We start from the raw sequence: 72,089 nt of genomic DNA, 5'->3' as shown, positions 1-72,089 counted from the left end.
AATATGCAAATTAGCCTCCTGAAGCTTGAATCCCTGGTTTGGTGATGCTTTCGAAGCAGCTGGTCCCGGCTGTACCCAACGATCTTCTAGCTTAGGGAGACTTCGCTTCTCCCAGAAGGCACCTGGAATATGCTAATTAGCCTCCTGACGCTTGAATCCCTGGTTTGGTGATGCTTTCGAAGCAGCTGGTCCCGGCTGTACCCAACGATCTTCTAGCTTAGGGAGACTTCGCTTCTCCCAGAAGGCACCTGGAATATGCAAATTAGCCTCCTGAAGCTTGAATCCCTGGTTTGGTGATGCTTTCGAAGCAGCTGGTCCCGGCTGTACCCAACGATCTTCTAGCTTAGGGAGACTTCGCTTCTCCCAGAAGGCACCTGGAATATGCAAATTAGCCTCCTGAAGCTTGAATCCCTGGTTTGGTGATGCTTTCGAAGCAGCTGGTCCCGGCTGTACCCAACGATCTTCTAGCTTAGGGAGACTTCGCTTCTCCCAGAAGGCACCTGGAATATGCAAATTAGCCTCCTGAAGCTTGAATCCCTGGTTTGGTGATGCTTTCGAAGCAGCTGGTCCCGGCTGTACCCAACGATCTTCTAGCTTAGGGAGACTTCGCTTCTCCCAGAAGGCACCTGGAATATGCAAATTAGCCTCCTGAAGCTTGAATCCCTGGTTTGGTGATGCTTTCGAAGCAGCTGGTCCCGGCTGTACCCAACGATCTTCTAGCTTAGGGAGACTTCGCTTCTCCCAGAAGGCACCTGGAATATGCAAATTAGCCTCCTGAAGCTTGAATCCCTGGTTTGGTGATGCTTTCGAAGCAGCTGGTCCCGGCTGTACCCAACGATCTTCTAGCTTAGGGAGACTTCGCTTCTCCCAGAAGGCACCTGGAATATGCAAATTAGCCTCCTGAAGCTTGAATCCCTGGTTTGGTGATGCTTTCGAAGCAGCTGGTCCCGGCTGTACCCAACGATCTTCTAGCTTAGGGAGACTTCGCTTCTCCCAGAAGGCACCTGGAATATGCAAATTAGCCTCCTGAAGCTTGAATCCCTGGTTTGGTGATGCTTTCGAAGCAGCTGGTCCCGGCTGTACCCAACGATCTTCTAGCTTAGGGAGACTTCGCTTCTCCCAGAAGGCACCTGGAATATGCAAATTAGCCTCCTGAAGCTTGAATCCCTGGTTTGGTGATGCTTTCGAAGCAGCTGGTCCCGGCTGTACCCAACGATCTTCTAGCTTAGGGAGACTTCGCTTCTCCCAGAAGGCACCTGGAATATGCAAATTAGCCTCCTGAAGCTTGAATCCCTGGTTTGGTGATGCTTTCGAAGCAGCTGGTCCCGGCTGTACCCAACGATCTTCTAGCTTAGGGAGACTTCGCTTCTCCCAGAAGGCACCTGGAATATGCAAATTAGCCTCCTGAAGCTTGAATCCCTGGTTTGGTGATGCTTTCGAAGCAGCTGGTCCCGGCTGTACCCAACGATCTTCTAGCTTAGGGAGACTTCGCTTCTCCCAGAAGGCACCTGGAATATGCAAATTAGCCTCCTGAAGCTTGAATCCCTGGTTTGGTGATGCTTTCGAAGCAGCTGGTCCCGGCTGTACCCAACGATCTTCTAGCTTAGAGAGACTTCGCTTCTCCCAGAAGGCACCTGGAATATGCAAATTAGCCTCCTGAAGCTTGAATCCCTGGTTGATATGTAGATAGGGGCAAAATTGTTTGGTGAATTGGAACGCGCGGGGTTAAAATTTCACCTCACAATATAGCCTATGACGCTCTCGGGGTCCAGACATTTGACTGTGCAAAATTTTGTGGCTGTAGCTGCGACGCCTCCAACACTTTTCCTTTCACTTTTTCCCCATTATGTAGATAGGGGCAAAATTGTTTGGTGAATTGGAACGCGCGGGGTTAAAATTTCACCCCACAACGTAGCCTATGACGCTCTCAGGGTCCAGACGTGTGACTGAGCAAAATTTTGTTTCTGTAGCTGCGACGCCTCCAACACTTTTCCTTTCACTTTTTTCCCCATTATGTAGATAGGGGCAAAATTGTTTGGTGAATTGGAACGCACGGGGTTAAAATTTCGCCTCACAACCTAGCCTATGACGCTCTCGGGGTCCAGACGTGTGACTGTGCAAAATTTTGTTGCTGTAGCTGCGACGCTTCCAACACTTTTCCTTTCACTTTTTTACCCATTATGTAGATAGGGGCAAAATTGTTTGGTGAATTGGAACGCGCGGGGTTAAAATTTCGCCTCACAACCTAGCCTATGACGCTCTCGGGGTCCAGACGTGTGACTGTGCAAAATTTTGTGGCTGTAGCTGCGACGGTGCAGATGCCAATCCCGGACGTGCACACATACACACACACACACACACACATTCAGCTTTATATAGTAGACTAGCTGAAGAGCCCGGCGTTGCCTGGGCATAGTAAATATCTGTGGTTAGTTATAGCACGTCACTTCTCTTATTTTCCCATCATGCCTCTCATTTTCCCAATCACATCTTTAATTTTCCCCCTCACATCTCTCATTTTCCTCCTCACACCTCTCATTTTCTCCTTCACTCCTCTCATTCCCCCCTAACACGTCATTTCGACCTCACATCTGTCATTTTCCGATCACTACACTATTTTCCCTCACTCCTCTCATTTTGCACTCACACCTTTTCATTTTCACCTCACACCTCTCATTCTCACCTCAGTATATACATGTTTGTCATCTCCCTTATATATAGTATACACCTGTATGTCATCTGTATATAGTATATACCTGTATGTCATCTCCCCTGTATATAGTATATACCTGCTGTGTGTCATCTCCCCTGTATATAGTATATACCTGTATGTCATCTCCTCCTATATATAGTATATACCTGTATGTCATCTCCTCCTATATATAGTATATACCTGTATGTCATCTCCTTCTATATATAGTATATGCCTGTATGTCATCTCCTCCTGTATATAGTATATACCTGTGTGTCATCTCCCCTGCATATAGTATATATCTGTGTGTCATCTCCTCCTGTATATAGTATATACCTGTATGTCATCTTCTATATATAGCATATACCTGTATGTCATCTCCTCCTGTATATAGTATATACCTGTAGGTAATCTGCTCCTGTATATAGTATATACCTGTGTGTCATCTCCTCCTGTATATAGTATATACCTGTATGTCATCTCCTCCTGTATATATATGTACCTGTATGTCATCTTCTTCTCTATATAGTTTATACCTGTGTGTCATCTCTCCTGTATATAGTATATATCTGTGTGTCATCTCCCCTGTATATAGTATATACCTGTGTGATCTCCTGTATTAGACCTCGTTAACACGTTATTTGCTCAGTATTTTTACCTCAGTATTTGTAAGATAAATTGGCAGCCTGATAAATCCCCAGCCAACAGGAAGCCCTCCCCCTGGCAGTATATATTAGCTCACACATACACATAATAGACAGGTCATGTGACTGACAGCTGCCGTATTTCCTATATGGTACATTTGTTGCTCTTGTAGTTTGTCTGCTTATTAATCAGATTTTTATTTTTGAAGGCTAATACCAGACTTGTGTGTGTTTTAGGGCGAGTTTCGTTTGTCAAGTTGTGTGTGTTGAGTTGTGTGTGGCGACATGCATGTAGCGACTTTTGTGAGCTGAGTTTTGTGTGGCAACATGCGTGTGGCAACTTTTTGTGTGTCGAGTTGCATGTGACAGGTTAGTGTAGCAAGATGTGTGCAGCAAGTTTTGCGCATGGCGAGTTTTGCGCGTGGTGAGTTTTATATCTGGTGCCTTTTGAGTATGTGCAAGTTTTGTGTGAGGCAACTTTTGCATGTGTTGCAAATTTTGTGCATGTGGCAATTTTTCCGCGTGTGCAAGTTTTGCGTGTGGTGAGTTTACCATGAGGTGAGTTTTGCACTTGTGGCGAGTTTTGCGTGAGCCTAGTTTTTGCATGAGGCGAGTTTTGCGCGTGGCGAGTTTTGAGCGGCGACTTTTGTGTTTCGACTTTTATGTGGCGAGGTTGGTGTATGTGTGGTGAAATGTGTGCTGAGGGTAATCTATGTGTTCAAGCACGTGGTAGTGTGTGGCGCATTTTGTGTGTTCATATCCCCGTGTGTGGTGAGTATCCCATGTCGGGGCCCCACCTTAGCAACTGATCGGTATATACTCTTTTGCGCCATCGCTCTCATTCTTTAAGTCCCCCTTGTTCACATCTGGCAGCTGTCAATTTGCCTCCAACACTTTTCCTTTCACTTTTCCCCATTATGTAGATAGGGGAAAAATAGTTTGGTGAATTGGAAAGCGCGGGGTTAAAATTTCACCTCACAACATAGCCTATGACGCTCTCAGGGTCCAGACGTGTGACTGTGCAAAATTTTGTTTCTGTAGCTGCGACGCCTCAAACACTTTTCCTTTCACTTTTTTCCCCATTATGTAGATAGGGGCAAAATTGTTTGGTGAATTGGAAAGCGCGGGGTTAAAATTTCACCTCACAACGTAGCCTATGACGCTCTCAGGGTCCAGACGTGTGACTGTGCAAAATTTTGTTTCTGTAGCTGCGACGCCTCCAACACTTTTCCTTTCACTTTTTTCCCCATTATGTAGATAGGGGCAAAATTGTTTGGTGAATTGGAACGCGCCGGGTTAAAATTTCGCATCACAACATAGCCTATGACGCTCTCGGGGTCCAGACGTGTGACTGTGCAAAATTTTGTGGCTGTAGCTGCGACGGTGCAGATGCCAATCCCGGACATACACACATACACACACACACACACACACATTCAGCTTTATATAGTAGACTAGCTGAAGAGCCCGGCGTTGCCTGGGCATAGTAAATATCTGTGGTTAGTTATAGCACCTCACTTCTCTTATTTTCCCATCACTCCTCTCATTTTCCCAATCACATCTTTCATTTTTCCCCTCACATCTCTCATTTTCTCCCTCACACCTCTCATTTTCTCCCTCACTCCTCTCATTCCCCCCTAACACTTGTCATTTCAACCTCACATCTGTCATTTTCTGATCACTCCACTATTTTTCCTCACTTCTCTCATTTTGCACTCACACCTTTTCATTTTCACCTCACACCTCTCATTTTCACCTCATCACCTCAGTATATACATGTTTGTCATCTCCCTTATATATAGTATACATCTGTATGTCATCTCCTGTATATAGTATATACCTGTATGTCATCTCCCCTGTATATAGTATTTACCTGCTGTGTGTCATCTCCCCTATATATAGTATATACCTGAATGTCATCTCCTTCTATATATAGTATATACCTGTATGTCATCTCCTCCTGTATATAGTATATACCTGTGTGTCATCTCCCCTGTATATAGTATATATCTGAATGTCATCTCCTCCTGCATATAGTATATACCTGCATGTCATCTTCTATATATAGCATATACCTGTATGTCATCTCCTCCTGTATATAGTATATACCTGTGTGTCATCTCCCCTGTATATAGTATATATCTGAGTGTCATCTCCTCCTGCATATAGTATATACCTGCATGTCATCTTCTATATATAGCATATACCTGTATGTCATCTCCTCCTGTATATAGTATATACCTGTGTGTCATCTCTCCTGTATATAGTATATATCTGTGTGTCATCTCCCCTGTATATAGTATATACCTGTGTGTCATCTCCTCCTGTAGTAGACCTCGTTCACACGTTATTTGCTCAGTATTTTTACCTCAGTATTTGTAAGCTAAATTGGCAGCCTGATAAATCCCCAGCCAACAGGAAGCCCTCCCCCTGGCAGTATATATTAGCTCACACATACACATAATAGACAGGTCATGTGACTGACAGCTGCCGTATTTCCTATATGGTGCAATTGTTGTAGTTTGTCTGCTTATTAATCAGATTTTTATTTTTGAAGGATAATACCAGACTTGTGTGTGTTTTAGGGCGAGTTTCGTTTGTCAAGTTGTGTGTGTTGAGTTGTGTGTGGCGACATGCATGTAGCGACTTTTGTGAGATGAGTTTTGTGTAGCAACATGCGTGTAGCAACTTTTTGTGTGTCGAGTTACATGTGACAGGTTAGTGTAGCAAGTTGTGTGCAGCAAGTTTTGCGCATGGCGAGTTTTGCACGTTGCGAGTATTATGTGTGGTGCCTTTTGAGTATGTGCAAGTTTTGTGTGGGGCAACTTTTGCATGTGTTGCAACTTTTGTGCATGTGGCAATTTTTCCGCGTGTGCAAGTTTTGCGTGTGGCGAGTTTTTCATGAGGAGAATTTTGCACTTTTGGCGAGTTTTGCAAGAGCCTAGTTTTTGCATGTGGCGAGTTCTGCGCGTGGCGAGTTTTGAGCGGCGACTGTTGTGTTTCGACTTTTATGTGGCGAGGTTGGTGTAGGTGTGGTGAAATGTGTGCTGAGGGTAATATGTGTTCAAGCACGTGGTAGTGTGTGGCGCATTTTGTGTGTGTATTCATATCCCCCGTGTGTGGTGAGTATCCCATGTCGGGGCCCCACCTTAGAAACTGTACGGTATATACTCTTTTGCACCATCGCTCTCATTCTTTAAGTCCCCCTTGTTCACATCTGGCAGCTGTCAATTTGCCTCCAACACTTTTCCTTTCACTTTTCCCCATTATGTAGATAGGGGAAAAATAGTTTGGTGAATTGGAAAGCGCGGGGTTAAAATTTCACCTCACAACATAGCCTATGACGCTCTCAGGGTCCAGACATGTGACTGTGCAAAATTTTGTGGCTGTAGCTGCGACGCTTCCAACACTTTTCCTTTCACTTTTTTCCCCATTATGTAGATAGGGGCAAAATTGTTTGGTGAATTGGAACGCGCGGGGTTAAAATTTCGCCTCACAACATAGCCTATGACGCTCTCGGGGTCCAGACGTGTGACTGTGCAAAATTTTGTGGCTGTAGCTGCGACGGTGCAGATGCCAGTCCCGGACATACACACATACACACACACACACACACACACACATTCAGCTTTATATAGTAGATTACTATTTATTATTATTATGTATTATTATTATTACTATTATTATCATTATTATTACTACTATTATTATTACTATTATTATTACTACTATTTATTATTGTTATTATTATTATTACTATATTTATTTTTTATTATTATTGATATTACTATATTTATTTATTATTATGATTATTATGATGATGATTATTATTATTATTATTATTATTATTATTATTATTATTATTATTATGTCTTTCTATGGCCTTATTCAAAACATCTGTGTTGTATCTGTTTTTACAACACGTACCCATTACAGTCTATGGTACTATTCATGGGTCTAAACACAAGGAGACATGTCCATTTTTCTCTGGTAGCATCGAGTCTATGACCACACGTGTGTCATCCGTGTGTTGTACGTGTTTAACATTGCAAGGATAGATGAAGCTATGTCATTTTTTTATTAATCCATCCATGAAAAACACTAATGACACACTGATGGTAAAAACGGACACATGGTTGACACACTGATGGTAAAAAAGGACACCCCTTACATTGATCACATCGCTTCTATTTTTTCACATACATGTTTAAACGTGGACGTGTGAATGAGACCTAACGAAGCCTTTATAATAGGCCATGTTCACATGCACAGGTTCTGTACTGCTGTTAGGATTGGGGATTGGACTTGTACCCACAGATAAAAAAAGGCCTTTGTTCACATTTATAATTGACGCACAATGCATGTCTGTCACACAATGAAGACCGTCATCATGCAATGAATCCCATTATTTTTGCTGGGAATGTGAGAGTTCACATGTATTTATGACCGTTTCCATTCCAATGCAAATTGTGAGATGAGTTTAATAGACCAAAAAAATGCAGCAGAAGGCTAATACATTCAATGCCAATCACTGCCACTAGGATGTATTTCTTATGGAGTGATTCCCAAATAAACTATTGGATATTATTGGCGATATTATGTGATGTGTGTCAATTTTAAAAATGCCCTGTTCATTATCCAATAAAGAATGGTCTTGTAGTTGTTTTGTGCAGGTTTAGGGCAGACCCTCAGACCCTCTGGTGGATCAATGGAACCTGTCACACACCTATCCTGGGTATCCTGGCTTGGCTTCCTTCACCTCGGTCCACTGCCTTCTGCTGCACTCCATGTCCGGTTTTTTAGGTTGTCTGGCGTGGCTCAGAATGCCCCCACAATGCTACACAGCGAAACGGCGCTTGTCGGGTGAGGGGAACGCTCTGCAGCAGTTTAACTCCCCATATACCAGTCATTGCAGCACCCTCTCGGGCATTCATTAAAAGTAGGTACAAATTCCTCACCTAACTGCATCATATATTAGCATGCGTCAGAGACTCTTTTGGGATGAACCTGTTATGAGTACTGATTCTGGTACTAAATTTGGAAATTTCACGCCATATTCCGAGAGCTGTAATGTTTGGCTGGGTGAGGGCTTATTTTTTACACCCACATCAGTCATGTTTACTGATACCATTTTGGGGTAGATACGATGTTTTTATCGCCTTTTATTGTATTTTATTGAAATTTTGCGGCAGCTAAAAAAAAACTAATTCTGGCACCTCAATTTTTTTTTCTCATCACCCTGTTTACTAATCTGCTGATCATATCAATCTATTTTATATTTTGATAAATCAGACTTTTACAAACACAATAATACCAAATATGTGTATTTTTTATTGTTTTATATTAATAGGTTATAAGGGCAGTGCGTCGGGCCGACGTACCGACGCATCCTGTCTCAACGCTGCACAACGGTGGCAGCGGATGCATTATTACAACGCATCCGCTGCCCCATTGTGAGTTGCAGGGAGGAGGGGGCGGAGTTCCGGCTGCGCATGCGCGGTCAGAAATGGCGGACACGACGCACCAAAAAATGTTACAAGCAACGTTTTTTCGATCCGACACAACACAACGCAACCGTCGCACGACGGTTGCGACATGTGGCAATGCATCGCAATGCGTCGCTAATACAAGCCTATGGAGAAAAAACGCATCCTGCAGACAACTTTGCAGGATGCGTTTTTTCTGCAAAACGACGCATTGCGACGGAGGCCAAACGACGCTAGTGTGAAAGTAGCCTAAGTGAAGCTGTTCAAACAAAGAAATTACCAAAGTCTCTTTACCTGGAAAAGTAGCACTAGCGCATGTTCACCTCCCAGATCACCACCCACAAGTATTGGAGAATGAGATGCTGAATAATGGATCTTTTAATCCCAGGTACTAATTCATTATGTATCCACACACAGTGCCCGAGACAGTACCATCTGTAAATACGGCCCTGGGTGCCTCTTCTTCATAGTTTCACAGCAGTTGCATCTTAATTTAGCCATCTGGTAGAAGCTTTTTTTGTGTCTCATTTAGCACAAAAAAATAATTATTAGGATAAAATATTACAGGAAGGACTATCATGATAGACAAATGTGGCAATACAGTTCTATTCTGTTTCATAGTGAATATGGCTCGCCATTGCTATAGTGCTGTTGAAGGGGGTTACAGTACTGAAACTCCTCTCAGTAGGTGCGGAAGAGCTGCAGGTGACATACAGGACAAAGCTATACCTGCATGCTGTCATATTCGGAACATACTTGTCAACCCACCTGAAATGTATGTAAGACTCCTTAAAATGGATACAAGCATTCCGACCCTTGAAAAGTGGGCAAGTCTTCTGTAAATACAGACGTTTGATGGCAGGTGCTGTCACTGACCTTTTCACTAAATCCACCAAAACTTTCATTGCATTGAGCTCTGCTAAGTGTTGGCTACTGAAAAGACACCTCTTGGCACATTCTTATTGGCACTAGCTGAAATAATGTATGGACTAGTCTAGCTGTTAGGCAAGGTTGGTGTCAGGTTTACCATGACAGAGAAGGGCCAGAAGACCGTGCTGTCTGATTTCACGTACTCCTGCGCTAATTATCACCACTTCACCATCATATTAAACATTGCAGGTTTTTGTTAGCAGTACAGGGGTTAATCTGTCCAGTTGAGAGCTTTCCTGCTTTGATGGTCTCAGCTGTTCAGTATTGGCCACTCCCCTCTGCTATATATACTCACCTCTGGCAATTTGGGATTGCCGGTGTTAGTTTCATACTGCCTGGTTCTGGAGTTGGAGGTGTTTGAGGAGATATTTGAAGAGTTCTTCTAAAGACTGCTGCTTGATGATTTGTCTGTGTGCATACCCGCAACCTCTCCTATTTGTTTTTTTCCTTCCTTTACTTCCTGGTGTTCCACTCTGTTGTTTGTATTAGTATGAGTGGTATTTTCATGTATCCCTGTACATTTCCTCATGTTAATCTGGATTGTGTACTCTTATACATTACAATGGTCCACTTACCTGGGTCGGGGAGAGGACAGATAAGGGCTGATTTAGGAGTACAGCAGGGAACATGGCCCCGGCATCTTCACCATCAGAAGTTATCCGGGGAGCAGGGATAGCTAGGGTGTCCCTAGCTTTAGGAAAAGGGAAGGAGCCCCTTACCCCGGGAAATCCTGCAACAGTGTCACGATAGTTAGTTTATGCAAATTATTAGATGACTTAGAGGATCATAAAATAATTTGCATCATCAAATAATAACCATTCCTCCAAAATTATAATGAATTTTCATCATGACAGATTGTAAAATTTAAGGCAAGTAATGAAAATTTCAGGTTGGACAAATCTATATGCCATTAAGTTATGTTTTCCCATGCTCCAAAAGTAGATGTGTATTTTTAATATCTACATACACTGCATTTAATGAATATATGAATTTCACTATTGCTATGTAGGTGCTAAATTTGGATGTGTATTTTATATAATTATTTCTGATCATATTTTTGCAGCATTTCCTTTGTCCTTAGGTTTTCTTTTTTATTTAGCTTCACTTCAGAAGATAGTGAAACAGGCACACGGTGCGTGAACTGATGTATTAGAGCCTTGTAATGCTGTCGGTACACACAGACAGGTATTATGTCTAATATTTGAATTCAGTCTTGTGTTTGATGCCGTACACGCTTCATTGATAACCATTTTACCTACTTTACAAGTAAACTCCCACAGAGCTTCTTTGATTTCTCTGCTGAAAAAAAATCCAGTAAAATACCCATTTTTTTCTCCTTTCACTAGAGAGGAAAAGATAGATTTGATGCCAGTATAATTCATGAAGAAATTCGTTGGAACCAGTGAATTCAAAGAATTTGTAATTCGCTTCACACAAATGGCAAAAAAATCCACCTTCATTTTATACATTACAGAAGAGAGCATCAACCAGTAAAGGCTCATATTATTATGGCTCGGTTTAGGGATTTGATCCGCTGACCTGTTGATGTGTGGTCAGGTCCCCTGTCTGCTGAGCTATTGATTTTTCTCCCCTATCCAGATGCTGATGGTTCCATTGTTTTTGTTCCCCTTCTTGGTTTTCTCCTGTCCAGATGTTCCCATTTTGGTCTGCCCAATCACATTGTGAGTTCACCCTTTACTGCATTTCTTTGCTGGCTATACCTCTAGGTGGACGTGGGTTTAGCAGTTCCAGCACTTCAGGAAAAGGTTTTTACATTGCATGGTTTTTCTTCCAAACTCCTCTTCTTTTCACCTCATTAGGTTTCTGGGAGTTTATGCTTGAACCATTTACTTGTGAATCTCCTTAACTTTTCCTCTCTTCCCTATTTGTTTTAATTATCTCACCCTGGGTTTTGTATCTTACTGCACACTTTCCTCCCCTCTTGTTGGCAGTGTGTTACCCCCTCCCCTTTTGTTCCTCAGGACATACGAAAAACTCCTTGATGACCTTTTATGAAGCCATGTCTGAGGTGGTATTTTTGAGTTGTGTGACTAGCGTCTTTCTGGTCTATACAGGGACCAGTTGGATGTGGGTGCGGTATCTCCCTGTAGTAGGTTCTATTAACCGTGAGAGTGTGTTACATTCATAACACATATGGCTTCAGGCTCACCTGGGCAGACTTCCCTGTAATGTCTTTGCATTTATATCACATGGTATATCACAACCATTCAGGAGGGACTATCACATCCTGTATAAAAGCAGAGGCAGGGAATGCAGCAGCTATTTTATGATGAATCTGGATAGTGAAGTGATGTCACTGCTCACAGCTTAGCCATAGAGATTGAGAGATAAAGCCATAAAACACTGAATAAACTGCAAAACTGCATCTACTTGTTCCGGCCTCAGTATTGTTGCATCGTTTTCCACAATTTTTGAAAAGACAATAGAAGGTTATGATCACAGCATTCTGGCGGCATAAGGAAGCATCGCGCAGGGATGGGGCTCCCTGCGTGCTTCCTTGAGACCCTCGGAACAGCGCAATGTGATCATGTTGTTCTGAGCATCTCCTCCCTGCAGACCCCGGATCCAAAATGGCTCCTTTCGGGTCCTGCAGGGAGGTGGCTTGCGAGTGTCTACTGAGAGCAAGCGCCGGCAAGCCTGCAGCACTGCCTGTCAGATCGCTGATCTGAAAAAGTGCTTTGCAAAGTGTCAGATCGGCAATCTGACACTATATAGTCATGTCCTCCCATGGGACAAAGTAAAAAGAAAAAAATATTTACATGTGTAAAAAAAAAAAATTCTTAAATAAATTAAAATATATATATATTGTTCCAATAAATACATTTCTTTATCGAAATAAAAAAAAAACAATAAAAGTACACATATTTAGTATCGCCGCATCTGTAACGACCCATCCTATAAAACTGTCCCACTAGTTAACCCCTTCAGTGAACACTATAAAAAAAGGGCAAAAAACAACGCTTTACTATCATACCGCTGAACAAAAAGTGGAATAACACGCAATCAAAAAGATGGATATAAATAAACACGCTACCGCTAAAAACATCATCTTGTCCCGCAAAAAACGAGCTGCCATACAGCGTCATCAGCAAAAAAATAAGGAATAAATCATATATTCAATTGTGGAATACCACAAAAGAAACAGAAGTGAGGAAAGGAAGAAGATAACAGCGATACCTCATTTATATCATTTTTTTTATGTTTTGGCGCTTTTCTTTTATACGATAAAAACTATTCTATATAAAAATAATTATTTTTGCATCGCTTTATTCTGAGGACTATAACTTCTTTATTTTTTTATTACCATAGTCCTTATTGAAACACAAGGCTGTGAGTCACTTCGAAAGTCAAATAAATCATATATTCAATTGTGGAATACCACAAAAGAAACAGAAGTGAGGAAAGGAAGAAGATATCTTTGATAAAATGTAATAAATTTATTAAAGCAATATATTAAAATAACACAGAACATGAAAAGAAAGAAAAAATGGGGGGGGGAGGGGGTTAAGCCACCAGACTAGGAGAAACAAATCTACACTATACCATAACGGGTTACAATATAAAAGATGAACCCAATAAAAAGGTGGTAATACTGGAGTAATGAGAGCGATATAGGCACCAGAGAGCCAGGTAAAGGTAAACAAGAGACCTAGTATATTCCCCAGCAGAGTAAATGATCAGGCATAGACTGAGTACATGTCTAAAACAGGGATACAGAGCAAGAAACAACCTGCTAATGTCCTGTAGAATACTTCCCAGTAAACAAGTGCTAATGTAAATAAAGAACCTGCTGTGCAAAGAGTGTATTGCCAGGGAATGAGTTTACCTGTCAATCGATCGATGGTGTCTAGCGCTGAATGGTGAAGTGTAGATCAGGTTCCCATGCGCCCGACAAGCGCTGTTTCACCGTAGCTTCTTCAATGGGGCGAGGACAGGGATAGGGAGGTGTAGAAGGCTTTTTATATTAAGTGGGAGTAGCGTGGAATCAGCCAGAAAACGCCTACGGCAGCTTGAATTGCGCGCGCTCCAAGGGGCCGCCCCACCAGACCAAAGGGGACTTCCGAGCATGCGCACCGTGACACGCAGTGGAAAGCACTGCGGTCACGTGATGGCGCCTCCCGGAAGTCAGGGGCAAGGTACGGACCCCGCGCGTGCGCAGTGCCACCGAGGAGTATCTGACAGGGAGGGAGGATGGAGAGGGAGATAGTCTAGAGTGTCAGAGGGGTAATTGCTGCGCGCGGAAGCAAGGGCCGTCCCACCATACTAAGGGGACTCCGGAGCATGCGCACCGTGACACGCAGTGGAACGCACTGCGGTCACGTAGCTGGCGCATCTCCGGAGTCAGTGGGGGAAAGCGGACCCCGCGCGTGCGCAGTACCACCTCCAGACACACGAAAGGGGAAGATTGACTCCAAACAGGGCATGTAAAAAGTATATATATTAATGCTGGACAGAACTAAATATAAGTAGGAGGATTAAGGGGAAACCCGTAAATAAGAGTAACGCCAAATTAATGTAAATTGAAGGGCAGAAAAAGGAAATGTATATGAAATATATATGAAAAAATGAAAAATGAAAAATAAAAAATAAAAATGAAAAAAAAATTATATATAGGATAACAAAGGGGGTGGGCAGGCTAGGGTGAAAGTGAAATGGCCCTATATTGTGATAAGTGAAAGGATGCCCATGCACATATATGCGCATGAACACACATACCCGCATTTGAGCATGAAAAATGAGAGGCGGCATTATATAGTGAAGAAGTTTAGTGAAAAAGCTCATGCACATATGGATGTGTACACGCATATAAACATACATACCCACATATGTATATACAGGGTCAAGGTATAAGAGGCCTCATAGTGATTGGAGAAACTAAGATGAGAAGTGTGTATGACAGCGTGTAAGTGAGGGCAAGTGACCCCCAAAAAGGGGGGACATAACGCCACATGGGTGAAATGGAATTACAGACATAGCCGTCTATAAGAAGACAGCAGTTATTAAAGTGCCAAATGTATAGTTTTATAAAAAGCAATGATAATTGCTTGATAGAATATAATAAATATATAATAGAGAAAGAGGCAAAAGACCCTCCCAACCCCACGTGAAAAAAGGGGATTTTTGTCAAAACAGTAACCGTTTAGAAAAAATGTCAATCTATATACTTGAGATCTATGCCTCAAAGCTGTAGAGATATGGATAATGCTAAAAAAGATAGATAAACAGATTACATGCATAGGTAATATATAAATTAGATAATATTTGAGTCCATATTTGAGTCCATATGTTGGAGTGTAAACCACCCCTTTCTTGTTCCGGAGATATAGAGGCACAGGAAAAAACTCAGATGCCCAAAAGTCGTTGCGACACCCGAAGGGAAGCCGAGCCATGAAAACCGGACATCAGCCATGATCCATAACGGGACATCGGGAGGACCAGAACAGAAGAGCACCGCATACAGAAGCTACGCCACACATATATAAAGAAGCCTAGGGTAAGAACAACAAAATTAGTATGACATACCAAAACTTACAAAAATAGGTTAAAAAAAAAAAAATTTCTCTTTTACCTCCTTAGGTGGGGTACTTTTAACCTATTTTTGTAAGTTTTGGTATGTCATACTAATTTTGTTGTTATATATTACCTATGCATGTAATCTGTTTATCTATCTTTTTTAGCATTATCCATATCTCTACAGCTTTGAGGCATAGATCTCAAGTATATAGATTGACATTTTTTCTAAACGGTTACTGTTTTGACAAAAATCCCCATTTTTTCACGTGGGGTTGGGAGGGTCTTTTGCCTCTTTCTCTATTATATATTTATTATATTCTATCAAGCAATTATCATTGCTTTTTATAAAACTATACATTTGGCACTTTAATAACTGCTGTCTTCTTATAGACGGCTATGTCTGTAATTCCATTTCACCCATGTGGCGTTATGTCCCCCCTTTTTGGGGGTCACTTGCCCTCACTTACACGCTGTCATACACACTTCTCATCTTAGTTTCTCCAATCACTATGAGGCCTCTTATACCTTGACCCTGTATATACATATGTGGGTATGTATGTTTATATGCGTGTACACATCCATATGTGCATGAGCTTTTTCACTAAACTTCTTCACTATATAATGCCGCCTCTCATTTTTCATGCTCACATGCGGGTATGTGTGTTCATGCGCATATATGTGCATGGGCATCCTTTCACTTATCACAATATAGGGCCATTTCACTTTCATCCTAGCCTGCCCACCCCCTTTGTTATCCTATATATAATTTTTTTTCATTTTTATTTTTTATTTTTCATTTTTCATTTTTTCATATATATTTCATATACATTTCCTTTTTCTGCCCTTCAATTTACATTAATTTGGCGTTACCCTTATTTACGGGTTTCCCCTTAATCCTCCTACTTATATTTAGTTCTGTCCAGCATTAATATATATACTTTTTACATGCCCTGCTTGGAGTCAATCTTCCCCTTTCGTGTGTCTGGAGGTGGTACTGCGCACGCGCGGGGTCCGCTTTCCCCCACTGACTCCGGAGATGCGCCAGCTACGTGACCGCAGTGCGTTCCACTGCGTGTCACGGTGCGCATGCTCCGGAGTCCCCTTAGTATGGTGGGACGGCCCTTGCTTCCGCGCGCAGCAATTACCCCTCTGATACTCTAGACTATCTCCCTCTCCATCCTCCCTCCCTGTCAGATACTCCTCGGTGGCACTGCGCACGCGCGGGGTCCGTACCTTGCCCCTGACTTCCGGGAGGCGCCATCACGTGACCGCAGTGCGTTCCACTGCGTGTCACGGTGCGCATGCTCGGAAGTCCCCTTTGTTCTGGTGGGGCGGCCCCTTGGAGCGCGCAATTCAAGCTGCCGTAGGCGTTTTCTGGCTGATTCCACGCTACTCCCACTTACTATAAAAAGCCTTCTACACCTCCCTATCCCTGTCCTCGCCCCATTGAAGAAGCTACGGCGAAACAGCGCTTGTCGGGCGCATGGGAACCTGATCTACACTTCACCATTCAGCGCTAGACACCATCGCTCGATTGACAGGTAAACTCATTCCCTGGCAATACACTCTTTGCACAGCAGGTTCTTTATTTACATTAGCACTTGTTTACTGGGAAGTACTCTACAGGACATTAGCAGGTTGTTTCTTGCTCTGTATCCCTGTTTTAGACATGTACTCAGTCTATGCCTGATCATTTACTCTGCTGGGGAATATACTAGGTCTCTTGTTTACCTTTACCTGGCTCTCTGGTGCCTATATCGCTCTCATTACTCCAGTATTACCACCTTTTTATTGGGTTCATCTTTTATATTGTAACCCGTTATGGTATAGTGTAGATTTGTTTCTCCTAGTCTGGAGGTTAAACCCCCTCCCCCCCCATTTTTTCTTTCGTTTCATGTTCTGTGTTATTTTAATATATTGCTTTAATAAATTTATTACATTTTATCAAAGATATCTTCTTCCTTTCCTCACTTCTGTTTCTTTTGTGGTATTCCACAATTGAATATATGATTTATTTGACTTTCGAAGTGACTCACAGCCTTGTGTTTCAATAAGGACTATGGTAATAAAAAAATAAAGAAGTTATAGTCCTCAGAATAAAGCGATGCAAAAATAATTATTTTTATATAGAATAGTTTTTATTGTATAAAAGAAAAGCGCCAAAACATAAAAAAAATGATATAAATGAGGTATCGCTGTAATCGTACTGAACCGAAGAATAAAACTGCTTTATCAATTTTACCAAACGCGGAACGGTATAAACGCTCCCCAAAAGAAAATCATGAATAGCTGGTTTTTGGTCATTCTGCCTCACAAAAATTGGAATAAAAAGCGATCAAAAAATGTCACTTGCTCGAAAATGGTACCAATAAAATCGTCAACTCATCCAGCAAAAAACAAGACTCTGTGAACCAAAATATGGAAAAATTATAACTCTCAAAATGTGGAGACGCAGAAACTATTTTTTGCAATAAAAAGCGTCTTTTAGTGTGTGACAGCTGCCAATCATAAAAATCCGCGTAAAAACCCCCGCTAAAATTAGTAAACCAAACCTCCCTTCATCACTCCCTTAGTTAAGAAAAAATAATAAAATTAAAAAAATGTATTCATTTCCATTTTCCTATTAGGGTTAGGGTTGGGGCTAAAGTTAGGGTTAGGGCTACAGTTAGGGTAGGGGCTAAAGTTAGGATTAGGGTTGGGGCTAAAGTTAGGGATAGGGTTTGGATTACATTTACAGTTGGGATTAGGGTTGGAATTAGTGTTAGGGGTGTGTCAGGGTTAGGGGTGTGGTTATGGTTGGGATTAGGGTTAGAGGTGTTTTGGAGTTAGGGGTGTGGTTAGGGTTGGGATTAGGGTTAGGGGTGTGTTGAGGTTAGGGGTGTGGTTGAGATTAGGGTTAGGGGCGTGTTTGGGTTAGGGGTGTGGTTAGGGTTATGTTTAGGGTTGGGATTAGGGTTGGGGTGTACGTGGGTTAGAGTTTCAGTTACAATTGGGGGGTTTCCACTGTTTAGGCACATCTGGGGCTCTCCAAACGCGACATGGCGTCCGTTCTCAATCCCAGCCAATTCTGCATTGAAAAAGTAAAACAGTGCTCCATCCCTTCCGAGCTCTCCCGTGTGCCCATTCAGGAGTTTACCCCAACATATGGGGTATTAGCATACTCAGGACAAATTGGACAACAACTTTTGTCTTGTTACTCTTGGGAAAATAAAAATTTGGGGGCTAAAAAATCATTTTTGTGGGAAAAAATTATTTTTTTATTTTCACGGCTCTGCGTTATAAACTGTAGTGAAATGCTTGGGGGTTCAAAGTTCTCACAACACATCTATATTAGTTCCTTGGGGGGTCTAGTTTCCAATATGGGATCACTTCTGGGGGGTTTCTACTGTTTAGGTACATCAGGGACTCTGCAAATGCAACATGATGCCTACAGACCAATCCATCTAAGTCTGCATTCCAAACGGCACTACTTCTCTTCCGAGCTCTACCATGCACCCAAAAGGTGGTTCCCCCCACATATGGGGTATCAGCATACTCAGGACAAATTGAACAACAACTTTTGGGGTCCAATTTCTCCTGTTACCCTTGGGAAAAGACAAAACTGAGGGCTAAAAAATAATTTTTGTGGAAAAAAAATATTTTTTTATTTTCACGGCTCTGCGTTATAGGCTGTAGTGAAACACCTGGGAGTTCAATGTTCTCACAACACATCTAGACAAGTTCCTTGGGGTGGTCTAGTTTCCAATATGGGGTCACTTGTGGGGGGTTTCTACTGTTTAGGTACATCAGGGGCTCTGCAAACACAATGTGATGCCTGCAGACCATTCCATCTAAGTCTGCATTCCAAACGGCACTACTTCTCTTCCGAGCTCTGCCATGCGCCCAAACAGTGGTTCCCCCCACATATGGGGTATTATCGTGCTCAGGACAAATTGGTGAACAACTTTTGGGGTCCTATTTCTCCTTTTACCCTTGGGAAAATACAAAACTGGGGGCTAAAAATAATTTTGGTGGAAAAATGTTTTTTTTATTTTCACGGCTCTGCGTTATAAACTGTAGTGAAACACTTGGGAATTGAAAGTTCTCACAACACATCTAGATAAGTTCCTTAGGGGGTCTACTTTTCAAAATGGTGTCACTTGGGGGGGTTGGCGTCCTATCTCAATTCCAGTCAATTTTGCATTGAAAAGTCTTTCCGTCCCGAGCTCTGCCATGCGCCCAAATAGTGGTTTACCTCCACATATAGAGCATCAGCGTACTCAGGACAAATTGCACAACAAATTTTGGGGTCCAATATGTTTTGTTACCCTTGGGAAAATAAAAAATTGGGGCAAAAAGATCATTTTTGTGAAAAAATATGATTTTTTATTTTTATGGCTCTACATTATAAACTTCTGTGAAGCACTTGGTGGGTCAAAGTGATCACCACACATCTAGATAAGTTCCTTAGGTGGTCTACTTTCCAAAATGGTGTGACTTGTTGGGGGTTTCAATGTTTAGGCACATCAGGGGCTCTCCAAACACGACATGGCCTCCTATCTCAATTCCAGTCAACTTTGCATTGAAAAGTCAAACGGCGCTCTTTCCCTTCCGAGCTCTGCCATGCCCCCAAAGAGTGGTTTACCCCCACATATGAGGTAACAGCGTACTCAGGACAACTTTTGGGGTCCAATTTCTCCTGTTACCCTTGGTAAAATAAAAGAAATTGGAGCTGAAGTAAATTTTTTGTGAAAAAAAAGTTAAATGTTCATTTTTTTAAACATTCCAAAAATTCATGTGAAACACCTGAAGCGTTAATAAACTTCTTGAATGTGGTTTTGAGCACCTTGAGGGGTGCAGTTTTTAGAATGGTGTCACACTTGGGTATTTTCTATCATATAGACCCCTCAAAAGTGGGAAAATGAGAAATTGCTGGTCAACTTTTAACCCTTATAACTCCCTAACCAAAAAAAATTTTGGTTCCAAAATTGTGCTGATGTAAAGTAGACATGTGGGAAATGTTACTTATTAAGTATTTTGTGTGACATATCTCTGTGACTTAATTGCATAAAAATTCAAAGTTGGAAAATTGCGAAACTGTCATAATTTTCGCCAAATTTCCGTTTTTTTTCACAAATAAACGCAGGTACTATCAAAGAATTTTTACCATTGTCATGAAGTACAATATGTCACGAGAAAACAATGTCAGAATCACTGGGATCCGTTGAAGCGTTCCAGAGTTATAACCTCATAAAGGGACAGTGGTCAGAGTTGTAAAAATTGGCCCGGTCATTAACGTGCAAACCACCCTTGGGGGTAAGGGGGTTAACGTGCAAACCACGCTTGGTGGTTAAGGGGTTAAAAGATTAGCTCATGTCTGCTATTCACCTATGTCAGTTTTCTAATGATGGGAAAAAAATGAACCCATGATCTGCATCATTGTATTACAGCATAAGTAGCAATGTTATTGGTAGAGTCATGTAGGGAGTACAAGTGCTCCAGTCGAAACTCAGGAATCATACTCATCAGGTTGGATTCATCATCATATAGACAAATTACCGTAATATTAACCGTGTCACCTCCAACACTTTCCCTATTATTCCCACACTACACTATTACATTAATATTCCATCTCATGGAATAGAAGTGGACGTTATTGGTGCTGCTGTCAGCATTAGATTATACTCTGTAATCACCCAATAACCTTCACCATGAGAAATATCCTTGGGGAGAGAGTTAAAATGGCAGCATGAATCCTGTCTACCTCCAGTAATGCTTTGTAAGACATGATTTTTCAATAAATATACTCAAGCCTATTGTAGGGAATAACAGAGCGAGTCAGTGGGTAATTTTATCACCCTATTCTATAGCCAATGTCTGAGGCATAGATGTGATTAAAGTCGTCTCATGCCTCAGATACCTGGAGACAGGAATGAATTTCTCATATGAAATGTAACCAGGTCTGTTCATGAATAAATAACTATGGGACTTGACTTTCAGTGGACTTTTTGAACATTTTTGGAAAGTTGGGCTGTGATCTCAACCATAGAAGATTTGGGAAATAATTCAACTAGGAAGACAAATTATAGGATTTCGAGGGACTTTTCCCCTACAGTATATGATGCGTCTTAATTTACAAAAGTTTATAAAAATTTAAAAAATTACTTTTTCAGCTGTGACTTTTCTCAATTAGGATATTCAATTTTCTCCATCAGAAAGGGAGAAGGGGTTAGGTGCACTGTATGTTCTTCTCGATTATGCAGCATAATCATTACAAGATAGTTGGGTCCAGTATTGTCTGCTTTGCTCACTGATATCTAAAGGGGAAATGTTCCCCTTGTGTAGTGCCACAAGTTGGCATTTGGAGGCTATAATTCAAGAAATACTCCATGGGGAATGAAGTATGCAAATAGCTTCATCACAGAGGAAGAGAGCAGGGTCTTTAGTGCCACATACGGAGCTCTGGTTTGGCCTTATATCCTTGGTCATATGCGAAGGCTCATTAAGGAATCCCTCGATCAAACTTTTTATCCTCTTAATATATTGCAGTCCTCATATTATATAGGACTGTGTTCTTACAATTGTTCATTTTGCTGACACGGCTCCCGGGTGTAACTACTGCCGGGAGGCTGCTCGCTGCAGTAAGGGAGCCCAGAGCAGAACAGCGGAGAACTCCCCGGGTAGGAAACAGGACCTGAACCATGTGACTGAGGGGGAGTGGCCTGGGGCGGAGCCAGGTGCTGGGGTGCAAGGTGGCGAACGGCACCGGAGAGTAGTCAAACGTGCCGAGGTCAATAACCAGGGGATAAGCGAGGTCCCTGAGGGTGAGACAGAAGGATAGTCAAGTGGAAGCCGAGGTCAGAAAGCCGAGTAAGCAAATGGATAGAAACACAAAGCAGGGAAGCCGAGAGGATAAAACAGACCAGATAAAGCACGGAGAGCAAACAAACATTGCAGTATGTACACGCACAACAGGGGGTCAGACACACCAGACAAAACGAAAGGATAGCTGACAGAGAATCCTAGTCCAGCGTGGGTATAAATATCCCTCCCAGATCCAAAAAGGAGGCCACAACAATTAACCCTGAGAGGGCAGGGCATTAACCCTGTCCAAACCATGACATTTGCCTTTCTACCCAGTAAATTCTTCTCTTTTCTATATAGAAACAGGAAGTCTCTTTTCCCTGCATTTATCATTTCCATCTTCCACTCCTGACCTAGCTGCTCCCTCCTCTTGCTGCCAGGGACTTTTGCAGTGACTTATGACTCATGCAGGGAAAATGTACCTGTTTCTACATAAAGCTTAGAAGGATTCAGCTAGTCTTTTAGATTGTGAGCCTTCGCAGGCAGGGTTCTCTCTCCTCCTGTACCAGTTGTGACTTGTATTGTTCAAGATTATTGTACCTGTTTTTATTATGTATACCCCTCCTCACATGTAAAGCGCCATGTAATAAATGGCGCTATAATAATATATAATAATAATAATAATAGTCAGTTTGTAATCATGTGATATTGTAGACCTAATGGAAAAGAGAAGAATTATCTGGGTAGAAAAGCAAAATGAGCAATTGTAAGTACACAATGCTATATAATATGACTGCAATATATTAAGACGATAAAAACTTTGATGAGAGGAGTGCTTCTTTAAAGGGTCAAGATTTACTTTTAAGATTGCTACTTCCAGATTTCAGACCAACCACCTCAGTCTTCGTTCAAGGGACTTTCCAATATGGAAGAATTGAAAGGAGTAGGTGCGATTGCTAGTTGATACGACCAATGTTCAGCCAGTTTTAACTACATTAGGAGAACATTTTATCTGGTTTTTTTTTCATCACACAACCGCTGCCAACTTTTTTATGCCATCCTTACAGTACGGTAGTTCTGATATCATAGTAGTGGTAATTAGGGTTGAGCAAAACAGATCGGCACTTTTCAAAAGTCGTCGACTTTTAGCAAAGTCGGGTTTCGTGAAACCCGATCCCACTCGGGGATCGGGTCGGCGGTCGGCAATCTCTAATTAAAAGTCGGGTTTCGTTATATATATATATATATATATATATATATATATATGTCATTCAGACACATATATATATTTATATTAACTTCAGCGTGATATGGCAGGAAAGCCGGTAATTCAATTACCGGCTTTTCATTTCTCCTGCCAAAACCCGACATGATTTGAGACATGGTTTACATACAGTAAACCATGTCATATCCCCCTTTTTTTTGCATATTCCACACTACTAATGTTAGTAGTGTGTATGTGCAAAATTTCAGCGCTCTAGCTCTTAAATTTAAGGGTTAAATCGCGGAAAAAATTGGCGTGGGCTCCCACGCAATTTTCTCCGCCAGAGTAGTAAAGCCAGTGACTGAGGGCAGATATTAATAGCCTGGAGAGGGCCAACGGTTATTGCCCCCCCCCTGGCTAAAAACACCTGCCCCCAGCCACCCCAGAAAAGGCACATCTGTAAGATGAGCGTACAATAAATTATTACAACAAACGGTGTGTTTATTTCATTAAAATACTTTTTAATATTGTGTGTGTGTTTATTTTTAACTCTTTCATACAATTGGATTAATAATGGATAGGTGTCAGAATTGACGCCTCTCCATTATTAATCTGGCTTAATGTAACCTTACAATAGCAAGGTGGCATTAACTCTTCATTACCCCATATCCCACCGCTACACGGGAATGGGAAGAGAGTGGCCAAGTGCCAGAATAGGCGCATCTTACAGATGTGCCTTTTCTGGGGTGGCTGGGGGCAGATGTTTTTAGCCAGGGGGGGCCAATAACCATGGACCCTCTCCAGGCTATTAATATCTGCCCTCAGTCACTGGCTTTACTACTCTGGAGGAGAAAATTGCGCGGGAGCCCACGCCAATTTTTTCCGCGATTTAACCCTTAAATTTAAGAGCTAGAGCGCCGAAATTTTGCATATACACACTACTAACATTAGTAGTGTGGATTGGAATATGCAAAAAAAGGGGATATGACATGGTTTACTGTATGTAAACCATGTCTCATATCATGTCGGGTTTTGGCAGGAGAAATGAAAAGCCGGTAATTGAATTACCGGCTTTTCTGCTATATCGCCCTGAAGGAAATGTAAAAAAAAAAAAAAAACCCCCATAGACTTACATTCTGTTTCGAGTTTCGGCCGATCCCCGACCCCGACTTTTCAATAGGATCGGCCGATTTCACTCGACCCGACTTTTGAGAAAGTCAGGTTTCGTGAAACCCGACTCGACCCTGAAAAACTAAAAGTCGCTCAACCCTAGTGGTAATACTAAACAATTATCAGAGGTGTAGCTTAAAGATATTCATCTTCAAATTTTTCTTGGGGCCGCGGCTACAAATATATAAAGTGATAATATAATAAAAATGATCTGTTTACTGTAGAACATAAAGATAAATTACACTACATCATCGTACAAAAAAGCAACCTATATGATTGAATCTCTGTACCATGTACCTGCACCTCTGCCAAAATCTGATATTGTCAGCTTGTGCTTATCCTCGAATACTGGATGAATTTGAGTCACTGCACCAATTATTATGGCACATTGTACTACTTCATGCTGTTTATATTTTTTTATTAGCTTTTTTTCTCTCTGATCTTCAAGTTGGGCAATGAGGTTTATTAAGTAAAGATACACAATCATCCCTTTTCTACATCTAATATTTTTTTCTTGTATTTTCAGAAATTGATGAGAACCATAAGGCATTTTGGGTTGTGTAACGCATCAAATAATAAAAAAAGTTTCTAGGAACCCAGTGTTATTAACTTTTTGTACAGGTCCTGACCTCAATAGGGTATTTATGTCTTATGTTTGATCGTGCCCTTTGCACCCACCCATATGGTGACCCTCCCAAGTCCCTACAGTGTCCACCTGACCATAGAAACGGTAGAAATTAAAGCCGAAATTATGTGTAGTTTACAGTTTACTTTTTTCTCCCTACGCCGTTTAGCGATCAGGTTAATCCTTTTTTTTATTGATAGATCAGGCAATTCTGAACTCAGCGATACCAAATATGTGTATGTTAGATTTTTTTTATTGTTTTATTTTGAATGGGGTGAAAGGGGGGGTGATTTGAACTTTCATATATTTTCTATTCAAGATTCAAAGAAGCTTTATTGGCAGGACCAAATACACATCAGTTTTGCCAAAGCAAGTGTATAAAGGCAATGGGGATAGGTACTGTGGGGATGTTGGGTAGGAGCTGTAGGGAAGGTGGATGGGGGCAGATCCAGGGTGGGGGCTATAGTCCATGGCATAGGGGAGGTGGATGGGGCAGATCCATTGTGGGGGCTATAGTCCATGGCATAGGGAAGGTGGATGGGGTGGATTTTTTTATATTTTTAAAACTTTTTTTTTTTACTTTTGGCATACTTCAATAGACTCCATGGAAGACTAGGAGCTGCCACAACCCAATCACCTCAGCTACATAAAGGTGATGATCAGTTCGCCTATATGTAGCTGAATTATTCACTTGCTATGAGCGCTGACCACTGGGCAACGCTCACAGCAAGCCAGCAGTGACAACCATAGAGGTCTCCAGGAAACCTCTGGTTGTCATGCCAACCCACCGGTGACCTGCGATCACGGATTTCCGGCATGATTGCCGGAAGCGCTTGTTAAATGCCACTGTCAGCATGGAATTCCAAGATGGCAACGGCGGTGAGGTGAAGGAGAAACACCACCTATCGTGGGCTTGGACTGTGCTCGAGAGCGCAAAAAGATGTTCAGCCCCCGTGAGTGACTGCCTGAAGAATGATGGGCCCGGTGACAGGCCTGCCCAGAATCCGGAAAAGTAGATTAGTAGGTACGTTCCAGACGGAGGTGTGGTTAAGTGAGCGTGGTTAAGTGAGAGGCATGGCCCGCTGCATGGAAAAATGCACTGGAAGTAGGCACGGCTGAAGGCAGAGCTGCTAAGAGTGAAGTGTGATGGGGTTGCCACATCAGGAGTTTGGCCCAGTAAGAGGCAGAGCCTGGTTCTGCCATCAGAAGGCGTTCAGCGCTATTTTCCCTGCGACGAGCGAGAGGCGAAACACATAGCAAGACGCTCCTTGTGGAAATGACACAGCCTGCAGGTGAATGAACATTGGTAATGATGAGGAGGAGATGATGGACATGAGAAATGAGAGCCAAAATGGGGACTCGTATGCAGTTGACAAGTACTGGCTGGGATTTGGAGTCTTTTCTCTGTCCTGGGGACCTGATTACCATTATTAAGTAGTTCGGGAGATACTACATCCCCATTTATTGTGGTTGAGCCTGAAGGGAAACATGCAGTGTACACTCGGGAATCAGGAGAGTTCATGACCACTCCAGAGTACCATGAAGAGACGGAGCCCCCTGCAGAAGGTATGCAAGCCTCAGCTCCATCCCGTTCAGTTAGGCTGTATGCAGGCCAGCAAATATTGCATTGTGCTTAGTTGTAAACCCAAGGAATCTGTGGTGAATTCCTCAGAAGAGTTGAGCATTGGTATGCCAAGGGGAGGAAGATGGTAGAGGATCTCCAGGAAGGACTTTGGGCCTGTTCTTCACTCTGGTAGCCTGATGTGGATGTGCAGGTAGTTCCAGTGATGACTTCATCTGGAATTGGCTTGGTTCTGCCCGAGAAGAGTCTGGAAGAAGATGGAGAATTTCCAGGAGGCAACTGAGTAGTGACCATGGTGCCCGCTGGGCAGTTGCAGTTACTCGGTTGGTTCAGCAAGCTATTTTGAGGGGTCGAGTTCTGAGGTACCACTATTTAACGGCTGAAGACCAGTCGAGTCTCAGGAAACAAAGTTTAAGGCTCCTCGCCTTTGTTATTTTTGGAAGGACTGTTGGTACCTTCATGGCCAGAAAACCTGTGTGTTTTTCCTAAAAGGAATCGGAGGGACTGTTCAAGATACCCTCGAGACCAGATGGGCTTGTAGTAGCCATAGTTAGCAGTGGAAGTTAATGGCCCTCATAAGACATGGGCTAAATGATGACTTTATGGAAGAAATGATCACTTTCCTGTCCAGCGGGACACTAATGCTGAGTGAGGAGGTGTCATCCCGAGAGGTAGCAGTTCAAGTCACAAGCTCGGCTGGGGTCAGGAGAGATACAGACCAGCGACCTGATGTCAAAGTGCAGCCATGTAATCTCGTGGTGAAGGTCATCGGGTCCCCTAGAGAAGAGTAAAAGGACCAGTGAAGAAAACGGAGTCTGATGTGGAAGTACACTGGTGCTCATTGCATATTTGTCTGGAACAGCTTGGAACGCCAGGAGGACGAATGTTTCGGCAAGTCTAGGACCCATCTGTCCTGGACTCTTGTTGTTGGCCACAGACAGCCGAAGCTTTGGTTTGCCCCTTGCTTATTTTCCCCCTGTTGGTTGCGGAACCTTGCACTGCGAGAGGGTTCTACACCCATCGCTGGGAACCTTGCCCTACCAGTTGGAAGCTTTGTCCTAATGCCCCTGTGGACTATGTTCTATATGGATTGGTGGGAAACAATGGACTGTAACTCCCATGCACTCTTTTTTCTTTGGTTTTGCTACTGCATCTTTTGGATGCATTCTGTAGATCCCTACATATAAATTTCTGATGGTGCCCACCTCTACTTATATTTTACAACAGGCATAGAGCTAGTTGAGAGTTAACATCCAGCCCAATTTGGGAGGGCGGAATCAGTGTTAGTGGCAAGTCCAGGAAGTGACAAGTCAGTTAATGCGAGGGCAGGACAACGTGAGATTAATATTTGGGGCAATAGATTTCCATAAATACCCTTCTGTGTGATTCTCTCTAATGGCTAAAGGCAACCTCGAGATGGTTGTTGGGGGCCAGGGGCACACACAGCTTGCGAAGCTGCACGAAAAGATGGACTCAAACCACATGGGACACAAGGTGTTGTAATCCAGATATGCTGCTAGAGGTGAGGAAGATCCCCAAGGCCTATGAAAGCCAGAGAGGGGGATATGCCATCTATCCTGAGAATCAGGGTTAAAGTTGTATCCGGTACCTGTGGGAAAGATGACAACCTGTTAGGCCTTATCCTTTAAACCTGCTTGTAAATACTGTACAGACTGCCATTCTCTAAGTAAAAGTTTGTTTTTTATTAACCACTGTAGGACATTATTGCAAGAGAGCTTGGCTGAGTAGATTACACAAGAAGGAAAACACACAGCAAGTCAGCAGGATCTAGGAGCAACATGGCAGATGTGACAACCTACATGGTGAGCTGCAGCATGTGCTACATGTTCACAGATCGACCAGAAGAAGAATCCAATTTCACCTGTCAGAAGTGTAGACTAGTGGCCCTTTTAGAAGAAAAGGTGCGGGGTCTGGAAGAAAGAATAGCAACTTTGAAACTCATCAAAGAGAATGAAGACTTTCTAGACAGAGCAGAAGCATCTCTACTGGTCACAGAAGGTGCAAAAAGTGTCAGAGAACCTCCAAAAGCAGATGAGTGGAAGCATGTGACCAAAAGAAGCAAGAAGACCATGGAGAAATCACCAACCACACAACTGAAGAACCGATATCAAATCTTTGTAGAGGATGAAGATGGCACACCTAAGAATGAAGCAATACCAGCAAGCAAAAAAGAAAAGGGCACACAGCAACAAGTGACAGCAAAAAGTACAGCCAAGAAGCAACGAAGAGTGGTGGTGGTGGGAGACTCACTACTGAGAGGCACCGAAGCAGCCATCTGCAGACCGGACATAACTGCAAGAGAAGTATGCTGCCTTCCAGGTGCGATGATCAAGGATGTGACCGATAGGATACCAAAGCTCTTCAGCTCCAAGGACGTCCACCCATTTCTTCTGATACATGTTGGCACCAATGACACGGCAAGGAAAGACCTACCGACAATCTGCAAGGACTTTGAAGAGTTGGGGAAGAAAGTAAAGGAACTGGATGCACAGGTAGTTTTTTCTTCTATCCTTCCAGTAGACGGGCATGGCACCAGGAGATGGAACAGGATCCTTGATGCAAACAACTGGCTAAGACAATGGTGCAGACAACAAGGATTTGGATTCCTGGACCACGGTGTGAATTACTGGTATGATGGACTCCTCGCCAGAGACGGACTACACCTCAACAAACCTGGGAAACACACATTCGCCAGAAGACTCGCTACACTCATCAGGAGGGCGTTAAACTAGAAGAAGAGGGGACGGGAAGAAAAACATTAGACTCGAACAAAGACGACCCAGGAAAACATACTCAGAAGGGAGGTAAGAACATTTCTAAAACAATCCACAGTGAGGAGATTGGAACAAAACAAAATCCTCTAAACTGCATGCTCGCAAACGCCAGAAGCCTGACAAACAAGATGGAAGAACTAGAAGCAGAAATATCTACAGGTAACTTTGACATAGTGGGAATAACCGAGACATGGTTAGATGAAAGCTATGACTGGGCAGTTAACTTACAGGGTTACAGTCTGTTTAGAAAGGATCGTAAAAATCGGAGAGGAGGAGGGGTTTGTCTCTATGTAAAGTCTTGTCTAAAGTCCACTTTAAGGGAGGATATTAGCGAAGGGAATGAGGATGTCGAGTCCATATGGGTTGAAATTCATGGAGGGAAAAATGGTAACAAAATTCTCATTGGGGTCTGTTACAAACCCCCAAATATAACAGAAAGCATGGAAAGTCTACTTCTAAAGCAGATAGATGAAGCTGCAACCCATAATGAGGTCCTGGTTATGGGGGACTTTAACTACCCGGATATTAACTGGGAAACAGAAACCTGTGAAACCCATAAAGGCAACAGGTTTCTGCTAATAACCAAGAAAAATTATCTTTCACAATTGGTGCAGAATCCAACCAGAGGAGCAGCACTTTTAGACCTAATACTATCTAATAGACCTGACAGAATAACAAATCTGCAGGTGGTTGGGCATTTAGGAAATAGCGACCACAATATTGTGCAGTTTCACCTGTCTTTCACTAGGGGGACTTGTCAGGGAGTCACAAAAACATTGAACTTTAGGAAGGCAAAGTTTGAACAGCTTAGAGATGCCCTTAATCTGGTAGACTGGGACAATATCCTCAGAAATGAGAATACAGATAATAAATGGGAAATGTTTAAGAACATCCTAAATAGGCAGTGTAAGCGGTTTATACCTTGTGGGAATAAAAGGACTAGAAATAGGAAAAACCCAATGTGGCTAAACAAAGAAGTAAGACAGGCAATTAACAGTAAAAAGAAAGCATTTGCACTACTAAAGCAGGATGGCACCATTGAAGCTCTAAAAAACTATAGGGAGAAAAATACTTTATCTAAAAAACTAATTAAAGCTGCCAAAAAGGAAACAGAGAAGCACATTGCTAAGGAGAGTAAAACTAATCCCAAACTGTTCTTCAACTATATCAATAGTAAAAGAATAAAAACTGAAAATGTAGGCCCCTTAAAAAATAGTGAGGAAAGAATGGTTGTAGATGACGAGGAAAAAGCTAACATATTAAACACCTTCTTCTCCACGGTATTCACGGTGGAAAATGAAATGCTAGGTGAAATCCCAAGAAACAATGAAAACCCTATATTAAGGGTCACCAATCTAACCCAAGAAGAGGTGCGAAACCGGCTAAATAAGATTAAAATAGATAAATCTCCGGGTCCGGATGGCATACACCCACGAGTACTAAGAGAACTAAGTAATGTAATAGATAAACCATTATTTCTTATTTTTAGTGACTCTATAGCGACAGGGTCTGTTCCGCAGGACTGGCGCATAGCAAATGTGGTGCCAATATTCAAAAAGGGCTCTAAAAGTGAACCTGGAAATTATAGGCCAGTAAGTCTAACCTCTATTGTTGGTAAAATATTTGAAGGGTTTCTGAGGGATGTTATTCTGGATTATCTCAATGAGAATAACTGTTTAACTCCATATCAGCATGGGTTTATGAGAAATCGCTCCTGTCAAACCAATCTAATCAGTTTTTATGAAGAGGTAAGCTATAGACTGGACCACGGTGAGTCATTGGACGTGGTATATCTCGATTTTTCCAAAGCGTTTGATACCGTGCCGCACAAGAGGTTGGTACACAAAATGAGAATGCTTGGTCTGGGGGAAAATGTGTGTAAATGGGTTAGTAACTGGCTTAGTGATAGAAAGCAGAGGGTGGTTATAAATGGTATAGTCTCTAACTGGGTCGCTGTGACCAGTGGGGTACCGCAGGGGTCAGTATTGGGACCTGTTCTCTTCAACATATTCATTAATGATCTGGTAGAAGGTTTACACAGTAAAATATCGATATTTGCAGATGATACAAAACTATGTAAAGCAGTTAATACAAGAGAAGATAGTATTCTGCTACAGATGGATCTGGATAAGTTGGAAACTTGGGCTGAAAGGTGGCAGATGAGATTTAACAATGATAAATGTAAGGTTATACACATGGGAAGAGGGAATCAATATCACCATTACACACTGAACGGGAAACCACTGGGTAAATCTGACAGGGAGAAGGACTTGGGGATCCTAGTTAATGATAAACTTACCTGGAGCAGTTAGTGCCAGGCAGCAGCTGCCAAGGCAAACAGGATCATGGGGTGCATTAAAAGAGGTCTGGATACACATGATGAGAGCATTATACTGCATCTGTACAAATCCCTAGTTAGACCGCACATGGAGTACTGTGTCCAGTTTTGGGCACCGGTGCTCAGGAAGGATATAATGGAACTAGAGAGAGTACAAAGGAGGGCAACAAAATTAATATAGGGGATGGGAGAACTACAATACCCAGATAGATTAGCGAAATTAGGATTATTTAGTCTAGAAAAAAGACGACTGAGGGGCGATCTAATAACCATGTATAAGTATATAAGGGGACAATACAAATATCTCGCTGAGGATCTGTTTATACCAAGGAAGGTGACGGGCACAAGGGGGCATTCTTTGCGTCTGGAGGAGAGAAGGTTTTTCCACCAACATAGAAGAGGATTCTTTACTGTTAGGGCAGTGAGAATCTGGAATTGCTTGCCTGAGGAGGTGGTGATGGCGAACTCAGTCGAGGGGTTCAAGAGAGGCCTGGATGTCTTCCTGGAGCAGAACAATATTGTATCATACAATTATTAGGTTCTGTAGAAGGACGTAGATCTGGGGATTTATTATGATGGAATATAGGCTGAACTGGATGGACAAATGTCTTTTTTCGGCCTTACTAACTATGTTACTATGTTACTATGTTACTATGTTACTTGTTTCCTGGATTGTTTGCTGCCCTGGTTCCAGAAGATGGTTTCCTGGAGTCAGAAGAGGCCTGCAGGCCAGAAGTGAGTGGGAAGCACCACATGCACAGCAGCACATCAGGACTGAGACACCCCTTGTCTGTAGGATGCCAGAGTGAGTGGGGATCAGAGCTCACCCACGACTACTTTGCTTGGGCATCTTACGCTATGATAATGTGAAATTATCAGTTCTTTTAACCTTCTCTTGACTCCTGTTAATAATGGAATGAAAGTTCAATGTGTTGTGATGAAAATTATTAAATGTGTAGGCGTGAACTGTAATTTCTCAGTTATAAAGTTAATGAAAAGAAGAACCTGCATTTTATTTATGAGCTATAAGCAGTGAACCTCCTATTGTGCCCGGCCATTGTGCCTGTCTGTGTCAGCGTGAAAAACGGATTGGCGGCTAAGGGTCTTACAACAGATCATCTAAAATGTGAACATTTGAGCAGAGACTGCATCGATTTTATAACAGGCTTTGTAATGAAATACATTTGCAAATTTTCATTTGAAAACAATTTATATTTTTATGGTTGTATTGTTTTAGTCTATGGATGTGATGAATGTAGCTCTACTACACCACCAAGCTCATTATTATATGTGAATTTCTAGGTAGACAACATTCACACACAGGCATAATCGTGCAGCTGAAATTTTCTTCATAGCCTTGCCTCCTTTCATTTACGTGGGGCTGTTTATGGCCCTTAGTGACCTTTTAGCCGACTCTTGGGATGATTCCCGAAAACCACAGTGCTTGGGCCAGCAGTGGTATTTTGACAGCTGCCGGCCCATTAATTTCTTGTTCTGTGAGCATGTGCACACAGTGTTCACTACTGAACGTTGAGGCGCAGGCAATGAAAGATTATGTCCTGACATCAGTGTCAGCATAAGGACGTACTTTGTGGGCAGAGTTAGTGCGCAATTTGTACTGCCCCCGAAGGATGGAATAAATATTCAAATACCCTGTTAAGGCTAGCGGAACGCACCGAGTAAATAGAGATGTTTATTGATATTGGTGCGTTCGCAGCCCGAGGTCCACCGTGCAGGAGTACCTGCTGCTAGCAAACGGCAGAGCTATATAGCGGTATAGACTAACTCAGTTAATTCACTGAGTAGCCGTGAAAGGAAAGCACTGTGCCCTGTTAGACTCCACAGAGGCATATGCTAACTGCCCAAACAGAGAGCAGTCAGTGGTCACGCAAATACACAAAACTCCTCGCCGGAGGAGCCAGCATTCTAGGGGCTTATTTCAGCCGGGTCCCTGAACACACACACATGTGACCACACTGGCGCAAAGCACAAAAGTTTAGACAATACTAGCGCATGGCCGTGCGGTCATGCGCAGCTTATATAGTTGCAGCACAGGAAGCTGCTACCGAAGTTTTGCCCTTTCAGGACCTTCCTGGAGGACCAATGGGATGCGCTGCAGTACCTGAGCATGTGACCCTCGACCTCCAATGGGAGACCTTGCCCTGGGCATGCTCAGTGTGTGTAAATAAGGACTTAGTCCCAGAGAGGCCTGCTCGCCGCAGATCAGTGCAGGGTACCATAGGAAAGGCAGTAGTGACCCAATGCACAGAATCAGCCTCAGCGAGACGCTGGGAGCGACGTCTCCGCTGAGCAGACCCCACTGCGGCCGATGCTGAATGGGAGACCGCAGCAGACACGGATCGAGATTCCCCCTGTGCAGCAGAGGAAACTCGACTCCTAACATTACCCCCCCACCTAGGGCCCCCCCCTCCTTGAGCCTCACTACGCTCAAAAGCTGCAATAAGCAGCGGAGCCCGAATGTGCTCCACAGGCTCCCAGGTTCTATCCTCTGGGCCGTGACCCTTCCAGTCCACCAGATAAAATTTCTTGCTACGTACCACCTTGCACCCCACAATAGCATTCACCTCAAACTCATCCGTGGATGAACCCGATGTCCCAGCAGATGACTCAGAAAACCGGGACAAACGAACGGGCTTTAAGAGGGAAACGTGAAAAGTATCGGTGATACCAAGGCGTGGAGGAATACCCAAACGGTAGACCACAGGGTTGACCTGTTCCAGAACCTTAAACGGGCCAATGTAGCGAGGAGCAAACTTAGTGGACTCAACTCGCAGCCTGATGTTACGGGCGGAGAGCCACACTAAGTCGCCAGGAGCAAAGATCGGAGCGGGGCGCCGATGTGTATCAGCCGAAAGCCTCATTCTCTCCTTGGAGGCCCGGATGGCATCCTGTGTGCGGTCCCAGATGTCACGTGCCTCCACCACCCAGTCTGCCACCATAGAATCGGTGGATGACACGGGCATGGGCACAGGGACACGCGGATGCTGGCCGTAATTAAGGAGAAAAGGAGTCTGGCCAGTGAAATCGGCTACGGCGTTGTTCAAGGCAAATTCCGCCCAAGGTAGCAAAGATGCCAGTCATCCTGCCTAGCAGAGACGAAATGTCGCAAATATGTCACCAGAGTCTGGTTGGTTCTCTCCACCAACCCATTCGTCTCGGGATGATATGCAGAGGAGAGGTTCAACTCTATGCTGAGTAAACGGCAGAGCTCTCTCCAAAACTAAGACGCGAACTGGGGACCCCGATCGCTGACAATCTTATCAGGCATACCATGTAATCAGAAAATGTGCTTAATGAACAACACCGCCAAGGCCCGTGCAGAAGGTAACCGAGGGAGCGGCACCAAATGCACCATCTTAGAGAAATGGTCGGTGACAACCCAAATAACGGAGCAGCCACGCGACTTGGGTAAGCCCACCACAAAGTCCATCCCGACCATCTCCCAGGGCCTGTCTGCCACCGGTAGAGGGTAAAGCAACCCAGCAGGCCGTTGCCGAGGAGACCGATTCTGGGCGCAAGAAACGCACGCCTGAATATAGTCCCTGACATCTCGGGCCATATGCGGCCACCAGTATGTTCTCGCCAAAAGCTCAGATGTCCTCTTGGTCCCAAAATGCCCACCCACTCTGGAGGAGTGAGCCCAAGAGAGAACCTCCGGTCGCAAGTTAGCTGGCACGAAAGTCTTGCCCGGGGGCACAGACTCTAGCGAAACCGGAGCTACAGTTCTCAGGCTCTCAGAAGGGACAATAAGCCGAGGCTCCTCCTCCTCCTCCTCAGATGACACTACGGAGCGGGAGAGAGCGTCGGCACGAACGTTCTTCTCCCCGGAGAGAAAATGAAGAGTAAAATGGAACCGGGAGAAGAACAGGGATCATCTAGCCTGGCGAGAATTCAGCCGCTGGGCCGTCTGTATATACACCAAGTTCTTGTGGTCAGTGAAGACTTGGAAGGGAAAGCGAGCTCCCTCCAAGAGGTGTCTCCACTCTGAAAAAGCCAACTTCATGGCTAGCATCTCCCTGTCCCCGATGGAATAATTCCTCTCCGCTGGTGTGAAGGACTTGGAGAAGAAGAAGCAAGGATGCTTCCGACCTTGAGCATCCTTTTGGAAAAGGACTGCTCCAGCACCAACGGATGAGGCATACACCTCCAAGATAAATGGTTTATCTACATCGGGGCGATGTAGGATGGGAGCGCTAGCGAAGTGTGACTTAATCGAGAGAAAAGCCTTGGAGACCTCCTCTGACCACAACTTGGGATTTGCTCCCTTCTTGGTGAGGGCAACCAAGGGAGCTACCAAAGTTGAGAAGTGTGGAATGAACTGGCGATAGTAATTAATGAACCCCATAAAGCGCTGCACCGCTTTAAGAGAATGGGGTTCCTGCCAGTCCATTACAGCCTGTAGCTTGGCAGGATCCATAGCCAAACCCTGGGCAGAGATGATATAACAAAGGAAAGGCAAGGACTCCTGCTCAAACACACACTTCTCCAACTTGGCGTAGAGGGAGTTTGCCCGTAAGAGGTCGAAGACTTTGCGAACATCTCTCCGATGGGAGTCAATATCTGGAGAGTAGATGAGAATATCATCCAGATAGACTACGACCGAGGTGGTGAGCATATCCCGGAAGATGTCGTTCACAAAGTCTTGGAAAACGGCTGGGGCATTACAGAGCCCGAAGGGCATCACCAGATATTCATAGTGCCCATCTCTGGTGTTAAAAGCCGTCTTCCATTCATCCCCCTCACGGATGCGAATCAGGTTGTAAGCACCCCGCAGATCTAACTTTGTAAATACCCTTGCTCCCCGTAGCCTATCAAAAAGCTCAGATATCAGGGGTAATGGGTACTTGTTCTTAACGGTCATGGCGTTAAGACCCCTGTAGTCTATGCATGGACGTAAGTCTCCAGTCTTCTTCTGTACGAAGAAGAACCCAGCCCCTGCCGGTGACACTGACTTCCTAATGAATCCTCTTGCCAGATTCTCTTGGATGTACTGGGACATTGCCTCCGTCTCCGGGAGAGATAATGGATAGACTCGACCCCGGGGAGGCTCAGCACCAGGCAAGAGGTCAATAGGACAGTCATAGGGGCAGTGAGGCGGAAGGGTCTCTGCAGCTCTTTTGGAGAACACGTCTGCATAGGGCCAATAGTGCTTGGGGAGAGAGGAAAGATCTGTGGGTACCGGTGTAGTAGCAACCTGAACGCACTCCCTATGACATCTACCCTCGCAGGATTTACTCCATCCCAAAATTCTCCCAGAGGACCACTCAATATGAGGAGAATGGTAGCGAAGCAATGGTATCCCCAACAGGACCTCATCAATTCCCTCAGGAATGACTAATAGGGAGATTATCTCCTGATGTGATGGAGACACAGATAGTGTGAAAGGAATGGTTTGGTGGGTAATCTGTGAAGGTAGTGTTGACCCATTTACCACTCGAACGGTTATTGGCTTGGCGAGCATCACCAAGGGTATTGCGTGACGCTGGGCAAAAGCGGAAGACATAAAGTTACCCTCTGCCCCAGAATCCACGCATAGCTCGACCATAAGAGTGGATGGGCCTATGGTAATTGTCCCCTTGAAGGACAACTTTGAGGCAAACGTCGCCGTGTCTAGTGTACCTCCTCCAACTGCCACTAGACGCTGACGTTTCCCCGACCGCCGAGGACCCTTGGAGGCAAGATGTCCTGAATACTGGCAAACATGACGGACCTTATGTGCACGGGCGGACTGAGACTTGGATCCCGCTCGTGTCACCTCTAATGCCTCATGTGACTCGGATGCCTGGACTGGAGATTCCAAAGGTTTGGCGAAGGTGGGAGCCAGCCGAAACCTCTGCCTACACTGGGCTCGCACCAACCTCCGCTCGTTAAAACGGAGGTCAATACGAGTAGAGACAGTTATTAACTCCTCCAGTGTGGCAGGAATCTCCCTAGTGGCCAGAGCGTCCTTAATGTGGTCAGCCAGGCCCCTCCAAAATATGGGGATAAGGGCTTTATCCGACCACTCCAGCTCGGAAGCTAAAGTACGGAAGCGGACGGAAAAATGGCTGACCAAGGACTCACCCTGAGTTAATGCCAGTAGTTGGAGCGCTGTGTCATGGATGACTTGAGGTCCTAAAAAGACCTGTTTCAGAGTGCTCAGGAACAACGGAGCACTCTGCACCACATGATCACCACGCTCCCACAGCGGCGTAGCCCACTCCAACGCCGACAAGAGAGACACAATAAATCCCACCTTAGCCCGCTCTGTAGGAAAACGTGCAGCCAGGAGCTCGAGGTGAATAGAGCACTGACTCACGAATCCCCTACAAGTTTTGCTATTTCCAGAAAATTTTTCTGGCAGCGGGAGGTGAGATAATGTCGGAACAGGGGTGGCAGTGGACAAGGTTGCTGCAGCCACGCTAGCAGCCTGTACAGCAACTGCGGTAACATCCACAGCTGAGGTTGAGCTCTCGAGAGCCGCCAACCTACCCTCCAGCTGCTGGATATACCGCAAAGATTGCTGAATGTCCGCCATTTACTAGCCAGACCCTGGCGCTAGAATTCTGTTAAGGCTAGCGGAACGCACCGAGTAAATAGAGATGTTTATTGATATTGGTGTGTTCGCAGCCCGAGGTCCACCGTGCAGGAGTACCTGCTGCTAGCACACGGCGGAGCTATATAGCGGTATAGACTAACTCAGTTAATTCACTGAGTAGCCGTGAAAGGAAAGCACTGTGCCCTGTTAGACTCCACAGAGGCACAGGCTAACTGCCCAAACAGAGAGCAGTCAGTGGTCACTGTCATGATTCCAATGGCAGGGAATCACAAAAGGACAAGCACCAATGAGCTCTAGGGTGATGGAACCTGAGCTGACCGCGACCCTAAACCTGAACACACAAATAACAATAGCCGGGGAACGTGCCTACGTTGATCCTAGACGTCTCGCACCAGCCGAAGATCTAACTTCCCCTATTAGAAGAAACACAGACCTCTCTTGCCTCCAGAGAAATACCCCACAGAAATAGCAGCCCCCCACATATAATGACGGTGAAATGAGAGGAAGGCACATACACAGTATGAAAACAGATTCAGCAAAATGAGGCCCGCTAAAACTAGATAGCAGAGGATACAAAAGTAAACTGCGCGGTCAGCAAAAAACCCTTCAAAAAACCATTCTGTAATTACTTGAACTCATGTTCCAACTCATGGAACATGAGGAGCAATTACAGCCCACTAAAGCAACCAGCAGCAAAGAGACAATTATATGCAAGCTGGACAAGACAAAAATAAAGCAAAACGTGGAACAAGAAAATCAAAACTTAGCTTGTCCTGAAGATTACTGAAGCCAGAAGCTGAGGTAACAAAACACTCTGATAACCTTGATAGCCGGCGGGGAAATGACAAGAAAGCCCGGTTAAATAGGAAACTCCCAAATCCCAACAGAACAGGTGGACACCAGAGACAGCAGAACACAAATCACCCAGTACCATCAGTAACCACCAGAGGGAGCCCAAAAACAGAACTCACAACAGTACCCCCCCTTGAGGAAGGGTCACCGAACCCTCACGAGAACCACCAGGGCGACCAGGATGAGCCCTATGAAAAGCGCGGACCAAATCATCAGCATGAACATCAGAGGCAACCACCCAAGAATTATCCTCCTGACCATAACCCTTCCACTTGACCAAATATTGGAGTTTCGGTCTGGAAACACGAGAATCCAAGATCTTCTCCACAACATACTCCAATTCTCCCTCCACCAGCACCGGAGCAGGAGGCTCAAGCGAAGGAACAACAGGTACCTCATACCTCCGCAACAATGACCGATGGAACACATTATGAATAGCAAACGATGCCGGGAGATCCAAACGAAATGACACAGGGTTAAGAATTTCCAAGATCCTATAAGGACCGATGAACCGAGGCTTGAACTTAGGAGAAGAGACCTTCATAGGAACAAAACGAGAAGACAACCACACCAAGTCCCCAACACGAAGTCGAGGACCCACGCGGCGACGGCGATTAGCAAACTGCTGAGCCTTCTCCTGGGACAACTTCAAATTGTCCACCACATGACTCCAAATCCGATGCAACCCATCCACCACCATGTCCACTCCAGGATAATCAGAAGGCTCCACCTGACCAGAGGAAAAACGAGGATGAAACCCCGAATTACAAAAGAAAGGAGAAACCAAGGTAGCAGAACTAGCCCAATTTTTAAGGGCAAACTCGGCCAGCGGCAAAAAGGTAACCCAGTCATCCTGATCAGCAGAAACAAAACACCTCAAATAAGTTTCCAAGGTCTGATTAGTTCGCTCCGTCTGGCCATTCGTCTGAGGATGGAATGCAGACGAAAAGGACAAATCAATGCCCATCTTAGCACAGAACGTCCGCCAAAATCTAGACACAAACTGGGATCCCCTGTCAGAAACGATGTTCTCCGGAATCCCATGCAAACGAACCACGTTCTGGAAAAACAGAGGGACCAACTCAGAGGAGGAAGGCAACTTAAGCAAGGGTACAAGATGAACCATTTTAGAAAAGCGGTCACTCACAACCCAGATGACAGACATTTTTTGAGAGACAGGGAGATCCGAAATAAAGTCCATGGAAATGTGCGTCCAAGGCCTCTTCGGGATAGGCAAAGGTGACAACAATCCACTGGCTCGAGAACAGCAAGGCTTAGCCCGAGCACAAACCTCACAAGACTGCACAAAAGAATGCACATCCCTCGACAAGGAAGGCCACCAAAAAGACCTGGCCACCAAGTCTCTAGTACCAAATATTCCAGGATGACCTGCCAACGCAGAAGAATGGACCTCGGAGATGACTCTACTGGTCCAACTATCCGGAACAAACAGTCTCTCAGGCGGACAACGATCAGGTTTACCCGCCTGAAACTCCTGCAAAGCACGTCGCAAGTCTGGGAAGACGGCCGACAAAATCACCCCATCCCTAAGGATACCAGTGGGCTCAGAATTTCCAGGGGAGTCAGGCACAAAACTCCTAGAAAGAGCATCCGCCTTCACATTCTTTGAACCTGGCAGGTATGAAACCACAAAATTGAAACGAGAGAAAAACAGTGACCAACGAGCCTGTCTAGGATTCAGACGCCTGGCAGACTCAAGGTAAATCAGATTTTTGTGATCAGTCAAGACCACCACACGATGTCTAGCACCCTCCAGCCAATGACGCCACTCCTCAAATGCCCACTTCATGGCCAAAAGTTCCCGATTACCCACATCATAATTCCGCTCAGCGGGCGAAAATTTTCTAGAAAAGAACGCACATGGCTTCATCACCGAGCAATCGGAGCTTCTCTATGACAAAACCGCCCCCGCTCCAATCTCGGAAGCATCAACCTCAACTTGGAAAGGAAGCGAAACATCAGGCTGACGCAACACAGGAGCAGAAGAAAACCGGCGTTTAAGTTCCCGAAAGGCCTCCACAGCCGCAGGAGACCAATCAGCAACATCAGCACCCTTCTTAGTCAAATCCGTCAAAGGCTTAACAACACTAGAAAAATTAGTTATAAAACGACGATAGAAATTAGCAAAGCCTAAGAACTTCTGCAGACTCTTAAGAGATGCAGGCTGCGTCCAGTCACAAATAGCCCGAACCTTGACGGGATCCATCTCAATAGTAGAAGGGGAAAAAATATACCCCAAGAAAGAAATCTTCTGGACTCCAAAGAGACACTTTGAGCCCTTTACAAACAAGGAATTAGCCCGCAGGACCTGAAACACCTTCCTGACCTGCTGAACATGAGACTCCCAGTCATCAGAAAAAACCAAAATATCATCCAAATACACAATCATAAATTTATCCAGATATTCACGGAAAATATCGTGCATAAAGGACTGGAAAACTGAAGGAGCATTAGAAAGTCCGAAAGGCATTACCAAATACTCAAAATGGCCCTCAGGCGTATTAAATGCGGTTTTCCACTCATCACCTTGCTTTATTCGTATAAGATTATACGCACCCCGAAGATCAATCTTAGTGAACCATTTAGCCCCCTTAATGCGAGCAAACAAATCAGTCAACAGAGGCAAAGGATACTGATATTTTACGGTAATCTTATTCAAAAGACGATAATCTATACAAGGCCTCAAGGACCCATCTTTTTTGGCCACGAAAAAAAAACCTGCTCCCAAAGGGGACGAAGATGGACGGATATGTCCCTTTTCCAAGGACTCCTTAACATAATCCCGCATAGCAGTATGCTCTGGCACTGACAGATTGAACAAACGACCTTTAGGAAATTTACTACCAGGAATTAAATCTATAGCACAATCGCAATCCCTGTGAGGAGGAAGCGAACTGAGCTTAGGCTCCTCAAAAACATCCCGATAATCAGACAAAAATACAGGAACCTCAGAAGGAGTAGATGAAGCGATAGAAATCGGAGGTGCATCATCATGAACCCCCTGACATCCCCAGCTTAACACAGACATTGTTTTCCAGTCAAGGACTGGATTATGAGTTTGTAACCATGGCAGACCAAGTACTAGAACATCATGTAAATTATACAATACCAGGAAGCGAATCACCTCCTGATGAACGGGAGTCATACGCATGGTCACTTGTGTCCAGTACTGAGGTTTATTCATAGCTAAAGGTGTAGAGTCAATTCCCTTCAAAGGAATAGGGACTTCCAGAGGCTCAAGACTAAACCCACATCGCTTGGCAAATGACCAATCCATAAGACTCAGGGCAGCGCCTGAATCTACATAGGCATCGACGGAAATGGATGATAATGAGCAAATCAGAGTCACAGACAGAATGAACTTAGACTGTAACGTACTAATGGCAACAGACTTATCAACCTTTTTTGTGCTTTTAGAGCATGCTGATATAACATGAGCTGAATCACCACAATAAAAGCACAACCCATTTTTCCGCCTATAGTTTTGCCGTTCACTTCTAGACTGAAATCTATCACATTGCATTGTCTCAAGTGCCTGTTCAGAAGACACCGCCAAATGGTGCACAGGTTTGCGCTCCTGTAAACGCCGATCAATCTGAATAGCCATAGTCATAGACTCATTCAGACCCGTAGGCGCAGGGAACCCCACCATAACATCTTTAATGGCCTCAGAAAGGCCATCTCTGAACTTTGCAGCCAGGGCGCACTCATTCCACTGAGTAAGCACTGACCATTCCGAAATTTTTGACAATATATTTCTGCTTCATCTTGCCCCTGAGAGAGAGCTAATAAAGCTTTTTCAGCCTGAATCTCCTGGTTAGGTTCCTCATAGAGCAAACCCAATGCCAGAAAAAACGCATCCACATTAAGCAACGCAGGATCCCCTGGTGCCAATGCAAATGCCCAATTTTGAGGGTCACCCCGCAGGAAAGATATAATAATCTTAACCTGCTGAGCAGGGTCTCCAGAAGAGCGAGATTTCAAAGAAAGGAACAGCTTGCAATTGTTCCTAAAATTCAGAAAACTAGATCTATCTCCAGCAAAGAACTCTGGAATAGGAATTCTAGGTTCAGACATAGGAGCATGTACAACAAAATCTTGTATATTTTGAACCTTAGCAGCAAGATTATTCAAGCTGGAAGCTAAACTCTGGACGTCCATGATAAACAGCTAAGGTCAGAGCCATTCAAGGATTAAGAGGAGGAAAAAAAAAAAAATCAGCCTGGCTGCAATTAAGGCTAGGCAGCAACCTCAGAGGAGAGAAAAAAAAAAAAAAAAACTTCCTCAGACTACTTTTCCTCCTACTTCAGCCCAAACATTTTGGGCCGGCTATACTGTCATGATTCCAATGGCAGGGAATCACAAAAGGACAAGCACCAACGAGCTCTAGGGTGATGGAACCTGAGCTGACCGTGACCCTAAACCTGAACACACAAATAACAATAGCCGGGGAACGTGCCTACGTTGATCCTAGACGTCTCGCACCAGCCGAAGATCTAACTTCCCCTATTAGAAGAAACACAGACCTCTCTTGCCTCCAGAGAAATACCCCACAGAAATAGCAGCCCCCCACATATAATGACGGTGAAATGAGAGGAAGGCACATACACAGTATGAAAACAGATTCAGCAAAATGAGGCCCGCTAAAACTAGATAGCAGAGGATACAAAAGTAAACTGCGCGGTCAGCAAAAAACCCTTCAAAAAACCATCCTGTAATTACTTGAACTCATGTTCCAACTCATGGAACATGAGGAGCAATTACAGCCCACTAAAGCAACCAGCAGCAAAGAGACAATTATATGCAAGCTGGACAAGACAAAAATAAAGCAAAACGTGGAACAAGAAAATCAAAACTTAGCTTGTCCTGAAGATTACTGAAGCCAGAAGCTGAGGTAACAAAACACTCTGATAACCTTGATAGCCGGCGGGGAAATGACAAGAAAGCCTGGTTAAATAGGAAACTCCCAAATCCCAACAGAACAGGTGGACACAAGAGACAGCAGAACACAAATCACCCAGTACCATCAGTAACCACCAGAGGGAGCCCAAAAACAGAACTCACAACAGGTCACGCAAATACACAAAACTCCTCGCCGGAGGAGCCAGCATTCTAGGGCCTTATTTCAGCCGGGTCCCTGAATACACTCAGACTCAATCTCCTCGCCGGAGGAGCCAGCATTCTAGGGGCATATTTCAGCCGGGTCCCTGAACACACACACATGTGACCACACTGGCGCAAAGCACATAAGTTTAGACAATACTAGCGCATGGCCGTGCGGTCATGCGCAGCTTATATAGTTGCAGCACAGGAAGCTGCTACCGAAGTTCTGCCCTTTCAGGACCTTCCTGGAGGACCAATGGGATGCGTTGCAGTACTTGAGCATGTGACCCTCGGCCTCCAATGGGAGTCCTTGCCCTGGGCATGCTCAGTGTGTGTAAATAAGGACTTAGTCCCAGAGAGGCCTGCTCGCCGCAGATCAGTGCAGGGTACCATAGGAAAGCCAGGAAAGGCAGTAGTGACCCTATGCACAGAATCAGCCTCAGCGAGACGCTGGGAGCGACGTCTCCGCTGAGCAGACCCCACTGCGGCCGATGCTGAATGGGAGACCGCAGCAGACAAGGATCGAGATTCCCCCTGTGCAGCAGAGGAAACTCGACTCCTAACATACCCCTTGCCAGAAAAAGATTCCCCACTCCTGATTTACTTGCTCTTTACACACATCATTATCGCTGTGTCCATTTGGGCTGTGGAGTAATGGAGGAAATCAGAGAACATGTAAGAAACCTACAATATCTGGGAGAACATAAATTCCTTGCAGATGTTGTCCTTGGTGGGATGCAACACATTACCATTACACATCTGCAAGAGGAAGAACAAGATCGGGCATACCTTTCTCCGCTGGTTCCGGAACTACTGGGACTGTCACCAGTGTTGCAGGAGGAAAGATTTTCAGACAAGGACAGACCCTTGCATGTAACTGCAGTAGACGGGGTCGGGTTAAAAAGCGCTCGGGAAAAGAGCCAGAGCTGAGGCAGGAAAGCCAAGTGGACAGTCAGGTGCAGTACTTGTGGTGCAAGGCCGACTGGACAGATCCCTTGCATACCGGACTACTGTAAGTAGATAACAGCCTGCCAGTTTCCTGCTAACTGAAGCACGTGACTAGGCCAGGGCCCCTTAACCAGGTACCTGTGTACAATGTGGAGCGAGGTTTCGTTCCGGCTGTACTTAGTTCTGGACTGAGCACAGCGTTTGGCGTTCGTGAGTGCAGGAGCACTCCGCATCCTTCAAAGACCTGTTACCTGCTCCGTGGATTGGAACCCCGTCTTCTACAGGCACCTCTGGGACTTCACAAGCCGCTGTTGTCAGTGCCACAATTGGAGAACCGAGGCGCTGCAATCAAGAAGACTACAGATTGATAAGTTTATTTGCCTTTGTTTCTTCCTATTGAACTAACGTTCATCCTAGTCCTGTCCCTTCCTAGCTCCCAGTTCTGCCCTACTCCTTTACACACCTCCCAAGTCCCTACACTCCCTGCCAGGAGTATACATGTTGTTAATAAACATGTTAACTCTTGATCAGCCTCCTGTCCGTAACGACATCTCGCGTTCCTTCAATTCCTACATTTGGCGTAGTCGGCAAGATGTCGTACAATGGCGTGGAGGTGGCAGATCAAGCAGTTGGAGGGGGCCCTATATCCAGTTTCTCCCTGGGGGCCCTGTTAAATAACCTTCCAAAGTTCACTGGGAATAACACGATGCTTTGGAGTTCGACTGAACATATCAGGGGATGATGAGGATGCATCCCACCATCTAGAAGCAGAGGTGGCTATGATGGCACTAGATGGGGAGGCCAGGGACTCTGTCATGCTTAGGACTCCACAGGCCAGAGATACTCTGGATAAAGTTTTACTCATACTTGAAGAGACGCATGGGAACCCCATGGACATTGGGGAGTAAGGTGTGTGCCTATTCGGCCGGATTCAAAGAGAGGGGGAGATGCTCACCCAGTTTATGAATGCGCTGCAGGAACTTCATACTGCCATTGCTCACAAAGACGATGCAGGCATAGGGTCTACTGATGTAGTTCTGCGAGACCAATTAGTGATGGACCTACGGGAGTTGCTGCTGAAGCAGGCTCTGCGGGAGCACTTGAGAGAAAAACCCAGCATAATTTTCTCTGAAATAGGGAGTGAAGCGCGCACATACAAGCAAGAGCAGGGGGTGACAGTTTGGGTGGGGAAGGTTCGGAATGGGGAGGTGATCACAACTATGCTTACTGTACCCCAATGGGTAGAAGAATTGCAGATACTTGAAGAGTTGGCTGATTCAAAGAAAGTACCAGTAGTAGCTGCAAGCCCTCCTGAAAATCGTCAAGAGCCTGACCCCCACCGTGAGATGAGAATGTCCTGCAGAGAAAGGCCCCCCATGTATTATATGTATTATAACTGTGGAGAAGTAGGACACATAGCCCGGTGGTGCACCCGATGGGGTAGGCCTCTCCAGTGCCGTCTATTAAACTAGGGGGCTGCGTGCCTGCGGGAAGCCGCCCGGAGCCTGTACCGTTAAGAAGGAATACTAGAAGTTCCTCAAATCTTGTTTCCAATTGCCCCCTGACTTGGGCAGAGATGAATTGTCGAGCTGTATGTTGTCTGGTCGATGTGGGCTCACAGGTGACCACAATGCCCAAAGTATACTTCCGCCGGCACTTTACTGAGGCGATGAATGGGGACTAGTGAACAAGTTCACAGCCGCCAATCAATTGCCCATCCCGGTTGCAGGGGTGGTCTGGATGAATATAGTTGTGTGTGGGAAAAACTTAGGATAAAAAGGAGTGGTGCTAATAGCTGGAGAGGCGAGTAATGAACATACTGTCACGCTACACATGAATGTGTTGAGAGAGTTCGGACGTCTACTTATTATTGAGTCCTCAGACAGGTTCCTTAAACAATGGAGTACCCATACACCACAGAAGAGAGTCTTCCAACAGCTGATTAGGGTGGCCCAAGCCCAAGAGACCTCTAGCGGTGGAAAGACACTGGAAAAGTAATTGCCCCAACCTCAATCAATAGGGTCCTACCGCCTGGTCAAACAGTGCTTACCTTGCCAATCCAAGCATGTACCCCCCTGTAAGGCATTGAGATTCAGATCGAGCCAAGTAATGCTGACCAGTTACCGCCGGAAATTCTTGTGGCACGGACGTTAGCTACAGTACGAGACAGAGCAGTTCATGTACACTGTGAATATGTGGGAAAATGATGTCATACTACCCCCCAGAAGTGAAGTGGCTCACATCCAGGGTATGCCTGAAGAGCTGATATCACCTCAAGCAGTACAGCTGACTGTCAAACAAGGGGATCCTTGGATAGTGACCATGGACTTTGCTTTGTCACCTGACCCTCGACATTTGAAGGAAAGACACCGTATCCTGGAGCAGATGAGAGCTGCGCTTACTGAACTCACACCACAACAGGTACAGCAGGTGGAGGAGCTGTTGGGAAAATACCAGGATGTGTTTGCAAGACACGAGGATGACTTTGGCTGCACGACGGCAATCACACATGAGATTCCAACTGGAAATGCTGCGCCCATAAGGGAACGTTACAGTCAAATTCCTCCTAAATGTACCAGGAGGTGAAAGGCACCCTGACCCAGATGCTACAGAAGGGGGTAATTTGAGAGAGTAAGAGCCAATGGGCTGGTGTGCCATGCTGGGGTGGAAGAAGGGCGGAACGCCTGCACCGTACGGGATTCTTATTCGCTGGCGAGGATTGAGCAGTCCCTGTCCGCCCTGGGAAATGCTAAATACTTTTCCACATTGGACCTTGCCAGTGGCTACTGGCAAGTGCCGATGTCCAAGCAAGACTGAGCCAAAACAGCCTTCAAACTCCCCGTGGGATTATTCGAACTTGATCTGATGCCATTCGGCCTGGCCAACGCCCCAAGTACGTTTCAGCAACTCATGGAGAGGTGTTTGGGGATTTAAACTTCGAGGCCACTCTGATCTATCTGGATGACATCATTGTCTTTGTTCCCTTGTTTGAAGAGCATCTCCAGAGCCTAGAACAGGCGTTGAGTTGACTACAACAGCATGGTCTAAAAGTGAAACCTCAGAAGTGTCATCTGTTTCACACTAAAATTGAGTATCTGGGACAAGATGCATTTGCAGACGGAGTGAGACCATCTCGAGAAAAGATTGCTGTGGTACAGGATTGGCCTACCCCAAAAACCATGAAAGATGTGCAGGCTTTCTTCGGACTTACAGGCTATTTCAGACATTTCGTAAAGAACTTTATCCGCATTGTGAACCCACTGCTGGAGCTGTTGAATGTGGTACTGCCTAGTGCGAGAAACATAGCTGTACAATGGGGACAGCGACAAGAGGAAGCGTTTCAAGCCCTGAAATTGGCCTTGACAGAGGCACCAGTACTGGCCTATGCCGACTTTACGCAGCCGTTCATTCTACATATGGATGGAAGTTTGCATGGACTCGGAGCAGTGCTGTTCCAGATTCAGAAAGGAGAGGAGCAAGTAATCACTTATGCAAGTCAATCTCTTCATAACTCTGAGAAGAACCCAGATAACTACAGTTCTTTCAAGCTGGAGTTGTTGGCGATGGTGTGGGCCATGATGGAGAAGTTTGCTGAATATCTGTCCAGTTCTGAAGTTCACGTTCCCACGGATAACAATCGGTTGGCTGGTCTGGAAAGAGCAAAACTTGGGGCACTGGAACAATGGTGGGTAGCACGAATGGTGAAGTTTCATTATGAAATCAGGCTGAAGAGGTTCCTAGATTCAGGGACTCTGGCAGCCACGCTGTAGCAAGTACAGACGGCAACTCGTGCGTGTCAGCTGGGACAATCCTGTGATGAGTGGGTCCGGATACAACAGGAGGATGAAGAATTGGTGCAATTGAGGCAGTGGGTGTCATCCAAACAACTGCCCAACCAGCAAGAAAAAGATGCTCTGTCTCTTATTGCTCTGCGAATGCTATGGCAGTGGGAGAAACTGCAGCTGCGTGATGGAGTTCTGTACTGGAAAGATCTACTGCCATGGGGGCTGGGGGTCACCTGGCAAATGGTGGTCCCTAAAACATTGCTGCCCCAGGTGGCTACAGAGGCACATGAAAGAAGAGATCACTTCAGGCCGGAAAAGACCTTCCAGTGGCTACAACTAATTTATTATCCTCAATTAAAAACTGAAGTGGAGGAAATCTGTCAGTTATGTTGGAGCTGCGAGTTGGCCAAGCCACCTGAACAAAGGGCCTCCACACAGACCATAGTGACGTCTGCTCCTCTAGAGTTGCTAATGATAGATTATGTGACTGTTGGCCCAGCGGATCAGGGATATGAACATTGCTTGGTGATGATGGATCACTTCACGAAGTTTGCAGCTCTGACTCTAACACAAGATCAGACTGCCAAATCCGCAGTATAAGCTACCTGTAAGAACTTCATCCAGGTGTACAAGTGTCCAAAGCGCATACACTCGGATCAAGGGCCTGTTTTCTTGGAAGGGTGATGGAAGAGTTACATCGGTTGTATCAGATCAGGATGTCTCGGACGACGCCCTATCACTCCCGGTAAATGCGAACGGTTTAACCGTACTCTAATACAGATATTGAGGACCTTGAAAGAGGGTAGAAAGGCCCAATGGCCTGAGTACATGGTCGAGTTGGTATGGGTGTATAACAATCAAAAACACAGCACCACCGGTTACACGCTGTATAATCTCCTGTTTGGTCGTCCAGGGAAAGAAATTACGGAACTGGAGCTAGAGCCCGAGGAAGACTACCAATGGATGGGGGGGTCCAGTTGGGTTCAAGAACATCGACATCGGTTGCAGACTTTGCATTGTCTGGTATGGACCAATTTTCAAGAATTGGAAAATCCCAGGACCGCTCCTCTGCATCGGACAGCTCTCCAGATGGGAGACCGTGTCCTGGTATGAGAGAGGCACCCTTGAGATAAGCTGGAGTCCCAGTGGGAAAAACACCCATATTGGGTGAAGCATAGAGTCGATGCTAAAGGACCCATCTATGAGATTCAGCCTGAGGGAGTGGAAAGTGCCCCCACTCACATAGTCGATTGAAACATGTTACGCCCCTGCTTATCAAGAGATCCCAACCTAGAACAGAAGACACTGGATGCTCCAAATGTAGTTCCACCAGTCCTTGGTGGATATGAAGAGGAAGAATCCGACGCCAAGGGTTCAGTCGGGGAAAATGTGTCTTTCAGTTGCAGACTGATTCAGTTGCTCCCGTGGAATCTACTGCTCCTTCTATCCTACGGCGCTCCGAACAAACTACAGCAGGCGTACCCCCTAACCAAAACAATCAGGATCAGTTTGTTTGGCAGCAAATAGTTCAAGGACTGGAAGAGTAAAGAAAACTCTGGCCCATGGAATGGCGATCTAAAAGAGAGGGGGAATGTAAGAGGAAGAACAAAATCGGATATACCGTTCTCACGCCGGTTCCGGACTGTCACCAATGTTGCAGGGGGGAAGATTTTCAGAGAAGGACAGACCCTTGCATGTGATTGCAGTAAGCAGGGTCGGGTTAAAAAGTGCTGTACGTGGGAAAAGAGCCAGAGCCGAGGCAGGAAAGCCAAGTGAACAGATAGGTGCGGTACTAGTGGTGACTGTAGAGCACCCCTTGAGCGCAGGCTGACTTGACAGATCCCCTGCATGCCGGGCTGCTGTAAGAGGACAACAGGCTGCCAGTTCACTGCTAACCTCCACGCCAGGAGATGACTATGTGCTGAGACCAGTGACTGTAAGCACACCGAGAAGCAGGTGACTAGGCCGGAGCCCCTTAGCCAGGTACCTGTGGACACCACAGAGCGAGGCTTCGTTCTGGCAGTACTTCGTACTGGACTGAGCACAGCATTTGGCGTTCGTGAGTGCAAGAGCACTCCGCATCCTTCAAAGACCTGTTACCTGCTCCGTGGATTGGAACCCCGTCTTCTACAGGCACCTCTGGGATTTTACGTGCCGCTGTTGTCTGTGCCACCATTGGAGAACCGAGACGCTGCAATCAAGAAGACTACAGACTGATACGTTTATTTGCCTTTGTTTCTCCATATTGAACCACCCTGTAACGCCGCTGGGTTAAAACCTTACTCTTCGGCGTTACTTTTGCATGTCTCTGCTTTAACCCTTGCTCCTCTCCCCTTAACTTGCAGGGATACTGTAGTTTGTTACCTGTATGGACGCTGCTCAGTTCCCAGCCACCGCTGCGTAGCTGTACATGTGCTGTGATGTCTGTGCTCTGCTGCATGGCCACTCGCATGTGCGGTCCCTGGCTATCGCGGTGGAAGCTAGCCACAGCTTGCGAGGTCCTCTGCAGCTGTGTATGACTTTCCACGTGTGTCCAGGCTAGCAGTCGCTGCCAGGTGCCCTAGGCTACAATTCCTGTGCAGACTGTGCTGTAATGGTATCTGTTTGTGCTTAGGGTGCGCGCGGCCACACCTACCCTGCTTTTATTAGGGTTTGAGTGTGCACCTGTGTTGCTTCCTCAGCCTATTGCTGAGGAGTAGCTCCTATATAAACTCCCTCTTTCCTATAGGGTGTTGCCAGAGCATTGCATTGTGTTTCTGTGTCTTGCCTTGTGAGGTATCCAGCTCCCGTTCTGTCTGCAGTATGTTCTGGGAGAGCTGATACCTGTCTTCCGCCTGTTCTGGGGGCAGAGTACCCAGATCCGACTATCCTGGAGGCTGCATGTTAAGGACCGGCGGAACGCACCAAGTATAGATAATAAGAAATTAGGTGCGTTCGCAGTCCGAGGTCCACCGTGCAGGTAAAATACCCTGCTGCTAGTAAGACGGACTATATGGCGGTACTAAGTATACACACATGGGTTAACTTCACCCTGCGTGAAGGAAGCGATCCTGTTGCGTCACAGGACCGCAGTACCGCACATAAAGCGCGAGCAAGAAGTCAGCGGACTCAACCCCTACACAGGATTGAAGTCCGATTAGACACTTGCTGGCACAACACCGCAACTGGGTGTGTCAGAGGAACATAAATAATAATATAAAGGCACAAGAGTGCGTGCGGTGCCGCACTGACGGATGCCACTAACCACCCAGGCTTGGGTCAGGAAAGCGCAGAGCAAGCGCACGGCGCCGTACTGGCGGACACAGCAACTGGTAGCTGTAATGTGTGTTTCATGCTGTTGGATAAGTCGGGCGCTAGATAGCAAACATACACCTTCCGCAAACAGACATTCAATAGGGAGGGTTATTTATAGAGCGACTTTCACTCACAACACACACACATATTTACAAGACAATACTAGCGCATGGCCGTGCGGTCATGCGCAGTTTATATAGTAGCAGCACAGGAAGCAGCTCCAGAAGTTTTGCCCTTTCAGGACCTGCCAAGAGGACCAATGGGATGTGCTGCAATACCTGAGCATGTGACCCTCGATCTCCAACGGGAGATCCTGCCCTGGGCATGCTCAGACAGAGAAAAGCAGGACTTAGATCCAGAAACGTCCACTCGCCGCTGCCCAGCACTGGCTTCAATGGCAGAAGCAGGAAAAGCAGCAGTAACTCTTCGCACAGAGTCAGACTGAGCGAGACGCTGGGATCGACGTCCCTGCTGAGCAGACTCCACCGCGGCTGGAGAAGAATGGGAGACCGCAGCGGAGACGGATCGAGATTCCCCCAGTGCAGCAGAGGAAACTCGACTCCTAACATTACCCCCCCTCCTAGGGCCCCCCCTCCTTGGGCTTCGCCACGTTCGAAGGCAGCAATGAGCTGCGGGGCCCGAATGTGCTCAACAGGCTCCCAGGACCTGTCCTCGGGGCCATAACCCTTCCAGTCCACCCAAAAAAATGTTTTGCCACGTACCACCTTGCACCCCAAAATAGCGTTCACCTCATAATCGTCCATAGACGAACCCGATGTCCCAGCAGATGACTCGGAAAACCGGGACATATACACAGGTTTCAAGAGGGACACATGAAAGGTGTCGGTGATACCCAGGCGTGGCGGAAGGGCCAAACGATAGACTACAGGATTAACCTGCTCGAGGACCTTGAACGGACCCAAGTAGCGAGGAGCAAATTTAGTGGACTCAACTCGCAGCCTGATGTTACGGGCGGAGAGCCACAAAAAGTCACCAGGAGCAAAGGTTGGAGCGGGGCGCCGATGAGCATCGGCGGAGGACCTCATTCTCTCCTTAGAGGCCCGAATGGCATCCTGAGTGCGGTCCCAAATATCCCGTGCCTCCACAGCCCAGTCTGCCACCCTGGAGTCGGCGGAAGACACGAGCATAGGCACAGGTACCCGTGGATGCTGACCATAGTTGAGGAGGAATGGGGTTTGTCCAGTGGAGTCGGCTACGGCGTTGTTCAGTGCAAACTCTGCCCATGATAGCAAGGATGCCCAGTCATCCTGCCTGGCTGAAACAAAATGTTGCAGGTATGTGACCAAGGTCTGGTTGGCCCTCTCTACCAACCCATTCGTCTCGGGATGATAAGCGGAAGAGAGATTCAACTCAATACTGAGAAGACGACAAAGCTCTCTCCAGAACCGAGACGCAAACTGGGGACCCCGGTCACTGACAATTTTGTCAGGCGTACCATGTAGGCGGAAGATGTGTTTGATGAACAACGCTGCCAAGGCCCGTGCAGAAGGTAACCGTGGTAGCGGCACCAAATGCACCATTTTTGAGAAATGATCGGTGATGACCCAAATGATGGTACAGCCGCGAGACTTGGGTAAACCCACAACAAAGTCCATCCCGAGCATCTCCCAGGGCCTATCTGCCACCGGCAAGGGATAGAGCAACCCAGCTGGCCTTTGACGTGGAGATTTATTTTTGGCACAGGAGACACACGCCAGAATATAATCCCTGACATCCCGGACCATATGCGGCCACCAGTACGTCCTAGCCAGTAGCTCAGCTGTCCTCTTTGTCCCAAAGTGTCCACCCACCCTGGACGATTGAGCCCAAGAGAGAACCTCCGGTCGCAAATTAATGGGCACAAAAGTCTTGCCCGGAGGCACAGACTCTAGCGAAACCGGCGCTACGGTTCTCAGGCTCTCGGAAAGGACTATAAGCCGAGGCTCCTCTTCCTCCTCCTCAGTTGACATAAGGGAGTGAGAGAGAGCGTCAGCACGGATATTCTTCTCCCCGGCGAGATAATGAAGGGAAAAGTGGAACCGGGAGAAGAACAGGGACCATCTGGCCTGGCGAGAATTTAGCCGCTGGGCTGTTTGTAAATAGACCAAATTTTTGTGGTCCGTGTAAACTTGGAAGGGAAACCGCGCACCCTCCAGAAGGTGTCTCCACTCCGAAAAGGCCAACTTCATTGCTAGCAACTCACTGTCCCCGATGGAGTAGTTTCTCTCCACTGGGGTGAAGGTCTTAGAGAAGAAGAAGCATGGGTGCTTCCGACCTTGAGCATCCTTTTGATAGAGGACTGCTCCAGCACCAACGGACGAGGCATCCACCTCCATTAGGAATGGCTTATCCACGTCGGGACGATGTATGATGGGAGCGCTAGCAAAGTGGGACTTAATAGAAGTGAAGGCCTTGGAGACCTCTTCCGACCACAATTTGGGATTCGCTCCCTTCTTGGTGAGGGCCACCAAGGGAGCTACCAGAGTTGAGAAGTGGGGAATGAACTGGCGGTAATAGTTTATGAACCCCATAAAGCGCTGCACCGCTTTAAGAGAATGGGGCTCTTGCCAGTCCATCACAGCCTGTAGCTTGGCAGGATCCATAGCCAATCCCTGGGCGGAGATGATATAGCCCAGGAAAGGTAAGGACTCCTGCTCAAACACGCACTTCTCCAACTTCGCATAAAGCGAGTTTGCCCGTAGGAGGTCGAAGACTCTGCCAACATCTCTCCGGTGGGAGTCAATATCTGGAGAAAAGATGAGGATATCATCCAGATAGACTACAACCGAGGTGGAAAGCATATCCCGGAAGATGTCGTTGACAAAGTCTTGGAAAACGGCAGGTGCATTACAGAGCCCGAAGGGCATCACCACATACTCATAGTGCCCATCTCTGGTGTTAAACGCCGTTTTCCATTCGTCCCCCTCACGGATGCGAATCAGGTTATAAGCACCCCGCAGATCTAGTTTAGTAAACACTCTAGCTCCCCGAAGCCTATCGAAAAGCTCAGATATCAAAGGCAAAGGGTACTTGTTCTTAACTGTGATAGCATTAAGACCCCTGTAGTCTATGCATGGACGTAGTTCTCCACTCTTTTTCTGCACGAAAAAGAACCCTGCCCCAGCAGGTGACACTGACTTCCTGATGAACCCTCTTGCCAAATTCTCTTGAATGTACTGAGACATTGCCTCCGTTTCCGGGAGAGATAATGGATAGACTCGACCCCGGGGAGGCTCAGCACCAGGCAAGAGATCAATAGGACAGTCATAGGGGCGATGGGGCGGAAGGGTCTCCGCTGCCTTTTTGGAGAACACGTCTGCATAAGACCAATATTGCTTGGGGAGAGAGGAAAGATCTGCGGGTACCTCTGTAGTAGCAACCTGAATGCACTCTCGATGACACCTGTTCCCACAAGATTCACCCCATCCCAGAATTCTGCCTGAGGACCACTCGATGTGAGGAGAGTGGTACCGTAACCAAGGTATCCCTAAGAGAGCCTCATCAATTCCCTCAGGAATGACGAGTAGAGATATAACCTCCTGATGAGATGGTGACATGGACAGAGTAAAAGGGATAGTTTGATGTGTAATCTGTGCGGGCAGTGTCGACCCATTCACCACTCGTACCGTTACTGGTTGAGATAGCATGACCAGAGGAATTGCGTGACGTTGGGCGAAGGCTGAAGACATAAAATTGCCCTCCGCCCCAGAATCCACGCAGAGTTCTACCGAGTGAGAGGATGAGCCCAATGTTATTGTCCCCTTAAAGGACAATTTGGAGGCAAACGTCACCGTGTCTAGTGCACCTCCACCAACTACCACTAGACGCTGACGTTTCCTCGACCGCTGGAGACATCTGGAGGCAAGATGTCCTGACTGTTGGCAAAGATGACAAATCTGGAGTGCACGAGCGGTCCGGGACTTAGATCCCGCTCGTGACTCTACCACAGGCTCATGGCGCTCAGGAGCCTGGTCTGGAGATTCCAAAGGTTTGGCGAAGGTGGGAGCCAGCCGAAACCTCTGCCTACACTGGGCTTGTTCTAACCTCCGCTCATGAAAACGGAGATCAATACGAGTGGATAGAGTTATTAATTCCTCCAGTGTGGCGGGAATTTCCCTAGTGGCCAGGGCGTCCTTAACGTGGTCAGCCAGCCCCCTCCAAAATATTGGAATGAGAGCTTTATCCGACCACTCCAGCTCAGATGCTAAGGTGCGGAAGTGGACGGCAAAATGACTGACCAAGGACGAGCCCTGAGTCAATGCCAACAATTGGAGCGCCGTATCATGGGTGACACAAGGTCCTAAAAAGACCTGTTTCAGAGTGCTCAGAAACAACGGAGCACTCTGTACCACATGATCGTTACGCTCCCATAGCGGCGTAGCACACTGCAACGCCCTGTCCGATAGAAGAGACACTATAAATCCCACCTTAGCCCGCTCTGTAGGGAAACGAGAGGCCAGAAGATCGAGATGGATAGAGCACTGACTCACGAAACCCCTACAAGACTTTCTGTCACCAGAGAATTTCTCTGGAAGCGGGAGGCGAGTTAGAGTCGGGACAGGAGCGGCAGTGGACAAGGTGGCTGCAGCAACACTAGCAGCCTGAACAGCGACAGCAGTGACATCCACAGCTGAGATTGAACGCTCAAGAGCCGCCAACCTTCCCTCCAGCTGCTGGATGTACCGCTGTGAACGCTGATCGTCCATCATTTACTAGCCAGACCTTGGCGCTAGTATTATGTTAAGGACCGGCGGAACGCACCAAGTATAGATAATAAGAAACTAGGTGCGTTCGCACTCCGAGGTCCACCGTGCAGGTAAAAGACCCTGCTGCTAGTAAGACGGACTATATGGCGGTACTAAGTATACACACATGGGTTAACTTCACCCTGCGTGAAGGAAGCGATCCTGTTGCGTCACAGGACTGCAGTACCGCACACAAAGCGCGAGCAAGAAGTCAGCGGACTCAACCCCTACACAGGATTGAAGTCCGATTAGACACTTGCTGGCACAACACCGCAACTGGGTGTGTCAGAGGAACATAAATAATAATATAAAGGCACAAGAGTGCGTGCGGTGCCGCACTGACGGACACCACTAACCACCCAGGCTTGGGTCAGGAAAGCGCAGAGCAAGCGCACGGCGCCGTACTGGCGGACACAGCAACTGGTAGCTGTAATGTGTGTTTCGTGCTGTTGGATAAGTCGGGCGCTAGATAGCAAACATACACCTTCCGCAAACAGACATTCAATAGGGAGGGTTATTTAAAGAGCGACTTTCACTCACAACACACACACATATTTACAAGACAATACTAGCGCATGGCCGTGCGGTCATGCACAGTTTATATAGTAGCAGCACAGGAAGCAGCTCCAGAAGTTTTGCCCTTTCAGGACCTGCCAAGAGGACCAATGGGATGTGCTGCAATACCTGAGCATGTGACCCTCGATCTCCAATGAAAGATCCTGCCCTGGGCATGCTCAGACAGAGAAAAGCAGGACTTAGATCCAGAAACGTCCACTCGCCGCTGCCCAGCACTGGCTTCAATGGCAGAAGCAGGAAAAGCATCAGTAACTCTTCGCACAGAGTCAGACTGAGCGAGACGCTGGGATCGACGTCCCTGCTGAGCAGACTCCACCGCGGCTGGAGAAGAATGGGAGACCGCAGCGGAGACGGATCGAGATTCCCCCAGTGCAGCAGAGGAAACTCGACTCCTAACACTGCATATCCAGATCCATTTGTGTTTTGTTTTTCCGCCTGTTCTGGGGGCAGAGTACCCAGATCCGCCTGTCCTGGAGGCTGCATATCCAGATCCACTTGTGTTTCATTTTTTTCCGCCTAATCTGGGGGCAGAGTACCCAGACCCGCCTATCCTGGAGGCTGCATATCCAGTACCTGTTCCTGTCTGAACTGTGTCTGTTGTGCTATGTTCCTGAAGTCCTTTTGTGTCTGACACCCTGCACCCAGTGACTGAACTTTCTGAGCTCATCTTTTAAAGATGGAGTCCGGAGTTCTTGCTGAGCTCTTACTTTGCTGTGCTCAGTCTTCCATGCGGTGCTAACCCCGTCTGGCCCAGTTCCAGTCCAGCGGTGTTTGCACCATCATGCTTGAGTTCCTTCCTAGGTCCGATGCCCGGAGCCTGACGGCCGTAGCTAGGAACCTGATGTCTACCACTACCTGGTCCTCTGCCTTCCGTGTCCCAGCCGATGACCTGGGCTGCCACGCCGGTGTCCCAGATGTCTATCCGGTATTCCTGATATCCAGCCTGTGTCTGATGTCCTGATGTTCTTTCTGTGTCCGATGACCCGAAGCCCTGGGCTGCCACGCCAGTGTCCCAGCCGATGACCTGGGCTGCCACGCCAGTGTCCCAGATGTCCTGATGTTCTTCCTGTGTCTGATTACCTGATGCCCTGGGCTGCCACGCCAGTGTCCCAGCCGATGACCTGGGCTGCCACGCCAGTGTCTCAGATGTCCTGATGACCTGCCTGTGTCTGATGTCCTGCCTGTGTCCGATGTCCTGATGTCCTGCCTGTGTCCGATGTCCTGCCTGTGTCCGATGTCCTGATGTCCTGCCTGTGTCCGATGTCCTGCCTGTGTCCGATGTCCTGACTGTGACCCGATGTTCCTCCGGTTCCCTGGGGTCCACCCTGTGATGACGTCTGTCCTGGGTCTGTGTCTGATGTTCTCCTGCTGAGCCAGTGCTGTACCTGTGGCCTGAGAGAGAGGCCGTCCTTGTAAGCCCATGCCAGATGACCCTGGACTGCATCAACCCATGATGACCCTTGCCATCGTCTGACGTCTGTCCAAGGTCGGTGTCTGATGTTCTCCTGCTGAGCCTGTGCTACGCCTGAGGCCTGAGAGAGAGGCCATCCTAGTAAGCCTGTGCCAGATGTCCCTGGACTGCATCAACTCGTGATGACCCTTGCCATCGTCAGAATTCCGTCTGAGGTCGGTGTCTGATGTTCTCCTGCTGAGCCTGTGCTGCGCCTGAGGCCTGAGAGAGAGGCCATCCTAGTATGCCCGTGCCAGATAACCCCGGACTTCATCAACCTGTGATGTCATCCTGCCTTCGTCTGTTAACCTGAGAGGTGTACCTTACTCTGATGTGTGGAATCGGGTTCCTGACATTATGTTTCGTTATGTACTGTGTTTTCATTTCAGTAAACTTTGTTTCTTCATACCTGAAGTTGTGCGGTGTAATCTAGTTCTGCATATCGCCATCTTGTCCACATGCTCAGCTGCCACAGACCCTGCTCACTGCCCTTCCCTAGTCTGGGTAGGTCCAGGTAACTCTATGTGGTACAGTGGGTCCACTTTCCGTTCCCATTAGGGACGCTCGCCCCCACGTCGTTATGTTTGGCGACGTGGAGGTGTTGGCTCGGCCGCGTCTGCGGTCGCAGCCGTAACACACCCTTCACCCTGCCCTGTCAATTCCTAGCTCCCAGTTCTGTCCTACTCCCTCCCGCGTCATTACACTCCCTGCGAGGAGTATACTATACGTGTTGTTAATAAACCTGTTAAATCTTGATCTGCCTCCTGTCTTTGACGACATCTCACGTTCCTGCGATTTCTACACATCCGCTTTGCCCTTTTCTTGTCCCTGAATATGTAATTATTAGTGTTGAGCATTCCGATACCGCAAGTATCGGGTATCGGCCGATATTTGCGGTATCGGAATTCCGATACTGAATTCCGATACTTCCCGCGTATCGGATACCGGAATCGGAAGTTCCCAGAATTCAAATTGAACGCAGCAGCCAATGAGGAATGAATGAAAGTGTGGGCACATCCTGTTTAGCATGGTGGGCATGTAAGTACTGGCAAGGCTGGGATTGGCTGCTGAAATGATGTCACTCTGCACTATAAAAAAGCGCTGCCGCCATTTTGCGCTCACTCTGCTGTGATTTCAGTTAGGGACAGGACGCTGTGTTCTAACTGAGGGCCAGTCGAGCTAGCTAATTGCTTTATTTTCCTTTCCAAAGGCTAATTTAGCAAAACGCTGTGTGTTCTTCACTGTTCACCTTGCTCTTGCCTTGCAGCGCTGTTTTAACAGCGTTCTGCAAGGTCTCTGTGTGTGTGTGTGTGTGCAGCTCACTCTGTAGTCTGTGTGCAGCCATATACCCGGTTGTATTCAGCTCAGGGGGGGTTCACACTGCCTCACACAGTTGTTCTTTTTTGCTCTTAGTGCAGCCTGCTGCACATTTTTTCTCAAATTTCCTATTAGTGTTTTTCCACCAGTCTCCAGCTCTATTGTGGAAAAACACTACATAGGATAACCTAGAGGGGGGTTTTTGGGCCTTGCAGCGCCGTTTACGGCTGTCTGCACGGTCTCCGTGTGAGCCCAGCTCGCCCTGTAGTCTGTGTGCAGCCATAGCCGGTTGGATTCAGCTCAGGGTTCGTTACTTTGTAGAGGATGAAGATGGCACACCTAAGAATGAAGCAATACCAGCAAGCAAAAAAGAAAAGGGCACACAGCAACAAGTGACAGCAAAAAGTACAGCCAAGAAGCAACGAAGAGTGGTGGTGGTGGGAGACTCACTACTGAGAGGCACCGAAGCAGCCATCTGCAGACCGGACATAACTGCAAGAGAAGTATGCTGCCTTCCAGGTGCGATGATCAAGGATGTGACCGATAGGATACCAAAGCTCTTCAGCTCCAAGGACGTCCACCCATTTCTTCTGATACATGTTGGCACCAATGACACGGCAAGGAAGGACCTACCGACAATCTGCAAGGACTTTGAAGAGTTGGGGAAGAAAGTAAAGGAACTGGATGCACAGGTAGTTTTTTCTTCTATCCTTCCAGTAGACGGGCATGGCACCAGGAGATGGAACAGGATCCTTGATGCAAACAACTGGCTAAGACGATGGTGCAGACAACAAGGATTTGGATTCCTGGACCACCGTGTGAATTACTGGTATGATGGACTCCTCGCCAGAGACGGACTACACCTCAACAAACCTGGGAAACACACATTCGCCAGAAGACTCGCTACACTCATCAGGAGGGCGTTAAACTAGAAGAAGAGGGGACGGGAAGAAAAACATTAGACTCGAACAAAGACGACCCAGGAAAACATACTCAGAAGGGAGGTAAGAACATTTCTAAAACAATCCACAGTGAGGAGATTGGAACAAAACAAAATCCTCTAAACTGCATGCTCGCAAACGCCAGAAGCCTGACAAACAAGATGGAAGAACTAGAAGCAGAAATATCTACAGGTAACTTTGACATAGTGGGAATAACCGAGACATGGTTAGATGAAAGCTATGACTGGGCAGTTAACTTACAGGGTTACAGTCTGTTTAGAAAGGATCGTAAAAATCGGAGAGGAGGAGGGGTTTGTCTCTATGTAAAGTCTTGTCTAAAGTCCACTTTAAGGGAGGATATTAGCGAAGGGAATGAGGATGTCGAGTCCATATGGGTTGAAATTCATGGAGGGAAAAATGGTAACAAAATTCTCATTGGGGTCTGTTACAAACCCCCAAATATAACAGAAAGCATGGAAAGTCTACTTCTAAAGCAGATAGATGAAGCTGCAACCCATAATGAGGTCCTGGTTATGGGGGACTTTAACTACCCGGATATTAACTGGGAAACAGAAACCTGTGAAACCCATAAAGGCAACAGGTTTCTGCTAATAACCAAGAAAAATTATCTTTCACAATTGGTGCAGAATCCAACCAGAGGAGCAGCACTTTTAGACCTAATACTATCTAATAGACCTGACAGAATAACAAATCTGCAGGTGGTTGGGCATTTAGGAAATAGCGACCACAATATTGTGCAGTTTCACCTGTCTTTCACTAGGGGGACTTGTCAGGGAGTCACAAAAACATTGAACTTTAGGAAGGCAAAGTTTGAACAGCTTAGAGATGCCCTTAATCTGGTAGACTGGAACAATATCCTCAGAAATGAGAATACAGATAATAAATGGGAAATGTTTAAGAACATCCTAAATAGGCAGTGTAAGCGGTTTATACCTTGTGGGAATAAAAGGACTAGAAATAGGAAAAACCCAATGTGGCTAAACAAAGAAGTAAGACAGGCAATTAACAGTAAAAAGAAAGCATTTGCACTACTAAAGCAGGATGGCACCATTGAAGCTCTAAAAAACTATAGGGAGAAAAATACTTTATCTAAAAAACTAATTAAAGCTGCCAAAAAGGAAACAGAGAAGCACATTGCTAAGGAGAGTAAAACTAATCCCAAACTGTTCTTCAACTATATCAATAGTAAAAGAATAAAAACTGAAAATGTAGGCCCCTTAAAAAATAGTGAGGAAAGAATGGTTGTAGATGACGAGGAAAAAGCTAACATATTAAACACCTTCTTCTCCACGGTATTCACGGTGGAAAATGAAATGCTAGGTGAAATCCCAAGAAACAATGAAAACCCTATATTAAGGGTCACCAATCTAACCCAAGAAGAGGTGCGAAACCGGCTAAATAAGATTAAAATAGATAAATCTCCGGGTCCGGATGGCATACACCCACGAGTACTAAGAGAACTAAGTAATGTAATAGATAAACCATTATTTCTTATTTTTAGTGACTCTATAGCGACAGGGTCTGTTCCGCAGGACTGGCGCATAGCAAATGTGGTGCCAATATTCAAAAAGGGCTCTAAAAGTGAACCTGGAAATTATAGGCCAGTAAGTCTAACCTCTATTGTTGGTAAAATATTTGAAGGGTTTCTGAGGGATGTTATTCTGGATTATCTCAATGAGAATAACTGTTTAACTCCATATCAGCATGGGTTTATGAGAAATCGCTCCTGTCAAACCAATCTAATCAGTTTTTATGAAGAGGTAAGCTATAGACTGGACCACGGTGAGTCATTGGACGTGGTATATCTCGATTTTTCCAAAGCGTTTGATACCGTGCCGCACAAGAGGTTGGTACACAAAATGAGAATGCTTGGTCTGGGGGAAAATGTGTGTAAATGGGTTAGTAACTGGCTTAGTGATAGAAAGCAGAGGGTGGTTATAAATGGTATAGTCTCTAACTGGGTCGCTGTGACCAGTGGGGTACCGCAGGGGTCAGTATTGGGACCTGTTCTCTTCAACATATTCATTAATGATCTGGTAGAAGGTTTACACAGTAAAATATCGATATTTGCAGATGATACAAAACTATGTAAAGCAGTTAATACAAGAGAAGATAGTATTCTGCTACAGATGGATCTGGATAAGTTGGAAACTTGGGCTGAAAGGTGGCAGATGAGGTTTAACAATGATAAATGTAAGGTTATACACATGGGAAGAGGGAATCAATATCACCATTACACACTGAACGGGAAACCACTGGGTAAATCTGACAGGGAGAAGGACTTGGGGATCCTAGTTAATGATAAACTTACCTGGAGCAGCCAGTGCCAGGCAGCAGCTGCCAAGGCAAACAGGATCATGGGGTGCATTAAAAGAGGTCTGGATACACATGATGAGAGCATTATACTGCCTCTGTACAAATCCCTTGTTAGACCGCACATGGAGTACTGTGTCCAGTTTTGGGCACCGGTGCTCAGGAAGGATATAATGGAACTAGAGAGAGTACAAAGGAGGGCAACAAAATTAATAAAGGGGATGGGAGAACTACAATACCCAGATAGATTAGCGAAATTAGGATTATTTAGTCTAGAAAAAAGACGACTGAGGGGCGATCTAATAACCATGTATAAGTATATAAGGGGACAATACAAATATCTCGCTGAGGATCTGTTTATACCAAGGAAGGTGACGGGCACAAGGGGGCATTCTTTGCGTCTGGAGGAGAGAAGGTTTTTCCACCAACATAGAAGAGGATTCTTTACTGTTAGGGCAGTGAGAATCTGGAATTGCTTGCCTGAGGAGGTGGTGATGGCGAACTCAGTCGAGGGGTTCAAGAGAGGCCTGGATGTCTTCCTGGAGCAGAACAATATTGTATCATACAATTATTAGGTTCTGTAGAAGGACGTAGATCTGGGTATTTATTATGATGGAATATAGGCTGAACTGGATGGACAAATGTCTTTTTTCGGCCTTACTAACTATGTTACTATGTTACTATGTTACTATGTTACTGGCTCATACCTTGAGAAAAATTTTCCTTTTTTTCAAATAGTGCAGCCTGTTTAAAATTTGAAAAAAAAAATTCCTATTAGTGTCTTTCCACTCGTATCCAGCTAAATAGTGGAAAAACACTATATAGGATAACCTAGAGGAGGGTTTTTTGGCCTTGCAGCGCCGTTTACGGCTGTCTGCACGGTCTCCGTGTGAGCCCAGCTCGCCCTGTAGTCTGTGTGCAGCCATAGCCGGTTGGATTCAGCTCAGGGTTCGTTACTGGCTCATACCTTGAGAAAAATTTCCCTTTTTTTCAAATAGTGCAGCCTGTTTAAAATCTGAAAAAAAAAATTCCTATTAGTGTCTTTCCACTCGTATCCAGCTAAATAGTGGAAAAACACTATATAGGATAACCGAGAGGAGGGTTTTTTGGCCTTGCAGCGCCGTTTACGGCTGTCTGCACGGTCTCCGTGTGAGCCCAGCTCGCCCTGTAGTCTGTGTGCAGCCATAGCCGGTTGGATTCAGCTCAGGGTTCGTTACTGGCTCATACCTTGAGAAAAATTTTCCTTTTTTTCAAATAGTGCAGCCTGTTTAAAATTTGAAAAAAAAAATTCCTATTAGTGTCTTTCCACTCGTATCCAGCTAAATAGTGGAAAAACACTATATAGGATAACCTAGAGGAGGGTTTTTTGGCCTTGCAGCGCCGTTTACGGCTGTCTGCACGGTCTCTGTGTGAGCGCAGCTCGCCCTGTAGTCTGTGTGCAGCCATAGCCGGTTGGATTCAGCTCAGGGTGCGTTACTGCCTCATACCTTGAAAAACAATTTCCTTTTTTCAAATAGTGCAGCCAGTTTAAAATTTGAAAAAAAAAATTCCTATTAGTGTCTTTCCACTCGTATCCAGCTAAATAGTGGAAAAACACTATATAGGATAACCGAGAGGAGGGTTTCTTGGCCTTGCAGCGCCGTTTACGGCTGTCTGCACGGTCTCCGTGTGATTTAAACTAGCTCTGTAGCCCGATCTGCACCAAAAAAAATGTTAAGTTCACCAAACACAACTTACACTTGTGTAGGCCACATTTGCAAAATAATAAAGTTTAGTCCACAATTTACAACATTAGTGTTTCTTACACCTGTTAGGAGGAGCATTACAGGAATAAGCACACTAAGGCCTTAGTACTTTTCTGCTTATCTTTATCTGTCAACCAAGATGAAGAGGGCAGGGAGTAAGGCACGTGGGCGTGGGCGCGGAGCAGGGAGAGGAGCAGGGAGAGGACGTGGTGATTCTGTGCCTGCTGCGGGCGCCGGTGACTCGTCGTCACTCAGTTTCAGCAGGGAACAGTCCTTCATGCGCAGCTTTGTCGGAGAGCGCCGTGCACCGCTGCTGCGTGAAGACCAAATTGAAGCCGTTGTCGGGTGGATGGCAGCTAACGCCTCGGCATCGACTTCAGTTAGTGCCACATCCTCTCAGGCACAGAGCACTGGAGAGCAGCCATCTGTCTCTTCACCACCTGCCAAATTGGCCAGGCAGTCAGAGAGCCCAGGACAGGAGCCGTCTCTACTTCTGTTCTCTGAATCTCTTGGCTTGGAAACAGGGGGCCAGCCAAGCAGCATTGGAGAAATGGAAGAAGAGGCAGTGTGCAGTGATGCCCAACACCTTTTTCTCTCTGACTCTGAAGAGGCAGGTGGGCCAGTGCCTCCGGTGACCACAGCGCAGTACGCATCTGATGATGAAACTCAGGTGCCGCTTTCTCGTGCGTACTGTGCTGCTGAGACTACCCAGGAGGAGCAGTTGGTGGCAGAGGGTAGTGGAGATGATGAGGTCCTTGACCCATCGTGGCGTGAGGAACAGGAAGGTGGTGGGAGCAGCTCAGAGGAAGAGCTTCCTCTTACGGGCCAAAGAGGGAGAGGGAGGGGGAAGACTGCGGAGCCTGTAGCCTCCACTTTGGCACCCGTTAGGAGCCTGTCTCTTTCCAAAGCCAAAAAGGGCGCTCCCAAGACTTGCAGTGCCTGGTCCTTTTTTGACACAGTTGCAGATGACATTTGTTTTGTCAAATGCAAGCTGTGTCATCATAAAGTAAAAAGAGGGAAAAATGTCAGCAACCTCAATACCACAAATATGTGGAAACATGTGCGGACCAGGCACGCGGTGGAGTTACAGAAACACACTGAAGATGTAGGCCAACCAACAGCGGCAGCTACCACCTCTTCAGCTCGTGTTGCCTCTTCCTCCAGCTCACGCACAGCTGGTTTGGCTTCCTCCCAGAGACCTTGTGTAATTCCACCCACAGCACCACCTTCCCAATCATCCTCACACTCCCAGTCTACTCTACAGCCATCGGTAGTACAGGCATGGGAGAAAAGGCGGGCATTCTCGGCCAACCACCCCCGAGCACAGGCTCTGAATGCAGGCATTGCCAAACTGTTGTCCCTGGAAATGCTCTCGTTCAGGCTGGTGGAGACTGACAGCTTCCGTGACTTGATGGCATTGGCAGTCCCACAGTACAAGGTGCCCAGCCGCTTTTACTTCAGCAGGCAGGCTGTCCCTGCCCTGCACAGGCATGTTGAGGCAAACATAAAACATGCGCTACTGAACGCCGTCAGTAGCAAGGTCCACCTCACCACCGATGCGTGGACCAGTCAGCATGGACAGGGGCGATATGTTTCCCTCACTGCCCATTGGGTTAATGTTGTTGAGCCAGGTACAGATCGTGCGAGTGGCGCAGGACGTGTCCTGCCCACTCCAAGGATTGCAGGAATCCAGTCTGTACGCATCGACTCCTCCTCTTACACCAGTTCCTCTGATTCCTCTCTGCAGGATCCGTCACAGTCCACCCCCACATGGACCCGTGAACGTTTACCTATGACCGACATGAGCACAGCCGTGGCCAAACGTCAGCAGGCCGTCTTGAAACTAGTTTCATTGGGGCATCGAAGCCACACAGCGCAGGAGCTCTGGAATGCTATAAAGCAGGAGAGCGATGTGTGGTTACTGCCAGCGAATCTCCAGCCAGGCATGGTAGTGTGTGACAATGGCCGAAATCTGGTGGCAGCTTTGGCCCTTGGCAACCTCACTCACATCCCATGTCTGGCACATGTGCTCAATTTGGTTGTGCAGAGTTTTCTGAGGGACTATCCGGATCTTGATGCCCTGCTGCACAAGGTCCGCCTAGAGTGTGCTCACTTGCGGCGTTCCAGCTTGGCCAGATCCCGCATTGCTGCTCTGCAGCGCCGATTCCGCCTTCCGGAACACCGCATCATATGTGACCTACCTACCCGGTGGAATTCCACGTTACATATGTTGGAGCGGTTGTGTGAGCAGCAGCAAGCAGTTATGGAGTACCAGCTGCATCAGGCGCAAAGAAGTCGCAGTCAGCGCCGATCAGACTTCACAACCACAGAGTGGGCCACTATGAAGGACGTCTGCCAGGTTTTGCGTCCTTTTGATTATTCCACGCGGATGGCAAGTGCAGATGATGCACTAGTCAGCATGACTGTCCCCCTTATCTGCCTGCTTCAGCAAACTTTGCAAGGGTTAAGGGATGATGTGGTGGAAGAGGTGGAGGATGAGGAGTCACCTTTTCCATCAGCTTCTGGAGAGTCAGCGCCACGTGGTTCCTCACAAAGGGGTACGCAGGGGCCAATTTGTGAGGAGGATGAGGAGGAGTCAATGGAGGAGGAAGAGCTCCGTCCAGAGGAGGGAGCGACACAATTGTCCAGTGGTCAGTGTGTACAGCGAGGGTGGGGTGATGACGAGCGGGCAGAGATCATGTCTCAAGCAGGGGACAGCGTTTCTGGGCCGGTTGGCACTCTGCAGCACATGGTGGATTTCATGCTGCAGTGCCTGAGAAACGACCGCCGCATCGACCACATTCTCAACATGCCTGATTATTGGGTGTTCACCCTCCTCGATCCTCGCTACCGGGACAACGTCCAAAACCTCATCCCTGCGTTGACCCGGGAGCGTAAATTGCGGGAGTACCACGACACACTGGTGAATTCCATCATCTTCTCCTGTCCAACTGAGAGGAGTGCTGCTAGTGCTTTACAAAGCAGCTCAGTGCGTCGAGGCAGTGGGGGAGGCTCTGCCCAAAGAGGGAGCAGAAGCAGTGCCTCTGCCCAAGGCAAGCCCAGTATGGCACAACTCTGGCACACTTTTGTGTGCCCGCCCCAAATGTCTACACCATCACCGGCGGCTCCAGTCAGCAGGAGGCAACGGTTCCGTCAGATGGTGACAGACTACATGGCTTGCCCTCTTACTGTACTCCCAGACGGCTCTTCCCCGTTCAAGTTTTGGGTCTCTAAGCTGGATACATGGCCAGAGCTAAGCCAGTATGCATTGGAGGTGCTGGCTTGCCCTGCGGCTAGTGTCTTATCGGAACGTGTCTTTAGTGCCGCAGGTGGTGTACTAACAGACCGTCGCATGCGACTATCCTCCGATAACGTTGACCGGCTTACTTTCCTGAAAATGAACCAGGCCTGGATCTCGCAGGAATTTGCCACTCCTCTGCCTGATTAAGTAATTGGGTGTCATCCAGGTCTCCTGCTGTGTTCATCTTTCTACCACCTGAACTGCTATTCCTGGGCTCCAACACCGCCAGTTGCGGCTCAGAAGTGCAGGCTGCACAGTAAAAACATACGACCCAGTGTTATTGGGTTTCAGTAACGTCAGCTGATCCCCAGCTGTGTAGCCGGCAATGTGTCCTGCGACCGCCACGCTGGCACAACAACCTAAATGTAAGGGAACCTGTCCCCCCCCCCCCCCCCCCCCGTCGTTTGTTACTGAAAGAGCCATCTTGTGCAGCAGTAATGCTGCACAAGGAAAAGGTAGCTCTTTTTTTTTAGCTCTTTGCACACGCAGAACTTAACACTTATAAAATGTGTTCACTGATACCGTTATACCGTCCCGGAGCTGGGACTTTCCTTCGTAATGTGACGCAGCACAGCCGTCATTCCTACCCCCTTGGTGCCATGCGCTGCCTCCTCAGCGTTGTTTTAAGCTGTCACGGAGCCTGCGCTGTTCTGTTATCCCTTGGGCATGCCCTATTTGCGCTGCCTGTCTTCTGACATAATTTGGTGTCAGGCTGGCTGCGCCTGTGCGGCCGCGGTGCCCGAGATCCCGCCTCGCAGTTTCTTCTGATTGAGTCACACTGCGGGCCTGGGATCCATGGGCATGCGCAGTGCATATCTTCCCCTCGGGCTCTCGCTCATTTCCCTCCGCCTTCTTTAGACTGTGCGCCGTCAGCTGATCCCTAGCATGCCACGGCCGTGACACCGCACAGTCTGAAGAAGAGGGAAGGAGGGGAGTGAGAGTCGAGGTTATGCACTGTGCATGCCCATGGTTCCAAGGCCCGCAGTGGGATTACGTTAGATGAGACTGCGAGGTGGGATCTGGAGCAGCGTGGACGCACAGGCACTGACAGCCTGACACCAAATTATGTCAGAAGACAGGCAGCGCTAATTGGGCATGGCCAAGGGCTAACAGAACAGCGCAGGCTCCGTGGCAGCTTAAAACAACGCTGAGGAGGCAGCGCACGGCATCAAGGGGATAGGAATGACAGCTGTGCTGTGTCCCATTACGAAGGAAATTCGCACCTCCGGAACGGTTTAACGGTATAAAGGGACACATTTTTAGTGTTTACTTCGGTGTTTGCAAGGAGCATAATTAAAAGAGCAACCTTTTCCTTTTGCATCCTTAGTGCTGCACAACATGGCTCTTTCAGCTACAAACGTCTTGGGGGGGGGGGGGTTAAAGGTTTCCTTTCAACTTGCTCCAATCAGGCTTCGGCCTACACTCTGTTCCTCTGCTCCTCCTGCTGTCCCTGGGCTCTAACACCGCCAGTTGGTGCCTGGAAGTGCTGTGTGCACAGTCAACAGTCGCTCCTCTGTTATTGGGGTTCAGTAACGTCAGCTGATCCCCAGCTGTGTGTGCGGCAATACCTCCAATCTGCTCCTCCTGCTGTCCCTGGGCTCTAACACCGCCAGTTGGTGCCTGGAAGTGCTGTGTGCACAGTCAACAGTCGCTCCTCTGTTATTGGGGTTCAGTAACGTCAGCTGATCCCCAGCTGTGTATCCGGCAACGTGTCATGCGACCGCCACGCTGGCACAACTAAAATGTAAGGGGACCTGTCCCCCCCCCCCCTAGGCGTTTGTTACTGAAAGAGCCACCATGTGCAGCACTAATACTGCACAAGGGAAAGGTCGCTCTTGAAATTATGCTCCTTGCAAACGCTGAACTACACACTCATGTAATGTGTCCCCTCACACCGTCCAACCGTCCTGGAGGTGGGACTTTCCTTTGTAATGTGACGCAGCACAGCCGTCATTGCTACCCCCTTGGCACCGTGCGCTGCCTCCTTAGCGTTGTTTGATTCCGTCATGGACCCTGCGCTGTTATGTTATCCCTTGGCCATGCACAGTTTGCGCTGCCCGTCCTCTGACATCATTTGTTGTCGTCCTGGCTGCGCCTGTGCGTCCACGCTGCCCGAAATCACACCTCGCAGTGTCGTCTAATGTGATCCCACAGTGGGCCTGGTATCCATGGCCATGCGCAGTGCATATACTAGCCTCTCACTCCCCTTCTTCACGCTTCTTCAGACTAGGCGGCGTCAGCTGATCCCTAATAGCATGCCACGGCCGTGACGCCGCACAGTCTGAAGAAGCAGGAAGGAGGTGAGTGAGAGGCGATGATATGCACTGCGCATGCCCATGGATCCCTGGCCCGCAGTGGGACTACATTAGATGACACTGCAAGGTTGGATCTCGGGCAGCTTGGACGCACAGGCACTGCCAGCCTGACACCTACATGATGTCAGAAGACGGGCACCGCTAACTGTGCATGGCCAAGGGATAACATTACAGTGCGGGCTCCGTGACAGAACCAAACAACGTTGAGGAGGTGGTGCCCGGCACCAAGGGGGTTGGAATGACGGCTGTGCTGTGTCACATTACAAAGGAAAGTCCCACTTCCGGGATGGTTTGACGGTGTGAGGGGACACATTATATGAGTGTGTACTTCAGCGTTTGCAAGGAGCATAATTTTCGGAGCCACCATTTTCCATGTGCAGTATTACTGCTGTACAAGATGGCTCTTTCAGCAACAAATGCCTGGGGGGGGGGGGGTTAAAGGTTCCCTTTCAACTTGCTCCACTGCAGGCTTCGGCCTACACTCTGCTCCTCTTTGATTCCCTGGGTTTCAACACTGTCAGTTGCCACCTGGAAGTGTTGTCTACACAGAAAAAAACACTAGGTGATGTGTCAGTGGGGTTCAGCACCGCCAGCTGTTCCCCTGCTGTGTAGTCGGCAACGTGTCCAGCACAAGCCACGCTGGCACAACAGAACAAAAGCTGCCACCAGTGCAGGCTTCGGCCTACACTCTGCTCCTCTCCTCCTCCTGCTGACCCTGGGCTCAAACACCGCTAGTTTTTGCCCGGAAGTGCTAGCTGCACAGAGAAAAACACCAGCCAATGTGTTAGTGGGGTTCAGCAACGCCAGCTGTTCCCCTGCTGTGTAGCCGGCAACGTGACCTGCAAACGCCATGCAGGCACAGGAACTGAAATTAAAAGGGAACCTGGCCCCACCCCCCCAGGTGTTTCTATGTATAACAGCCACCTAGTACAGCAGTACTGCTGCATTTGTACAAGGTGGCTGACTTTTTCTCCTTGCCCACGTGGAACTCAACACGTACAAAATGTGTCTCATTGAGA

Source organism: Ranitomeya imitator, chromosome 2 (assembly GCF_032444005.1).
Source record: "Ranitomeya imitator isolate aRanImi1 chromosome 2, aRanImi1.pri, whole genome shotgun sequence".
NCBI lineage: Eukaryota > Metazoa > Chordata > Amphibia > Anura > Dendrobatidae > Ranitomeya > Ranitomeya imitator.
The sequence above is the reverse complement of the archived record's forward strand: the minus strand, read 5'-3'. Positions refer to the sequence as shown.